The sequence below is a fragment of the Salmo trutta genome, chromosome 21 (assembly GCF_901001165.1).
Source record: "Salmo trutta chromosome 21, fSalTru1.1, whole genome shotgun sequence".
NCBI classification, from domain to species: Eukaryota; Metazoa; Chordata; class Actinopteri; order Salmoniformes; family Salmonidae; genus Salmo; species Salmo trutta.
In genome coordinates, this window is record NC_042977.1 from 51,149,158 (window position 1) to 51,221,246 (window position 72,089).

At 46.5% G+C, this 72,089-nt stretch overlaps 1 protein-coding gene and 1 long non-coding RNA gene across 5 annotated transcripts; one reads left to right on the forward strand and one right to left on the reverse strand.

Moving 5' to 3' along the window:
* Positions 1 to 11,264: 11,264 nt before the first annotated feature.
* Positions 11,265 to 30,898, reverse strand: LOC115157665 (paired mesoderm homeobox protein 1). The gene is made up of 4 exons (XM_029706106.1): positions 30,059 to 30,898; positions 17,291 to 17,463; positions 14,786 to 14,967; positions 11,265 to 11,969 (listed from the first exon to the last, which is right to left on the reverse strand). The coding sequence occupies exons 1-4, from the start codon at positions 30,303 to 30,305 to the stop codon at positions 11,837 to 11,839; spliced, it is 735 nt and encodes a 244-aa protein (XP_029561966.1). The 5' UTR covers positions 30,306 to 30,898; the 3' UTR covers positions 11,265 to 11,836.
* On the forward strand, positions 19,584 to 20,499 carry LOC115157666 (uncharacterized). Of its 4 annotated transcripts, XR_003868516.1 has the most exons (6): positions 19,584 to 19,680; positions 19,747 to 19,806; positions 19,867 to 19,959; positions 19,993 to 20,052; positions 20,113 to 20,364; positions 20,425 to 20,499. It is a non-coding gene; the product is annotated as an uncharacterized LOC115157666 (long non-coding RNA). The 4 variants fall into 4 exon arrangements; XR_003868517.1 differs by lacking the exons at positions 19,867 to 19,959; positions 19,993 to 20,052 and adding an exon at positions 20,053 to 20,112 and having other exon boundaries at positions 19,747 to 19,866; positions 20,179 to 20,364; XR_003868515.1 differs by lacking the exon at positions 19,584 to 19,680 and having other exon boundaries at positions 19,701 to 19,806.
* Positions 30,899 to 72,089: the final 41,191 nt, after the last annotated feature.

Below are 72,089 nucleotides of genomic sequence, written 5' to 3' on the forward strand. Positions count from 1 at the left end.
CTGGCTTTCTACTGGCTCTGCCTAAGACCCTGGTTTTCTATTGGCTCTGCCTAAGACCCAGGCTTTCTACTGGCTCTGCCTAAGACCCAGGCTTTCTACTGGCTCTGCCTAAGACCCTGGCTTTCTACTGGCTCTGCCTAAGACCCAGGCTTTCTACTGGCTCTGCCTAAGACCCAGGCTTTCTACTGGCTCTGCCTAACACCCTGGCTTTCTACTGGCTCTGCCTAAGACCCTGGCTTTCTACTGGCTCTGCCTAAGACCCTGGCTTTGTGACACAGGAAGTAGAGCATTTACCTCTGCTCTGCAGGATCATCGAATCAGCTGCTCTCTCTCTTTCTCTCTCTCTCTGCATTGGTCGGCTACGTTTGTGGCAGCGATGGGATATTCTCCCTGGTTATCATAGCTCTTCTTCATTTTCCAATAACGAAGCAGCCAGTTCCATTCCACATTCCCTTCTCCACCACAGCTCTTAAAAATATCTCTAATTGACAACAGGACGCATTTATTTGTTTCTAGTTAGCAGACAGTCTGTTCGTACTATGAATAGAGAATTACAGTTCTGTTAGTAATGCATAATTACAGTCTGTTATGTAATGAAGAATTACAGTCTGTTGTTAATGAAGACAGAATACAGTCTGTTAGTAATGAATGACAGAATACAGTCTGTTAGTAATGAATGACAGAATATCAAGTCTGTTGTGTAATGAAGACAGAATACAGTCTGTTAGTATGAAGACAGAATATGCCGTCTGTTAGTAATGAAGGACAGAATACAGCCTGTTAGTACTGAAGAATACAGTCTGTTAGTAACTGAAGCCAGAATATCAGCCTGTGAGTAATGAAGAATACCGCCTGTTAGTTAATGAAAGACAGTTGTTGTAATGAACAGACTACGTGTTAGTAATGAAGAATACCCGTCTGTTAGTAATGAAGAATACAGTCTGTTAGTAATGAAGAATACAGTCTGTTAGTAATGAAGAAGAATACAGTCTGTTAGTAATGAAGACAGAATACAGTCTGTTAGTAATGAAGAATACAGTCTGTTAGTAATGAAGACAGAATACAGTCTGTTAGTAATGAAGACAGAATACAGTCTGTTAGTAATGAAGAATACAGCCTGTTAGTAATGAAGACAGAATACAGTCTGTTAGTAATGAAGACAGAATACAGTCTGTTAGTAATGAAGACAGAATACAGTCTGTTAGTAATGAAGACAGAATACAGTCTGTATTAGAAACTAGTTTTAATTAAGCTCTAATAGAAATGTTTTCTTTATAATTCATGAAGGCTTGCACCGTTGTGGCTCGTTCTCTGCTCTAGCATTTGACTGCAGTTAGCCTCAGTGCTCAGCTAATGCTAGGCTGTGTCCCAAATGGCACCCTATTCCTTGTTAATAGGTTGCACCTCCGTCACTCTGTAAAGTCATGCCATTGTTATGAATGTTCTCAAGCCGTTCTCTATCCGCAGTCATTAAAAAAAAAAAAAAAACAGTTTTCCTTAAAAATGTTTTTTTTTTTTCTGAGCTCATCTTAATGTAATATGAATAAAATGCCTATGAAATATATTGTTTAATCTACTGTAATTGTCTGACTACATTATGTCTCTGATTATTATACCGTCATTTCAGGGAGATGTTAATGTTGTCCTATAAGTCTGTTACCGTTGGTCCAGTCACAACCCTACAGTCGAAGGTGTACTGGTCCGTCCTCATGAAACATAAATGAGAGACGTGGTGCTCTACAAGTGCTGGCACCAGAGCAGTTCAGTCTCAGAAATGAACATTTCCTTTATTTAACTAGGCAAGTTCAGTTAAGAACAAATTATTATTCAGCAATGACAGGGAACAGTGGGTTAACTGCCTTGTTCAGAGGCAGAATGACAGATCTTTACCTTGTCAGCTCGGGAATTCGATCCAGCAACCTTTCGGTTACTGGCCCAACGCTCTAACCACTAGGATACCTGCCGCCCCTGTTTTCAGATTTGAAGGGTCTGGATTGGTATCGACAGTGTAGTGGTCAGGATCCTTTCTAGGATTTGAAGACATTGGGGGCTTGGCACGAAGCCAGTAGGGGGGTCAGGGGCATCCTCCCCCAGAAAATCCTGACCTGTCCGATAAGCCAAACTGATTCAAGAATCCCACAGTATCCAAATAACCTCTCTCTCACAAACACACACACACACACACACACACACACACACACACACACACACACACACACACACACACACACACACACACACACACACACACACACACACTGTGCAGTAAATAGAATCCATAGAGCAGCTTTAAGTGATACAGTCAGCTGTGTGCTCACTAGTTAGCATCTAAATTTGAAATATTTTTGAGTGTATTGTGGTTGATTGGTGACAATGACATGAACATACATTCAGCAAGCATTCTAATATATTTACAACCCAAAGATAATGTGAAACGCACTCAGAATTTATGACATAAGCAATATATTTAGACTAAGCTTTGTCTGGGCTTGATAGCCTGCAATTTGTTTATCTAGCTGGCTAACTCAGTGGAGTATTGCATCATGGGAGACAAAATGCACCCTGGGAATCCAATACGGAGGCTTCATAATGACAATGAGGAATCGTGCAACATGACTAACAAAAACTATAAATATAAAAATGTGTATTAAATCTTACAATAGTGCATATATATTAACAGCATAATAGCTGGTTATAAAGTGGCGTAATTCTGGGTCATCCTCTTCCCTACCGGTTGCCCCTGGCTACTGCTGTTCTCATCTGTCCTCCTCCTTGGCCCATCTGAAAGGTAACAACGTGTCATTTGTTAGTTTTAAACTTGCTGCTATACTGACATGACCAGAGCAACTCAACTGTAAAGACAAAATTCAAGTGTCCGAATAACAGCACAACACAACTCCAAACACGACAGATCAGAAGCTACAAAGCCTCTAGGCTATTTCAATGTAGAGACGTGAATGGAATGAGTTATACGTCCTCTATGATTCATTTAGTTTGTTCTACTAGCTAATGTGATATTTTTAGATTATATAAGAGGACACATAACTTAAAGCTCCAATGCAGCCATTTTTTTTTTATCTCTAGCAAATCATTTCTGAGTAACAATGAAGTACCTTACTGTGATTGTTTACAATTAAAATGGTAAAAAAAAAAAAAAGTGCTTCTTAGCAAAGAGCAATTTCTCAAGGAAGAATTGTGATAGGAATGTCTGGGAGTGGTCTGAGTGGGGAGGGGAAACTGAAAATTAGCTGCTATTGGTAGAGAGGTTTGGAACTCTCCTACTTATTGGTCGATTAACACCAAGCAGGCCAAAAGTCCATCCCACCGAAGCAGGCTGGAATTTCAGGCGGTGTTTTCAAACAGCTCTTACACTAAAAGGGCATTATCATACATTTCACAATTTCAAAGTATTATTCCAACCTCATAGTGAGGGAATATATACAAATCAAGTTTTTGACTGCACTGGCCCTTTAAGAGCCTATGTATTTTCAATGGTTTGTTCACCTACAATCTAACCACAAAGCTGGGCATCTTTTCCCCTCCCTTTCTGGCTGCCCTTCCCATAAGTTCCAGTTTGTTTATTTGTCATACACACATGATATACACAGAGTACACGGTACAATGAAATGCAAACTTGCAGGTCAACCTCTTGTCAATGCAACAACAATAGAACAAGTCAGTCGCTAGGTGAACAAAACAAGAACAAGTCAGTCGCTAGGTGAACAAAACAAGAACAAGTCAGTAGCTAGGTGAACAAAACAAGAACAAGTCAGTCGCTAGGTGAACAAAACAAGAACAAGTCAGTCGCTAGGTGAACAAAACAAGAACAAGTCAGTCGCTAGGTGAACAAAACAAGAACAAGTCAGTCGCTAGGTGAACAAAACAAGAACAAGTCAGTGCCCTCTAGGTTACAGAGAGCTGGTAGTCCCATCCACCACACTACCAGGTGGTATAGAGGAGACGGACCCACTGGTTGTCCTCTAGGTTACAGAGAGCTGGTAGTCCCATCCACCACACTACCAGGTGGGTGGTATAGAGGAGACGGACCCACTGGTTGTCCTCTAGGTTACAGAGAGCTGGTAGTCCCATCCACCAAACTACCAGGTGGTATAGAGGAGATGGACCCACTGGTTGCCCTCTAGGTTACAGAGAGCTGGTAGTCCCATCCACCACACTACCAGGTGGTATAGAGGAGACGGACCCACTGGTTGCCCTCTAGGTTACAGAGAGCTGGTAGTCCCATCCACCACATTACCAGGTGGTATAGAGGAGACGGACCCACTGGTTTCCCTCTAGGTTACAGAGAGCTGGTAGTCCCATCCACCACACTACCAGGTGGTATAGAGGAGATGGACCCACTGGTTGCCCTCTAGGTTACAGAGAGCTGGTAGTCCCATCCACCACATTACCAGGTGGTATAGAGGAGACGGACCCACTGGTTGTCCTCTAGGTTACAGAGAGCTGGTAGTCCCATCCACCACACTACCAGGTGGTATAGAGGAGATGGACCCACTGGTTGTCCTCTAGGTTACAGAGAGCTGGTAGTCCCATCCACCACACTACCAGGTGGGTGGTATAGAGGAGACGGACCCACTGGTTACCCTCTAGGTTACAGAGAGCTGGTAGTCCCATCCACCACACTACCAGGTGGGTGGTATAGAGGAGATGGACCCACTGGTTACCCTCTAGGTTACAGAGAGCTGGTAGTCCCATCCACCACACTACCAGGTGGTATAGAGGAGACGGACCCACTGGTTGTCCTCTAGGTTACAGAGAGCTGGTAGTCCCATCCACCACACTACCAGGTGGTATAGAGGAGATGGACCCACTGGTTGTCCTCTAGGTTACAGAGAGCTGGTAGTCCCATCCACCACACTACCAGGTGGGTGGTATAGAGGAGACGGACCCACTGGTTGCCCTCTAGGTTACAGAGAGCTGGTAGTCCCATCCACCACACTACCAGGTGGGTGGTATAGAGGAGACGGACCCACTGGTTGTCCTCTAGGTTACAGAGAGCTGGTAGTCCCATCCACCACACTACCAGGTGGTATAGAGGAGACGGACCCACTGGTTGCCCTCTAGGTTACAGAGAGCTGGTAGTCCCATCCACCACACTACCAGGTGGTATAGAGGAGACGGACCCACTGGTTGCCCTCTAGGTTACAGAGAGCTGGTAGTCCCATCCACCACACTACCAGGTGGTATAGAGGAGATGGACCCACTGGTTGCCCTCTAGGTTACAGAGAGCTGGTAGTCCCATCCACCACACTACCAGGTGGTATAGAGGAGATGGACCCACTGGTTTCCCTTTAGGTTACAGAGAGCTGGTAGTCCCATCCACCACACTACCAGGTGGTATAGAGGAGATGGACCCACTGGTTGTCCTCTAGGTTACAGAGAGCTGGTAGTCCCATCCACCACACTACCAGGTGGGTGGTATAGAGGAGACGGACCCACTGGTTGCCCTCTAGGTTACAGAGAGCTGGTAGTCCCATCCACCACACTACCAGGTGGTATAGAGGAGACGGACCCACTGGTTGTCCTCTAGGTTACAGAGAGCTGGTAGTCCCATCCACCACACTACCAGGTGGGTGGTATAGAGGAGACGGACCCACTGGTTGTCCTCTAGGTTACAGAGAGCTGGTAGTCCCATCCACCACACTACCAGGTGGTATAGAGGAGACGGACCCACTGGTTGCCCTCTAGGTTACAGAGAGCTGGTAGTCCCATCCACCACACTACCAGGTGGTATAGAGGAGACGGACCCACTGGTTGTCCTCTAGGTTACAGAGAGCTGGTAGTCCCATCCACCAAACTACCAGGTGGGTGGTATAGAGGAGACGGACCCACTGGTTGTCCTCTAGGTTACAGAGAGCTGGTAGTCCCATCCACCACACTACCAGGTGGTATAGAGGAGATGGACCCACTGGTTGCCCTCTAGGTTACAGAGAGCTGGTAGTCCCATCCACCACACTACCAGGTGGTATAGAGGAGACGGACCCACTGGTTGCCCTCTAGGTTACAGAGAGCTGGTAGTCCCATCCACCACACTACCAGGTGGGTGGTATAGAGGAGACGGACCCACTGGTTGTCCTCTAGGTTACAGAGAGCTGGTAGTCCCATCCACCACACTACCAGGTGGGTGGTATAGAGGAGACGGACCCACTGGTTGTCCTCTAGGTTACAGAGAGCTGGTAGTCCCATCCACCACACTACCAGGTGGGTGGTATAGAGGAGACGGACCCACTGGTTGTCCTCTAGGTTACAGAGAGCTGGTAGTCCCCTCCACCACACTACCAGGTGGTATAGAGGAGATGGACCCACTGGTTGTCCTCTAGGTTACAGAGAGCTGGTAGTCCCATCCACCACACTACCAGGTGGTATAGAGGAGATGGACCCACTGGTTGCCCTCTAGGTTACAGAGAGCTGGTAGTCCCATCCACCACACTACCAGGTGGTATAGAGGAGATGGACCCACTGGTTGCCCTCTAGGTTACAGAGAGCTGGTAGTCCCATCCACCACACTACCAGGTGGGTGGTATAGAGGAGACGGACCCACTGGTTGTCCTCTAGGTTACAGAGAGCTGGTAGTCCCATCCACCACACTACCAGGTGTGAAACAGGGAAGGGACTCAGGGGGTATGATAATTTGGTATAGAGCAGACCTAACTCACTCTATTAAATTAGTCAAAACAGGAACATTTTACATCTGGCTAGAAATTCAAAAGGAAATGATCTCAACAGAGAAAAATGTCCTCCTGTGTGCTACCTATATCCCCCCACTAGAATCCCCATACTTTAATGAAGACAGCTTCTCCATCCTACCTACTATATCCCCCCAATATAATCCCCATACTTTAATGAAGACAGCTTCTCCATCCTGGAGGGGAAAATCAATCATTTCCTGGGCCAGGGACATGTACTAGTCTGTGGCGACCTAAATGCCAGAACTGGACAAGAACCTGACACCCTCAGCACACAGGGGGGACAAACACCTACCTGGAGGTGGCAGCATTCCCTCCCCCATATGCCCCCCTAGCTAGGCACAACTACGACAACATAACCAATTAAAACGGGTCACAACTCCTGCAGCTCTGTCGCACGCTGGGTATGTACAGTGGGGGAAAAAAGTATTTGATCCCCTGCTGATTTTGTACGTTTGCCCACTGACAAAAAAATGATCAGTCTATAATTTTAATGGTAGGTTTATTTGAACAGTGAGAGACAGAATAACAACAACAAAAATCCAGAAAAACACATGTCAAAAATGTTATACATTTATTTGCATTTTAATGAGGGAAATAAGTATTTGACTCCTCTGCAAAACATGACTTAGTACTTGATGGCAAAACCCTTGTTGGCAATCAGAGGTCAGACGTTTCTTGTAGTTGGCCACCAGGTTTGCACACGTCTCAGGAGGGATTTTGTCCCACTCCTCTTTGCAGGTCTTCTCCAAGTCATTAAGGTTTCGAGGCTGACGTTTGGCAACTCGAACCTTCAGCTCCCTCCACAGATTTTCTATGGGATTAAGGTCTGGAGACTGGCTAGGCCACTCCAGGACCTTAATGTGCTTCTTCTTGAGCCACTCATTTGTTGCCTTGGCCGTGTGTTTTGGGTCATTGTCATACCCATCCACGACCCATTTTCAATGCCCTGGCTGAGGGAAGGAGGTTCTCACCCAAGATTTGACGGTACATGGCTCCGTCCATCGTCCCTTTGATGCTGTGAAGTTGTCCTGTCCCCTTAGCAGAAAAACACCCCCAAAGCATAATGTTTCCACCTCCATGTTTGACGGTGGAGATGGTGTTCTTGGGGTCATAGGCAGCATTCCTCCTCCTCCAAACACGGCGAGTTGAGTTGATGCCAAAGAGCTCCATTTTGGTCTCATCTGACCACAACACTTTCACCCAGTTGTCCTCTGAATCATTCAGATGTTCATTGGCAAACTTCAGACGGGCCTGTATATGTATTCTTGAGCAGGGGGACCTTGCGGGCGCTGCAGGATTTCAGTCCTTCACGGCGTAGTGTGTTACCAATTGTTTTCTTGGCGACTATGGTCCCAGTTGCCTTGAGATCATTGACAAGATCCTCCCGTGTAGTTCTGGGCTGATTCCTCACCGTTCTCATGATCATTGCAACTCCACGAGGTGAGATCTTGCATGGAGCCCCAGGCCGAGGGATATTGACAGTTCTTATGTGTTTCTTCCATTTGCGAATAATCGCACCAACTGTTGTCACGTTCTCACCAAGCTGCTTGGCGATGGTCTTGTAGCCCATTCCAGCCTTGTGTAGGTCTACAATCTTGTCCCTGACATCCTTGGAGAGGTCTTGGCCATGGTGGAGAGTTTGGAATCTGATTGATTGATTGCTTCTGTGGACAGGTGTCTTATATAGGTATAAAAGACACCTGGGAGCCAGAAATCTTTCTGATTGAGAGGGGGTCAAATACTTATATTTTTTTAAAAGTACAACATGTCAAAATCCAGAATTATTCTGATGTATGTTATGGACATCTTTGTGCATATTGACCTAGACTATATTATCCCCCCCCAAGGGAGTGGGAACTCAACACACTTTTTCAGGTAAATTGACTGAGAACACATTCTCATTTACAACAACAACCTGGGGAATAGTTACAGGAGGGGGATGAATGAGCCAATTGGAAAGTGGGGATTATTAGGTGACCATGATGGTTTGAGGGCCAGATTGGGACTTTAGACAGGACACCAGTGTTAACACTCTTACTATAAGTGGCATGGGATCTATAATGACCTCAGAGAGTCAGGACACCCATTTAACGTCCCATCCGAAAGACGGCACCCTACACAGGGCAGTGTCCCCCAATCACTGCCGGGGGGCATTGGGATATTTTTATTTTAGACCAGAGGAAAGAGTGCCTCCTACTGGCCCTCCAACACCACTTCCAGCAGCATCTGGTCTCTCATCCAGGGACTGATCAGGATCAACCCTGCTTAGCTTCAGAAACAAGCCAGTAATGGGATGCAGGGTGGTATGCTGCTGGCTTAGCTAGAGACTGCTAACTCTAAATATGATCGTGTTGCTACACTGAACAAAAATATAAACGCACCATGCAACAATTTCTAAGATTTTACAGTTACAGTTCATATAAGGAAATCAGTCAATTAAAAAAGAATAATTAGCCCCTTAATCTATGGATTTCACATGACTGGGCAGGGGCGCAGCCATGGGTGGGCCTGGGAAGGCATAGAGTTTTCCCCCTCAAAAGGGTCTTTATTCCAGACAGAAATACTTCTCAGTTTCATCAGCAGTCCTGGTGGCTGGTCTCAGACGATCCCACAGTTTCATCAGCTGTCCAGGTGGCTGGTCTCAGATGATCCCACAGTTTCATCAGCTGTCTGGGTGGCTGGTCTCAGATGAACCCACAGTTTCATCAGCTGTCCAGGTGGCTGGTCTCAGATGAACCCACAGTTTCATCAGCTGTCCAGGTGGCTGGTCTCAGATGAACCCACAGTTTCATCAGCTGTCCAGGTGGCTGGTCTCAGACGATCCCACAGGTGAAGAAGCCGGATGTGGAGTTCCTTGGCTGGCGTGGTTACACGTGGTCTGCGTTTGTTAGGCCGGTTGGACGTACTGACAAATTCTGTAAAACGATGTTGGGAGGTGGATTATGGTAGAGAAATGAACATTAAATTATCTGGCAACAGCTCTGGTGGACATTCCTGCAGTCAGCATGCCAATTGCACGCTCACTCAAAACTCGAGGAATCTGTGGCATTGTGTTGTGATAAAACTGCACATTTTAGAATGGCCTTTTTATTGTCCCAAGCACAAGGTGCACCTGTGTAATGACCATGATATTTAATCAGCTTCTTGATATGCCACACTTATCAGGTGGATGGATAATCTTGGCAAAGGAGAAATACTCACTAACAGGGATGTAAACAAATTTGTGCCCAACATTTGAGAGAAATAATATTTTTGTACATATGGAACATTTCTAGGATCTTTTATTTCAACTCATCGAAACATGGGACCAACACTTTACATGTTGTGTTCAGTATACTTCCATTACATTTTTGAAAGCGTTTCCAGGTTACCTTCAGATGAGTCCCGTGACACTTGTGGGGGTCGTAAAAGAGTCGTGAGAGTCTCCATAGTTGGCTCATATTAGTTTGTAGGGCGCGACTCAACATTAGGAAGGTCTTCCTAATATTTTGTCCGACTCAGTGTATATGATTTTCGTAAAAACTAATACAACTCTCTAACAAACACACAATTAACACAAAAAAAGCCTTTATAGACATATTTCCCTCTATTAGCCCTCTATGAGTCTGTAGGTTGAAATTGTTACTTCTTTAAACATCGAAAAAGTCAAAACGAACATTATGAAGCGCTCCTAGAACGTTGCAGTGTTAATAAGTATTCTTATTCTATACAGCGAAGTATTCTGTGAATGACAACATCTCTTTATTGCAGATGGTCGTTACTAATAAAGAAAATATCAGGCTATAAAGAGAGGCTATTAAAGCTGTTAGGCCTTATTAAATTCAAAAGACTAAATGGGGGTCGATCAAAACATGTTGAATCAACTTGAGCTGTGGCTTGTGTAAGGCATTAACAAAAGATGACCGTCTCCTACTGAAAAATAAGAAAATAATACAAACAACGCTAACAGGACAAGACTGTGAAGTTCAGGCTTCTTTCCAAGTCCCATATAGAACCACCATAACTCCAGGGGAGAAGGCTTGGCTTCTCATATAACTCCAGGAGAGAAGGCTTGGCTTCTCATTTAACTCCAGGAGAGAAGGCTTGGCTTCTCATATAACTCCAGGAGAGAAGGCTTGGCTTCTCATTTAACTCCAGGAGAGAAGGCTTGGCTTCTCATATAACTTCAGGAGAGAAGGCTTGGCTTCTCATATAACTCCAGGAGAGAAGGCTTGGCTTCTCATATAACTCCAGGAGAGAAGGCTTGGCTTCTCATGTAACTTCAGGAGAGAAGGCTTGGCTTCTCATATAACTTCAGGAGAGAAGGCTTGGCTTCTCATTTAACTCCAGGAGAGAAGGCTTGGCTCTTCATATAACTCCAGGAGAGAAGGCTTGGCTCTTCATATAACTCCAGGAGAGAAGGCTTGGCTCTTCATATAACTCCAGGAGAGAAGGCTTGGCTCTTCATATAACTCCAGGAGAGAAAACTTGGCTCTTCATATAACTCCAGGAGAGAAAACTTGGCTCCTCAGGCCAGTGCTGGGAAAAGGAAAAGGGTTAGAAAAGTTTGTCTGATTGTTTTTGTCTTTGTTTTGGGTTAGAATTCATCACAAGTCCAGAGTTCTCAAAGAAAATCTACAAAAAACTTTCTAAAAGTTTTCAAACCAGCCCAAAAATATAGATATCAATACAAGTCTCCCAAAAGTCCCCAAATTCTAAGGCAAAGGTGGCACATATCCTGTTGGTGCCAGAGTGAGGAGAGGAAGTTGGTACTAAAACTGTATAACATTGTTGAATACAGTCAGTTACCCTCTGGTTTAATGCATCACATTCAGTCTCAATCGTTGGCCATCGTGGCCCCTTAGCTAGACAGGATATGCTCTCTTAGCTAGACAGGATATGCTCTCTTAGCTAGACAGGATATGCTCTCTTAGCTAGACAGGATATGTCTCTCGCGTTTAGGACCAGTTTTCTGTAGACGATCACGCACCTAACCACACACAAAATACATTCATTGAAATTATGACGTGCCGTCAAAAACAAAGACTGCAGTTTGATCTGGTCGCTGTGTCGTCCTTTGTAAAACCTGATTTCTCTGTAGAACTCTCTAGACTTTAGGAGAAGCATTTGTCTTCCTCCTCTCCTCTTCATCAGTTGACAGTAGGGACGTGGTTGAGGCTGTACTCCTTGGCTTTGAGCCGGAGGTTAGCGATGCTGTTAGCCATGTTCATCCCCTGGGCTGAGGTGGTGGGGGAGCAGGTGGGGGGGTACGCTGCCATGGCACTAGAGAGTTAGGGAGAAAATAGAGTAATTATTCAACTATCTATTAACCCTGACCCCTAACTCAAACCCCTAACCCTTAACTCTAAACCCCTAACCCTAACCCCTAACCCTAACCCTAACCCCTAACTCTAACCCCTAACTCTAAACCTAAACCTAACCCCTAACTCTAAACCTAAACCTAACCCCTAACTCTAAACCTAAACCTAACCCCTAACTCTAACCCTAAACCTAACCCCTAACTCTAAACCTAAACCTAACCCCTAACTCTAAACCTAAACCTAACCCCTAACTCTAAACCTAAACCTAACCCCTAACTCTAAACCTAAACCTAACCCCTAACTCTAACCCTAAACCTAACCCCTAACCCTAAACCTAACACCTAACTCTAGCCCTAACCCCTAACCCCTAACTCTAGCCCTAACCCCTAACTCTAACCCTAAACCCTAACTCTAACCCTAAACCCTAACTCTAACCCTAAACCCTAACTCTAACCCTAACCCCTAACCCTAACCCCTAACCCCTAACCCCAAACCCTAACCCCTATCCCCTAACCCTAAACCTCTAACCCTAACCCCTATCCCCAAACCCTAACCCCTAACCCCTATCCCCTAACCCTAAACCCCTAACCCTAACCCCTAACCCCTAACCCTAAACTCCTAACCCCTACCCTAACCCCTAACCCTAACCCCTAACCCCTAACCCTAAACTCCTAACCCCTACCCTAACCCCTAACCCTAACCCCTAACCCCTAACCATAACCCTCAAAATGGCTGTTTAGCCTACTGTCAGTGATTTAAAATTACAGAGTGATTCTAGATATGATTGTATTTTTATTTTTTTAAACATTGCATTTTCCATGAATAGAAAAATATGTAATTTATGACTTCCATTGCACACAAGGACATCCTTGTCAAGAGAAAGGAAAAAAACGATTTTAACCAGTTTCATACAGTATTTACAGAGAGAGCTTGCATGGGCATTCCCATGGGTAAATATAGTAGTATGTCTACAGTATTGGGACTGTGAACTCAGAGTAGGGACTGTGAACTCAGAGTAGGGACTGTGAACTCGCAATAGGGACTGTGAACTCGCAATAGGGACTGTGAACTCGCAATAGGGACTGTGAACTCGCAATAGGGACTGTGAACTCGCAATAGGGACTGTGAACTCAGCATAGGGACTGTAAACTCGGAATAGGGACTGTGAACTCAGAATAGGGACTGTGAACTCAGAATAGGGACTGTGAAATCGGAATAAGGACTGTAAACTCAGAATAGGGACTGTGAACTCAGAATAGGGACTGTGAACTCGGCATAGGGACTGTGAAATCGGAATAGGGACTGTGAACTCAGAATAGGGACTGTAAACTCGGAATAGGGACTGTGAACTCAGAATAGGGACTGTGAACTCAGAATAGGGACTGTGAAATCGGAATAAGGACTGTAAACTCAGAATAGGGACTGTGAACTCAGAATAGGGACTGTGAACTCGGAATAGGGACTGTGAAATCGGAATAGGGACTGTGAACTCAGAATAGGGACTGTGAACTCAGCATAGGGACTGTAAACTCGGCATAGGGACTGTGAACTCAGAATAGAGACTGTGAACTCGGAATAGGGACTGTGAACTCAGAATAGGGACTGTGAACTCAGAATAGGGACTGTGAACTCGGAATAGGGACTGTGTACTCGGCATAAGGACTGTAAACACAGAATAGGGACTGTGAACTCAGAATAGGGACAGTGAACTCAGAATAGGGACTGTGAACTCAGAATAGGGACTGTGTACTCGGCATAGGGACTGTAAACTCGGAATAGGGACTGTGTACTCGGCATAGGGACTGTAAACTCGGGAATAGGGACTGTGTACTCGGCATAGGGACTGTGAACTCGGCATAGGGACTGTGAACTCGGCATAGGGACTGTAAACTCGGAATAGGGACTGTGAACTCGGCATAGGGACTGTAAACTCGGGAATAGGGATTGTGAACTCGGCATAGGGACTGTGAACTCAGAATAGGGACTGTGAACTCGGCATAGGGACTGTGAACTCAGAATAGGGACTGTGAACTCAGAATAGGGACTGGTAGACTGGCCAGAAGACTGGTAGACTGGCCAGAAGGAAGCCACTCCTCAGTAAAAGGCACATGACAGCCCGCTTGGAGTTTGCCAAAAGGCACCTAAAGGACTCTGACCATGAGAAACAAGATTCTCTGGTCTGATGAAACCAAGATTGAACTCTTTGGCCTGAATGCAAAGCGTCACGTCTGGAGGAAACCTGGCTCCATGCCTACGGTGAAGCATGGTGGTGGCAGCATCATGCTATGGGGATGTTTTTCAGCGGCAGGGACTGGGAGACTAGTCAGGATCGAGGGAAAGATGAACGGAGCAAAATACAGAGAGATCCTTGATGAAAACCTGCTCCAGAGCGCTCAGGACATCAGACTGGGGCGAAGGTTCACCTTCCAACAGGACAACAACCCTAAGCACACAGCCAAGACAACGCAAGTCTGAATGTCCTTGAGCGGCCCAGCCAGAGCCCAGACTTGAATCCGATCAAACCCGATCTCTGGAGAGACCTGAAAATAGCTGTGCAGCGACGCTCCCCATCCAACCTGACAGAGCTTGAGAGGATCTGCAGAGAAGAATGGGAGAAACTCCTCAGGTAGCATCATACCCAGAAGACTCGAGGCTGTAATCGCTGCCAAAGATGCTTCAACAAAGTACTGAGTTCTTTATTAAATCCCAGCCTGTATCTGACATACAGTACGGTTTAAAACCTAAATCAAAAGAGCTGAGACAGTTACCTGTCCTTACCTGTAGGGTGAAGAAGAGCCCCAGGACAGGTAGTCGTTGGGTCGAGGGGCGGGGCGAGGTACGATTGGCTGCTCCACTGCCGTGAGGTCACGAGAGTAGGACTTTATCATGGAGGAATTTTTACTGGCCAGCATAGCACGCTCGTTACGACGAAACTTAGCCCTCCTGTTCTGAAACCACACCTGGGGACAGGAGAACATCGTTAGAGAGAGAGAGAGAGGACAGGAGAACATCGTTAGAGAGAGAGAGAGGACAGGAGAACATCGTTAGAGAGAGAGAGAGGAAAGGAGAACATCGTTAGAGAGAGAGGGGACAGGTGAACACCGTTAGAGAGAGGACAGGAGAACATCGTTAGAGAGAGAGAGAGAGGACAGGAGAACATCGTTAGAGAGAGAGAGAGGACAACATCGTTAGAGAGAGAGAGAGGACAGGAGAACATCGTTAGAGAGAGAGAGAGGACAGGTGAACATCGTTAGTGAGAGAGAGAGAGAGAGAGAGAGAGAGAGAGAGAGAGAGAGAGAGAGGACAGGAGAACATCGTTAGAGAGAGAGAGAGAGAGAGAGAGAGGACAGGAGAACATCGTTAGAGAGAGAGAGGACAGGAGAACATCGTTAGAGAGAGGACAGGAGAATATCGTTAGAGAGAGGACAGGAGAACATCGTTAGAGAGAGAGAGAGGACAGGAGAACATCATTAGAGAGAGGACAGGAGGACATCGTTAGAGAGAGAGGACAGGAGAATATCGTTAGAGAGAGAGAGAGGACAGGAGAACATCGTTAGAGAGAGAGAGAGGACAGGAGAACATCGTTAGAGAGAGAGAGAGGACAGGAGAACATTGTTAGAGCGAGAGAGGACAGGTAAACATCGTTAGTGAGAGAGAGAGGGGACAGGTGAACATCGTTAGTGAGAGAGAGGGAGAGAGAGAGAGAGAGAGAGAGAGAGAGAGAGAGGACAGGTAAACATTGTTAGAGTGAGAGAGGACAGGTAAACATCGTTAGAGCGAGAGAGGACAGGTAAACATCGTTAGAGCGAGAGAGGACAGGTAAACATCTTTAGAGCGAGAGAGGACAGGTACTGGTGGTGTAAATCAGATTATGCTATTTGCATGCTGTTGCTATCAAGATAAAGATTGTGAGTGAGGTCAGAGAATAGAAGAACATTCTATTGTGTTCTACTATTCTCTATTCTATTCTACATCCGCTTTGAAGGATTTCAGTGGAACCGAGTCGCTGCCCATAGCCGATCCAGGCTGACTCTCACCTGTACCCGTACCTCAGTGAGGTTAACCCTGAGTCTCACCTATAGCCGTACCTCAGTGAGATTAACCCTGACTCTCACCTGTACCTGTACCTCAGTGAGATTAACCCTGACTCTCACCTGTACCTCAGTGAGGTTAACCCTGACTCTCACCTGTACCTAAATGAGGTTAACCCTGACTCTCACCTGTACCTCAGTGAGGTTAACGCTTACTCTCACCTGTACCCCGTACCTCAGTGAGGTTAACCCTGACTCTCACCTGTACCCGTACCTCAGTGAGGTTAACCCTGACTCTCACCTGTACCTCAATGAGGTTAACCCTGACTCTCACCTGTACCCGTACCTCAGTGAGGTTAACCCTGACTCTCGCCTGTACCTCAGTGAGATTAACCCTGACTCTCACCTGTACCTCAGTGAGGTTAACCCTGACTCTCGCCTGTACCTCAGTGAGATTAACCCTGACTCTCACCTGTACCTCAGTGAGGTTAACCCTGACTCTCACCTGTACCTCAGTGAGATTAACCCTGACTCTCACCTGTACCTCAGTGAGGTTAACCCTGACTCTCACCTGTACCTCAGTGAGGTTAACCCTGACTCTCACCTGTACCACAGTGAGATTAACCCTGACTCTCACCTGTACCTCAGTGAGGTTAACCCTGACTCTCACCTGTACCCGTACCTCAGTGAGGTTAACCCTGACTCTCACCTGTACCTCAATGAGGTTAACCCTGACTCTCACCTGTACCTCAATGTGGTTAACCCTGACTCTCACCTGTACCCGTACCTCAGTGAGGTTAACCCTGACTCTCACCTGTACCTCAGTGAGGTTAACCCTGACTCTCACCTGTACCCGTACCTCAGTGAGGTTAACCCTGACTCTCACCTGTACCTCAATGAGGTTAACCCTGACTCTCACCTGTACCTCAATGTGGTTAACCCTGACTCTCACCTGTACCCGTACCTCAGTGAGGTTAACCCTGACTCTCACCTGTACCCGTACCTCAATGAGGTTAACCCTGACTCTCACCTGTACCTCAGTGAGATTAACCCTGACTCTCACCTGTACCTGTACCTCAATGAGGTTAACCCTGACTCTCACCTGTACCCGTACCTCAATGAGGTTAACCCTGACTCTCACCTGTACCTCAGTGAGGTTAACCCTGACTCTCACCTGTAACCGTACCTCAGTGAGGTTAACCCTAACTCTCACCTGTACCTGTACCTCAGTGAGGTTAACCCTGACTCTCACCTGTACCCGTGTCTCAATGAGGTTCACCCTGCGTGCCAGGTCCTCCCGTACGAAGGCGTCAGGGTAGTGTGTCCTCTCAAACACTCTCTCTAGTGCCTGCAGCTGACCGCTGTTGAAGGTTGTTCTGTTACGACGTTGCTTCCTCTTCTTCTCCTCGGAACTCACACGCTCATCTAACGAGAAACACACACAAAAACACACCGACAGGTATATGGAAATATAGCCCTATACACATTGAGAGCAGTACAGAACAGATTCCAATACACAAACACATCATGATTACAGCCCTGCTACATTGAACCAAATGTTGACTGTGGATTGTGTTTTTTTGTTCTAGACTTTTTGGATTGACTTTTGCTTCAATTGTGTTTTATTTAGTTTCGATATTATTATAATTTCTGCTTTCAGATCGTGGAACTTTTATGTGATAATATTGGCACAGTCGTAATCATCCACGAGAAATAAACATTCAAGATTATAACACATCTATTGTTATGATGGAACATGTGATAAATGTTATTTGACCATTCAAAACCCTAAACCTCAACACATTGAAATGGAAGATGTGCATTTTGAACATTCATAAATGTCACATATCATTTGATTAAATCAAATCAAATGTATTTATATAGCCCTTCTTACATCAGCTGATATCTCAAAGTGCTGTACGGAAACTCAGCCTAAAACCCCAAACAGCAAGCAATGCAGGTGTAGAAGCATTATTAGGGGCAAATTTTGGGCTAGCCTACAATTTCAGTTTTTAATAATATACAAATATTCTGACCTTTTCCCCACATTTTGTTACGTTACAGCTTTATTCTAAAATATAATTTTTTTTAACTCAATCTACACACAATACCCCATACTGACAAAGTGAAAACAGGTTTTTATTTTATTTTAGCTAATGCATTGAAAATAAAAACAGAAATACCTTATTTACCACAGTATTCAGACCCTTTGCTATGGTGCATCCTGTTTCCATTGATCATCCTACAACTTGATTGGAGTCCACCTGTGGTAAATTCAGTTGATTGGACATGATCTGGAAAGGCACACACCTGTCTATATAAGGGTCCACAGTTGACAGTGCATGTCAGAGCAAAAACCAAGCCATGAGGTCGAAGGAATTGTCCGTAGACCTCCGAGACAGGATTGTGTCGAGGCACAGATCTGGGGAAGGAAACCAAAACATTTCTGCAGCATTAAAGGTCTCCAAGAACATAGTGGCCTCCATCATTCTTAAATGGAAGAAGTTTGGAACCACCAAGACTCTTCCTAGAGCTGGCCGCCCGGCCAAACTAAGCAATCGGGGGAGAAGGGCCTTGGTCAGGGAGATGACCAAGAACCTGCTGGTCACTCTGACAGAGCTCCAGAGTTCTTCTGTGGAGATGGGAGAAACTTCCAGAAGGACAACCATCTCTGCAGCACTCCACCAATCAGGCCTTTATGGTAGAGTGGCCAGACGGAAGCCACTCCTCAGTAAAAGGCACATGACAGCCTGCTTGGAGTTTGCCAAAAGGCACCTAAAGACTCTCAGACCATGAGGAACAAAATTCTCTCATTAAACCAAGATTGAACTCTTTGGCCTGAATGCCAAACGTCACATCTGGAGGAAACCTGGCACCATCTCTAAAGTGAAGCATGGTGGTGGCAGCATCATGTTGTGGGTATGTTTTTCAGCGGCAGGTACTGGGAGACTAGTCCGGATAGAGGCAAAGATGAACGGAGGAAAGTACAGAGATCAAGAGATCCTTGATGAAAACCTGCTCCTGAGCGCTCAGTACCTCAGACTGGGGCGAAGGTTCACCTTCCAACAGGACAACGAGCCTAAGCACACAGTCAAGACAACGCAGAAGTGGCTTCAGGACAAGTCTCTGAATGTCCTTGAGTGGCCCAGCCAGAGCCCGGACTTGAACCCGATCGAATATCTCTGCTCTGGAGAGACCTGAAAATAGCTGTGCAGCGACGCTCCCCATCCAACCTGACAGAGCTTGAGAGGATCTGCAGAGAAGAATGGGAGAAACTCCCCAAATACAGGTGTGTCAAGCTTGTAGCATCATACCCAAGAAGACTCGAGACTGTAATCGCTGCCAAAAGGTGCTTCAACAAAGTACTGAGTAAAAGGTTTGAATACTTATTTCATTTAAAAAATATATAAATTAGCAACAAAACCTGTTTTTGCTTTGTCATTATGAGGTAATTTACAATAAGGCTGTCATCTAACAAAAAAGTGGAAAAAAAGTGTTATTTAAAAAATAATTTGTGTTTACAAAATGTTTTCCCATTGTTTTTGCGTAGACCTACTAAGTTTACTCCCAATGGTCCCAGTGTGTGGGTCGTCTGTCTCCTGCCCCTCTGTAACTAGACAACCCTCCTGTCTGAGGAGAGAGGTTAGGCCGTCTGTCTCCTGTCTGAGGAGAGAGGTTAGGCCGTCTGTCTCCTGTCTGAGGAGAGAGGTTAGGCCGTCTGTCTCCTGTCCCTCTGTAACTAGACAACCCTCCTGTCTGAGGAGAGAGGTTAGGCCGTCTGTCTCCTGTCCCTCTGTAACTAGACAACCCTCCTGTCTGAGGAGAGAGGTTAGGCCGTCTGTCTCCTGTCTGAGGAGAGAGGTTAGGCCATCTGTCTCCTGTCCCTCTGTAACTAGACAACCCTCCTGTCTGAGGAGAGAGGTCAGGCCGTCTGTCTCCTGTCTGAGGAGAGAGGTTAGGCCGTCTGTCTCCTGTCCCTCTGTAACTAGACAACCCTCCTGTCTGAGGAGAGAGGTTAGGTCGTCTGTCTCCTGCCCCTCTGTAACTAGACAACCCTCCTGTCTGAGGAGAGAGGTTAGGCCGTCTGTCTCCTGTCTGAGGAGAGAGGTTAGGCCGTCTGTCTCCTGTCTGAGGAGAGAGGTTAGGCCGTCTGTCTCCTGTCCCTCTGTAACTAGACAACCCTCCTGTCTGAGGAGAGAGGTTAGGCCGTCTGTCTCCTGTCCCTCTGTAACTAGACAACCCTCCTGTCTGAGGAGAGAGGTTAGGCCGTCTGTCTCCTGTCTGAGGAGAGAGGTTAGGCCGTCTGTCTCCTGTCTGAGGAGAGAGGTTAGGCCGTCTGTCTCCTGTCTCTCTGTAACTAGACAACCCTCCTGTCTGAGGAGAGAGGTTAGGCCGTCTGTCTCCTGTCCCTCTGTAACTAGACAACCCTCCTGTCTGAGGAGAGAGGTTAGGCCGTCTGTCTCCTGTCTGAGGAGAGAGGTTAGGCCATCTGTCTCCTGTCCCTCTGTAACTAGACAACCCTCCTGTCTGAGGAGAGAGGTCAGGCCGTCTGTCTCCTGTCTGAGGAGAGAGGTTAGGCCGTCTGTCTCCTGTCTCTCTGTAACTAGACAACCCTCCCGTCTTTGGAGACACTCATTCCTCCGACACACTTCTCCTCCTCATCAATCAGTAATTAAACCATAAAGCCTCAGGGACACAGACCAGACCCCGCTACCGATCATGCTACAGATCCGGCTACAGAGCCGCTACAGAGCCTCTACAGACCCGGCTACAGAGCCTCTACAGACCCGGCTACAGAGCCTCTACAGACCCGGCTACAGAGCCGCTACAGAGCCGCTACAGAGCCTCTACAGACCCGGCTACAGAGCCTCTACAGACCCGGCTACAGACCCGGCTACAGAGCCTCTACAGACCCGGCTACAGAGCCTCTACAGAGCCACTACAGACGCGGCTACAGAGCCTCTACAGATCCGGCTACAGACCCGGCTACAGAGCATCTACAGAGCCGGCTACAGAGCCTCTACAGACCCGGCTACAGACCCGGCTACAGAGCATCTACAGAGCCTCTACAGACCCGGCTACAGAGCCGCTACAGACCCGGCTACAGACCCGGCTACAGAGCCTCTACAGACCCGGCTACAGACCCGGCTACAGAGCATCTACAGAGCCTCTACAGACCCGGCTACAGAGCCGCTACAGACCCGGCTACAGACCCGGCTACAGAGCCTCTACAGACCCGGCTACAGAGCCCCTACAGACCCGGCTACAGACCCGGCTACAGAGCCTCTACAGACCCGGCTACAGGGCCCCTACAGACCCGGCTACAGAGCCTCTACAGACCCGGCTACAGACCCGGCTACAGACCCAGCTACAGAGCCTCTACAGACCCGGCTACAGAGCCTCTACAGACCCGGCTACAGAGCCTCTACAGACCCGGCTACAGAGCCTCTACAGACCCGTCTACAGATATAAGCTATCGAACAGAGACTTGGGATTGTCTCTCTGAGAATTGACGCTTAATAAAAGGAAACAGCAATAACAGAGCTCTCACTAGTTAGGCCTACATCCAACCAATCAGAGTATTGAAATAACATCATTGGCCAACAAATAAAACGGCTAAGTTTGACCCCTGTATCCATGACATGAATTAATGTGTAATCTAATGGCCCCATGTCCTGCTGGAGGAAATACATTCCTATCAACGCAGGAAGCGACTGGAACGAGCTGCAACAAACACTCAAACTTTAAAAAAAGTTTTATCTCCATCTCTTCATTCGAAGACTCAAATCATGGACACTCTTACTGACAGTTGTGGCTGCTTTGTGTGATGTATTGTTGTCTCTCTACCTTCTTGCCGTTTGTGCTGTTGTCTGTGCCCAATAATGTTTGTACCATGTTTTGTGCTGCTACCATGTTGTGTTTCTACCATGCTGTGTTGTCAAGCTGTGTTTCTACCATGTTGTGTTGCTACCATGCTGTGTTGTCATGCTGTGTTTCTACCATGTTGTGTTGCTACCATGTTGTTGTCATGCTGTGTTGTTGTCATGCTGTGCTGCTACCATGTTGTGTTGCTACCATGCTGTGTTGCTACCATGTTGTTGTCATGCTGTTCTGCTACCATGTTGTGTTGCTACCATGTTGTTGTCATGCTGTGCTACTACCATGCTGTGTTGTCATGTTGTGCTGCTACCATGTTGTGTTGCTACCATGTTGTTGTCATGCTGTTCTGCTACCATGTTGTGTTGCTACCATGTTGTTGTCATGCTGTTCTGCTACCATGTTGTGTTGCTACCATGTTGTTGTCATGCTGTTCTGCTACCATGCTGTGTTTTCATGTGTTGCTGCCTTGCTGTGTTGTTGTCTTAGGTCTCTCTTTATGTAGTGTTGTGGTGTCTCTCTTGTCGTGATGTGTGTTTTGTCCTATATATTTATTTCATTTATTTATTTATTTATTTTATGCCAGCCCCCACCCCCCCGCAGGAGGCCTTTTGGTAGGCCGTCATTGTAAATAATAATTTGTTCTTAACTGACTAGTTAAATAAAGGTTAAAACATTTTTTTTTAAATAAATAGAAATGTTAAATAATCAGCCTCATTCATCCAGCCACCTCTGAAGAAACACCCACATGATTAATTTAAGAGGCCTGTCAACATTCATTTCTGAACGATGTAAACAAACACAGAGCTGCATGTTTACACTAGACTGCGTCCAAAAATTCAATCCTGTAAGAACTCATTTATAGCCTGCTTTAGAGGAACAAGGTCTAGTTTTTTTAGGTTTGAATTGATTATTGGTGTTTATTAAAGAATATGCTACTTTTTTTGAAGCATTTACTTATAAATGGTTTTATTATTCATTTTTAACCTCACACATTTAAAATGGATTCCACTTGATTTTGTTGGTCTAAAATATAAGCCTAGAATATTCTCCTCCGCATGTTGTCTCTTTACGAGACAATGTGATTCTTACATTTATTATAGTCCTCACAGTCCTTCCTGTAGTGAGAAGCCTACACGTGTAGTGAGAAGTCTGCCGTGAGAAGCCTACACGTGTAGTGAGAAGCCTGTAGTGAGAAGCCTACACGTGTAGTGAGAAGCCTGTAGTGAGAAGCCTACACGTGTAGTGAGAAGTCTGCCGTGAGAAGCCTACACGTGTAGTGAGAAGTCTGCAGTGAGAAGCCTACACGTGTAGTGAGAAGTCTGCCGTGAGAAGCCTACACGTGTAGTGAGAAGTCTGCAGTGAGAAGCCTACACGTGTAGTGAGAAGCCTGTAGTGAGAAGCCTACACGTGTAGTGAGAAGTCTGTTGTCGATGATGTAATAAACATAACACAAATGATGTGTGACACAGAATTAGCCCGGTCCTCAAATGTAAACCTTAAAATATTCTTTCTAAAAAGCCGGCATAACAGAATAACTTCACACGGTTGTCTTCATTTACAAGTAAAGACCAACGACTGAGGACGATATGGCAACAGATCTGTCACGCCCTGATCTGAGAGAGACGTTTTTCTATGTTTGGTTAGATCAGGGTGTGATATGGGGGTGGGCATTCTATGGGTTATATTTCTATGTTGTGTTTTTTCCTTTGTTTTGGCCGAGTATGGTTTCCAATCAGAGGCAGCTGTCTATCGTTGTCTCCGATTGGGAATCATACTTAGGCAGCCCTTTTTCCCCTCCTTCAGTTGTGGGATCTTGTTTTTTGTACAGCTCAGTAAAGCCTGCAGAATGTGACGTTCGTTTTCCGTTGTTTTGTTATTTTGATTTAGTGTTCTGAGTTTCTATAAATATGAGCATTTTCCACGCTGCACCTTGGTCTACTCCTTTCGACGATCGTCACCCAGACCTACTGCATCACAAGGTGGTGACGTCATAATACCAGTTATTACCTACTGTGGTCGTTCCACTGGTATACGTATGAGTACATCGAGGTACGAACCTCTGTGGTCGTTCTACTGGTATATGTATGAGTACATCGAGGTACGAACCTCTGTGGTCGTTCCACTGGTATATGTATGAGTACATCGAGGTACGAACCTCTGTGGTCGTTCCACTGGTATACGTATGAGTACATCGAGGTACGAACCTCTGTGGTCGTTCTACTGGTATACGTATGAGTACATCGAGGTACGAACCTCTGTGGTCGTTCTACTGGTATACGTATGAGTACATCGAGGTACGAACCTCTGTGGTCGTTCCACTGGTATACGTATGAGTACATCGAGGTACGAACCTCTGTGGTCGTTCCACTGGTATATGTATGAGTACATCGAGGTACGAACCTCTGTGGTCGTTCCACTGGTATACGTATGAGTACATCGAGGTACGAACCTCTGTGGTCGTTCTACTGGTATACGTATGAGTACATCGAGGTACGAACCTCTGTGGTCGTTCTACTGGTATACGTATGAGTACATCGAGGTACGAACCTCTGTGGTCGTTCCACTGGTATACGTATGAGTACATCGAGGTACGAACCTCCTAAAAATAAAAAAAATAAAAAAGAACTCAGCCAGGGGTCGCAATTTACTGTTGACAGTTAGAATAGTAAAATACCCAGGATGCAATTCAGGAACTTGGTTGAGCATCAGCAGTTCTCCTGTTGTTATATGTCATTCCCTGACAATCACTCCATTATCCTATCTACATGTACATACTACCTCAATCAGCCCGACTAACCGGTGTCTGTATATAGCCTCTCTACTGTATATAGCCTCTCTACTGTATATAGCCTCTCTACTGTATATAGCCTCTCTACTGTACATAGCCTCTCTACTGTATATAGCCTCTCTACTGTATATAGCCTCTCTACTGTATATAACCTCTCTACTGTTATAGCCTCTCTACTGTATATAGCCTCTCTACTGAATATAGCCTCTCTACTGTATATAGCCTCGCTACTGTATATAGCCTCTCTACTGTATATTATCTCTCTACTGTATATAGCCTCTCTACTGTATATAGCCTCTCTACTGTATATAGCCTCTCTACTGTATATAGCCTCGCTACTGTATATAACCTCTCTACTGTATATAGCCTCTCTACTGTATATAGCCCTCTCTACTGTATATAGCCTCTCTACTGTATGTAACCTCTCTACTGTATATAGCCTCTCTACTGTATATAGCCTCTCTACTGTATATAGCCTCGCTACTGTATATAGCCTCTCTACTGTATGTAGCCTCTCTACTGTATATAGCCTCTCTACTGTATATAGCCTCTCTACTGTATACAGCCTCTCTACTGTATATAGCCTCTCTACTGTATATAACCTCTCTACTGTTATAGCCTCTCTACTGTATATAGCCTCTCTACTGTTATAGCCTCTCTACTGTATATAGCCTCTCTACTGTATATAGCCTCTCTAGCCTCTCTACTGTATATAGCCTCTCTACTGTTATAGCCTCTCTACTGTATATAGCCTCTCTACTGTATATAGCCTCGCTACTGTATATAACCTCTCTACTGTATGTAGCCTCGCTACTGTATATAGCCTCTCTACTGTATATAGCCTCGCTACTGTATATAGCCTCGCTACTGTATGTAGCCTCTCTACTGTATATAGCCTCTCTACTGTATATAGCCTCTCTACTGTATACAGCCTCTCTACTGTATATAGCCTCTCTACTGTATATAGCCTCTACTGTATATAGCCTCTCTACTGTTGTAGCCTCGCTACTGTATATAGCCTCTCTACTGTATATAGCCTCTCTACTGTATATAGCCTCTCTACTGTATGTAGCCTCTCTACTGTATATAGCCTCTCTACTGTATATAGCCTCTCTACTGTATACAGCCTCTCTACTGTATATAGCCTCTCTACTGTATATAGCCTCTACTGTATATAGCCTCTCTACTGTTGTAGCCTCGCTACTGTATATAGCCTCTCTACTGTATATAGCCTCTACTGTATATAGCCTCGCTACTGTATATAGCCTCTCTACTGTATATAGCCTCTCTACTGTATATAGCCTCTCTACTGTTATAGCCTCTACTGTATATAGCCTCTCTACTGTATATAGCCTCTACTGTATATAGCCTCTCTACTGTTTATAGCCTCACTACTGTTTATAGTCTCTCTACTGTATACAGCCTCTCTACTGTATATAGCCTCTCTACTGTATATAGCCTCTCTACTGTATATAGCCTCTACTGTATATAGCCTCTCTACTGTATATAGCCTCTCTACTGTTGTAGCCTCTCTACTGTATATAGCCTCTCTACTGTTTATAGCCTCACTACTGTATATAGTCTCTCTACTGTTTATAGCCTCTCTACTGTATATAGCCTCTCTACTGTATATAGCCTCTCTACTGCATATAGCCTCTACTGTATATAGCCTCTCTACTGTATATAGCCTCTACTGTATATAGCCTCTCTACTGTATATAACCTCTCTACTGTATATATCCTCTCTACTGTATATAGCCTCACTACTGTATATAGCCTCGCTACTGTATATAGCCTCTCTACTGTATATTGTATAGCTAATAGGCTATGTGTTTGTAGCGGCTAATTGTATCGCTAATGTGTTGTAGATCCACCGAGATGAATGAAGCTACGGCAATCAAGGTGATAATGGCTGGGGTCATTTTGCCTTGTTTTTTGTTGTTCTCCAGATAGAATTTTAGAGTTTTTTAAATTGTATAGAAATGCAGATTTGCTCTGAAGCCTACTGTGCAGGTCTGTGAAAAAAAGGGTAGTGATTGATCAATCTAATAGGAGTATAGAGCTTCTACAAACACATAGCCTATTAGCTATATAATTAGCGGCTACAAACACATAGCCTATTAGCTATACAATTAGCCGCTACAAACACATAGCCTATTAGCTATACAATTAGCCGCTACAAACACATAGCCTATTAGCTATCCAATTAGCTGCTACAAACACATAGCCTATTAGCTACACAATTAGCCGCTACAAACACATAGCCTATTAGCTACACAATTAGCCGCTACAAACACATAGCCTATTAGCTATACAATTAGCCGCTACAAACACATAGCCTATTAGCTATACAATTAGCCGCTACAAACACATAGCCTATTAGCTACACAATTAGCCGCTACAAACACATAGCCTATTAGCTATCCAATTCCTCAACTGGCAGCCCGAGGGTCGAATTTGGCCCCACAACTTTTCTTGGTGTGGAATTTTCATTGTTGGACATAAAAGACTGTAAAAAATAAAAACATCAGGAAATCAGCTCCAACTTATTTAAATTTAAGAAATATGTTTCCAAGTAGAGAGACATGAAGTGATTGAACAAATGTAAACAAGGTTTGAAATGATTACGTTTTAGTCAAACATTATATATGTTTGGGCTTCTTGCTGTCAATTTGCAGTCTACAAATGACTTGTAATTATGTTCTGGCCCCCGACCATCCTTTCTAGAAACAATCAGCTCGCGGCTGAATCTAGTTGATGATCCCTGGTATATAGCATAGCCACTGGAGAAGTAGTTTGAACAAATATTTTTTGTTTGCACTGGCACAGCAGACTGCTATATCAGTCCACTAATACAGAACGATTAAAGGCCCAGTCCATATGTACAGTACCAGTCAAAAGTTTGGACACACCTACTCATTCAAGGGTTTTTCTTTATTTTTTTAAAACTATTTTCTACATTGTAGTAACCAAAAAAGTGTTAAACAAGTCAAAATATATTTTAGATTTTAGATTCTTCAAAGTAGCCACCGTTTGCCTTGATGATAGCTTTGCACACTCTTTGCATTCTCTCAACCAGCTTCATCAGGAATGCTTTTCCAACAGTCTTGAAGGAGTTCCCACATATGCTGAGCACTTGTTGGCTGCTTTTCCTTCACTCTGCGGTCCAACTCATCCCAGACCATCTCAACTGGGGTGAAGTTGGGTGATTGTGGAGGCCAGGTCATCTGATGCAGCACTCCATCACTCTCCTTCTTGGTCAAATAGCCCTTACACAGCCTGGTGGTGTTGGGTCACTGTCCTGTTGAAAAACAAATGATAGTCCCACTAAGCACAAACCAGATGGGATGCCGTATCGCTGCAGAATGCTGTGGTAGCCATGCTGGTTAAGAGTCCCTTGAATTCTAAATAAATCACTGACAGTGTCACCAGCAAAGCACCCCCACATCATCACACCTCCTCCTCCATGCTTCACGGTGGGAACCACACATGCGGAGACCATCCGTTCACCTACTCTGCGTCTCACAAAGACACGACAGTTGAAAAAATCTAAAATTTGGTCTAATGTCCATTGCTCGTGTTTCTTGGCCCAAGCAAGTCTCTTCTTATTGGTTTCCTTTAGTAGTGGTTTCTTTGCAGCAATTCGACCATGAAAGCCTGATTCACACAGTCTCCTCTGAACAGTTGATGTTGAAATGTGTCTGTTACTTGAACTCTGTGAAGCATTTATTTGGGCTGCAATTTCTGAGGCAGGTAACTCTAATGAACTTAACCTCTGCAGCAGAGGTAACTCTGGGTCTTCCTTTCCTGTGGCGGTCCTCATGAGAGCCAGTTTCATCATAGTGCTTGATGGTTTTTCAGCATTGACTGACCTGGACTGTCGTTTCTCTTTGCTTATTTGAGCTGTTCTTGCCATAATATGGACTTGGTATTTCACTAAATAGGTTATTTGAGCGGTTCTTACCAAATAGGACTATCTTCTGTATACCACCCCTACCTTGTCACAAGTGATTGGCTCAAATGCATTAAGAAGAAAATAAATTCCACAAATTACATTTTAACAAGGCACACCTGTTAATTGAAATTAATTCCAGGTGACTACATGAAGCTGGTTGAGAGAATGCCAAGAGTGTGTAAAGCTGTCATCAAGGCAAAGGGTGGCTATTTTGAAGAATCTTAAAAATAAAATACATTTTGATTTGTTAACACTTTTTTGGTTACTACATGATTCCATATGTGTTATTTTAAAGTGTTGATGTCTTCACTATTATTCAACAATGTAGAAAATAATAAAAATAATGAAAAACCCTTGAATGATTAGGTATGTCCAAACTTTTGACTGGTACTGTATAGATATATTCTTTTACATATATATATATTTTTATTCCGATTTTTCACCCTCAGCAGCCCTATTTCCCGAAGCTATTGTACATAGGCTCTATAAAAAGGGCTGTGATTGAGCAATCTCAAGGAGTATAGAGGCTCTAGAAAAAGACAAGAATAAAAGCATATGTTCATTGTGGGCTATGAGCAGCTTTATGCGCTTCCATCCCTTCCCAGGTTACACAGGAAAGGTTAAGAACGCAAAACAAATCAAATCAATCAAATGTATTTCTAAAGCCCTTCTTACATCAGCTGATATCTCAAAGTGCTGTACAGAAACCCAGCCTAAAACCCCAGACAGCAAGCAATGCAGGTGTAGAAGCACGGTGGCTAGGAAAAACTCCCTAGAAAGGCCAGAACCTAGGAAGAAACCTAGAGAGGAACCTAGAGGAACCTAGAGAGGAACCTACGAAGAAACCTAGAGAGGAACCAGGCTATGAGGGGTGGCCAGTCCTCTTCTGGCTGTACTGGGTAGAGAGGAACCTAGAGAAACCTAGAGAGGAACCTAGAGGAACCTAGAGAGGAACCTAGAGAGGAACCTAGAGGAACCTAGAGAGGAACCTAGAGGAACCTAGAGGAACCTAGAGAGGAACCTAGAGGAACCTAGAGGAACCTAGAGAGGAACCTAGAGGAACCTAGAGAGGAACCTAGAGGAACCTAGAGAGGAACCTAGAGAGGAACCTAGAGGAACCTAGAGAGGAACCTAGAGAGGAACCTAGAGGAACCTAGAGGAACCTAGAGAGGAACCTAGAGGAACCTAGAGAGGAACCTAGAGAGGAACCTAGAGGAACCTAGAGAGGAACCTAGAGAGGAACCAGGCTCTGAGGGGTGGCCAGAAAACATGGTGTTGTTTCACGGACGTGTGTTTACTAACGTGACCATTTTTTTCTCTGTCTGATATCACAGCGTATTACAGTTATTCTACACCTGAGGAAGGCGACACCATCCACCCACCCATCAACTAACTTACTCTCCTGCTGCGTCGTATCACTGCCGCTGGTCAGCCCCGGGGACTCCACCATACACCTTCCGGCCTCCCCGGCGCTCTCATTGGCCTGAGCCCCAACCATCTCCCGCGCCTCCTCCAGATCCAACAGGTGACTGACAGAGAAGTTCTTCTTGGCCTGAAGTGTTTCCGGTTTGGCTGATATCGGGCTCTCCAGACGGTTAGTCAGTGAGTCTTGTCTGTCCATTTCATGCGCGTAGCCAGAAGACATGACACTGACTCAATTCAGAGCGCAAAACACCTACTAGCGGTATAACAAACCTACCTAGCTAACTTATACTCGACACACAGAAAAACATCAAGAATAACTCCAAACCCATAACAGCGCTGGTTTCAATTCGAGACAGGGCTCGTTTTGTATGAATTTGGTTGGAAATCCGTTGGTTTTACAGATCCAAATCACTCCACTTTAAGCAAGAAGTCCTCCGTTCGATTCCACCTCGTCAAATAAAACCCTGAAACATACAACACAACAACATGTGGCTTCTTCCTGGATATTCCCCGGAGTTTTAAACTCAAAGACTAGTAGGCTATAGCAAGTTTCTCCTCGCCTGTGAGTCCAGACCGCGGTATGACTGAACTGGGGTGAAAAAGGAACGATGAAGTCTCACATTTGCGCGTTTTGAGTAAAATCTATCGCTTATTAACGCCCAGGACCCTGCGAGGCGGAGCGAGCCTCTGGTATCGGGAAGAGAACAGGCCGAAGTGAGTGTCACGCACAGGGCGGCTGAGAGGGGGAAATAAAGCACCATTTGAAGACCCTTGGGGTAAACTGATCGCCCTAAAAAGTAGTCTGTAATTACGTGGCAATGCTTTCTGTGCTGACTCTGACAGTCCATGTCCTCGTGTGTGAAGCACCCCACCCCCCTTTCAACAATGTACATATAGGCATACAACGCCACATTTTAAAACATGGTTAAACAAAGACAACATTTCTGTATAGTGTAACGACCCTGGGTTTATAAGCGCGGAAATCGACTCTGATAGCGCGCCGGAACTCGGGCTAGAAGGTCGAGGGTTCGAGACCTGCTCCCTGCCTGTTTCATTACAATATTCATAACGTTGAATTAGCCATTAAGAAGAACAAAAATGAAATATAAACTATCGTGTCTATATGGTTTTTGCAAAGGCTTGTGTGTAGCCTACTGGTTAAATTTTTAGCCTACTGGTTAAATGTGTGTCTTTTCGCACGAATTAAGAAGCACATAAAATTCGTGTCTTTTCTCACTAATTAAGCCACACCAAAACGCACAAAAACGCACGAAATTTGTTGAAATGCATTTTGTGCATATATGCACGAATTGATTGTGAGACTGCGTTGCCTCGTGTGGGACCCCTCCCTTTCAACAATGCACACCATCACAAAAAAAAGCGCTGATTAACCGACTTACATTTTGGCATTTGGAAATTGGGATTTTGATCATTGAAGTCTATGCCTCTCAGTGTTTTTATTGCAGCCATACTAATACATTGTATTCTGCCACATGGTAATAATTCTAATGGATTTATAGCGGATAATATCTTTGAATAGAGGATTGTTTTTGAATTGGTATGCCCACACAAAAATATTTACAAGGCTGATTTACATGCATGCAGCAATGATATGGGGCTACAACAGGTCTGCAGTTTATCAGTTGGAGGTTGTCATTTCACATTTTAAAATCAAAGCTTTGGCATAACTCAAATCTGTTTTGGATATTTTGGCCAACCGTTTCTAAGTGCAGCACAAGCTGTGCGTAAAATAAGAACCCTCTTTGCATAACGGGGACCCTACATCGCCTACAAAACAAAAAAAAACGACAGCCTATACGTGTGGTACATTTATATTTCTGACTGCACAGGCTGGGTCTGCAGTCACACGCAAACTACAGAGAGGAAACAGGCTTTTGAAACGGTAACCGTTGCGTGCGTTGTTCGCCTGGTCAGAGAGAGAGAGAAACAGAGAGAGAAACAGAGAGAGAAACAGAGAGAGAAACAGAGAGAGAAACAGAGAGAGAAACAGAGAGAGAAACAGAGAGAGAAACAGAGAGAGAAACAGAGAGAGAAACAGAGAGAGAGGACGAGTGGGGTCCCGTATGGTGGAATGGCATCCATTGGTCTGTTCTGAGCTCCAAGCTGCCTGCCTGGCCCAGCCAACCCATCTCAGCCCCGGTCCCCCCTGGCCCTCCCTCATCTGGCAAAAGAACATTTGATGCCATCAAAGGGCTGCAGATTGAATCCAGATGTGGGTGCGGTGCCTCTCTGCCTCGTTCTTTTCCATGGATGTAATTAAAGCACAGCGCGCCAGGATTGGGCAGTCTACTCTTCCTCATTAGTTCTCTTCTCCTCATTTCTCCTCCTTTCTCCTCCTTTCTTCTCTTTCTTTTATCCCTGCGTGAAGCCAGAGTGCTCTGTTCATGCAGCCAGTCTTTTTCTCGACTATAAATCAAAGTGGACCAAACCTTGTCAACAACATGTGTTGGGAAGGAGAAAGGGGTTTTTCTTGTGTTTTTTTTTCCTCCTTCTATTTAGGTTCATTAAAAGCCGTGTTGTTTTAAACAATACCAACCATCCACACAGCATATTGCAACTTAAATGTTATCTTTTCGTTGAACAAATTCTGTTATTTTTTGTTGTTGTTGAATATTTCAAGAATATTAAAATCTGCAACACATAAAGGCCTATCATATTTTTTGCAATAATTATATATAGTTGATAAATACATTTGTTTGCTTACGGTCATTCCACCAATTCTAGTAAAAGTTGGCCTACAACCTATTTTGAGGGGAAACTTTTTACGGTAGTGTGCAGCCCAGACATAAAACATTTACTGGTTGAGCCTAGTCTGATGCGTCTGCAGAAAGCATTTACTGGTTGAGCCTAGTCTGATGCGTCTGCAGAAAGCATTTACTGGTTGAGCCTAGTCTGATGAGTCTGCAGAAAGCATTTACTGGTTGAGCCTAGTCTGATGCGTCTGCAGAAAGCATTTACTGGTTGAGCCTAGTCTGATGCGTCTGCAGAAAGCATTTACTGGTTGAGCCTAGTCTGATGCGTCTGCAGAAAGCATTTACTGGTTGAGCCTAGTCTGATGCGTCTGCAGAAAGCATTTACTGGTTGAGCCTAGTCTGATGCGTCTGCAGAAAGCATTTACTGGTTGAGCCTAGTCTGATGCGTCTGCAGAAAGCATTTACTGGTTGAGCCTAGTCTGATGCGTCTGCAGAAAGCATTTACTGGTTGAGCCTAGTCTGATGCGTCTGCAGAAAGCATTTACTGGTTGAGCCTAGTCTGATGCGTCTGCAGAAAGCATTTACTGGTTGAGCCTAGTCTGATGCGTCTGCAGAAAGCATTTACTGGTTGAGCCTAGTCTGATGCGTCTGCAGAAAGCATTTACTGGTTGAGCCTAGTCTGATGCGTCTGCAGAAAGCATTTACTGGTTGAGCCTAGTCTGATGCGTCTGCAGAAAGCATTTACTGGTTGAGCCTAGTCTGATGCGTCTGCAGAAAGCATTTACTGGTTGAGCCTAGTCTGATGCGTCTGCAGAAAGCATTTACTGGTTGAGCCTAGTCTGATGCGTCTGCAGAAAGCATTTACTGGTTGAGCCTAGTCTGATGCGTCTGCAGAAAGCATTTACTGGTTGAGCCTAGTCTGATGCGTCTGCAGAAAGCATTTACTGGTTGAGCCTAGTCTGATGCGTCTGCAGAAAGCATTTACTGGTTGAGCCTAGTCTGATGCGTCTGCAGAAAGCATTTACTGGTTGAGCCTAGTCTGATGCGTCTGCAGAAAGCATTTACTGGTTGAGCCTAGTCTGATGCGTCTGCAGAAAGCATTTACTGGTTGAGCCTAGTCTGATGCGTCTGCAGAAAGCATTTACTGGTTGAGCCTAGTCTGATGCGTCTGCAGAAAGCATTTACTGGTTGAGCCTAGTCTGATGCGTCTGCAGAAAGCATTTACTGGTTGAGCCTAGTCTGATGCGTCTGCAGAAAGCATTTACTGGTTGAGCCTAGTCTGATGCGTCTGCAGAAAGCATTTACTGGTTGAGCCTAGTCTGATGCGTCTGCAGAAAGCATTTACTGGTTGAGCCTAGTCTGATGCGTCTGCAGAAAGCATTTACTGGTTGAGCCTAGTCTGATGCGTCTGCAGAAAGCATTTACTGGTTGAGCCTAGTCTGATGCGTCTGCAGAAAGCATTTACTGGTTGAGCCTAGTCTGATGCGTCTGCAGAAAGCATTTACTGGTTGAGCCTAGTCTGATGCGTCTGCAGAAAGCATTTACTGGTTGGTGCAGACATTTATGGTTAGCTAGTCTGATGCGTCTGCAGAAAGCATTTACTGGTTGAGCCTAGTCTGATGCGTCTGCAGAAAGCATTTACTGGTTGAGCCTAGTCTGATGCGTCTGCAGAAAGCATTTACTGGTTGAGCCTAGTCTGATGCGTCTGCAGAAAGCATTTACTGGTTGAGCCTAGTCTGATGCGTCTGCAGAAAGCATTTACTGGTTGAGCCTAGTCTGATGCGTCTGCAGAAAGCATTTACTGGTTGAGCCTAGTCTGATGCGTCTGCAGAAAGCATTTACTGGTTGAGCCTAGTCTGATGCGTCTGCAGAAAGCATTTACTGGTTGAGCCTAGTCTGATGCGTCTGCAGAAAGCATTTACTGGTTGAGCCTAGTCTGATGCGTCTGCAGAAAGCATTTACTGGTTGAGCCTAGTCTGATGCGTCTGCAGAAAGCATTTACTGGTTGAGCCTAGTCTGATGCGTCTGCAGAAAGCATTTACTGGTTGAGCCTAGTCTGATGCGTCTGCAGAAAGCATTTACTGGTTGAGCCTAGTCTGATGCGTCTGCAGAAAGCATTTACTGGTTGAGCCTAGTCTGATGCGTCTGCAGAAAGCATTTACTGGTTGAGCCTAGTCTGATGCGTCTGCAGAAAGCATTTACTGGTTGAGCCTAGTCTGATGCGTCTGCAGAAAGCATTTACTGGTTGAGCCTAGTCTGATGCGTCTGCAGAAAGCATTTACTGGTTGAGCCTAGTCTGATGCGTCTGCAGAAAGCATTTACTGGTTGAGCCTAGTCTGATGCGTCTGCAGAAAGCATTTACTGGTTGAGCCTAGTCTGATGCGTCTGCAGAAAGCATTTACTGGTTGAGCCTAGTCTGATGCGTCTGCAGAAAGCATTTACTGGTTGAGCCTAGTCTGATGCGTCTGCAGAAAGCATTTACTGGTTGAGCCTAGTCTGATGCGTCTGCAGAAAGCATTTACTGGTTGAGCCTAGTCTGATGCGTCTGCAGAAAGCATTTACTGGTTGAGCCTAGTCTGATGCGTCTGCAGAAAGCATTTACTGGTTGAGCCTAGTCTGATGCGTCTGCAGAAAGCATTTACTGGTTGAGCCTAGTCTGATGCGTCTGCAGAAAGCATTTACTGGTTGAGCCTAGTCTGATGCGTCTGCAGAAAGCATTTACTGGTTGAGCCTAGTCTGATGCGTCTGCAGAAAGCATTTACTGGTTGAGCCTAGTCTGATGCGTCTGCAGAAAGTATTTACTGGTTGAGCCTAGTCTGATGCGTCTGCAGAAAGAAGTAACGGCAAGCAAATAAACAACTACTTTGTGTTCTTGATTATATCTCAGGTTCAGTCTAAAATACAGTTATAAACAACACATCGATCAAAATAACAAATTGGAGATGTGTAGCCTGTACATTTTAACGTTTCATGTAATCATTCAAACAAAAATACACACGTCCTGATATTCAAATCCAAAAATCTAAAATAAAAAAATAAAAAATTATTAGGAGTTCATAAACATGTTGAAATAATTGTTTTAATTCAGACATGGAGTTTCGAATGGTGTTTCTAGCTTCCTATAATAAAACATTAACATCGACCTCAAAATAAAAAGTATCATTTAGAGAGCTGAAATAACCCCAACTCTCACATCTTCCTGACAACAGCTATAATGATGCTTTTTATCAGCTTAATGAAAACGAAAATAATTTAAACAATTGTATTAGTATTAATAATAATTATAATAATAATAATTTAAAAAACATAGGTTAATAATGCCTGTGATTGCAGTTAAGAATTCGATGCTTATTTTCCCACGTTGCTTCCTGTATAATTCAGAACAGATTTGGTTTGATGACGAAACAATAGTGTAATTACCGACTGGAATAAAACGTGGTTGAATCAACATTGTGTACCACCTCATTTCAACAACAACAACAATCTATTACGTTTTTACATTTTTTATTTAACCTTTATTTAACTAGTCAGTCAAAAGGCAAAAGGCCTCCTGGGGGGACGGTGGATAAAACAATAATATATAAATATAGGACAAAACACACATCACGATAAGAGAGACAACACAACACTACATAAAGAGAGACCTAAGACAACAACACAGCATGGCAGCAACACAAAACATGGTAGCAACACAAAACGTGGTAGAAACACAACATGGTAGCAACACAAAACATGGTACAAACATTATTGGGCACAGACAACAGCACAAAGGGCAAGAAGGTAGAGAGACAACAATACATCACGCAAAGCAGCCACAACTGTCAGTAAGAGTGTCCATGATTGAGTCTTTGAATGAAGAGATGGAGATAAAACTGTCCAGTTTGAGTGTTTGTTGCAGCTCGTTCCAGTCGCTAGCTGCAGCGAACTGAAAAGAGGAGCGACCCAGGGATGTGTGTGCTTTGGGGACCTTTAACAGAATGTGACTGGCAGAACGGGTGTTGTATGTGGAGGATGAGGGCTGCAGTAGATATCTCAGATAGGGGGGAGTGAACGGGTGTTGTATGGGGAGGATGAGGGCTGCAGTAGATATCTCAGATAGGGGGGAGTGAACGGGTGCTGTATGTGGAGGATGAGGGCTGCAGTAGATATCTCAGATAGGGGGGAGTGAACGGGTGTTGTATGGGGAGGATGAAGGCTGCAGTAGATATCTCAGATAGGGGGGAGTGAACGGGTGCTGTATGTGGAGGATGAGGGCTGCAGTAGATATCTCAGATAGGGGGGAGTGAACGGGTGTTGTATGTGGAGGATGAGGGCTGCAGTAGATATCTCAGATAGGGGGGAGTGAACGGGTGTTGTATGGGGAGGATGAGGGCTGCAGTAGATATCTCAGATAGGGGGGAGTGAACGGGTGCTGTATGTGGAGGATGAGGGCTGCAGTAGATATCTCAGATAGGGGGGAGTGAACGGGTGTTGTATGGGGAGGATGAGGGCTGCAGTAGATATCTCAGATAGGGGGGAGTGAACGGGTGCTGTATGTGGAGGATGAGGGCTGCAGTAGATATCTCAGATAGGGGGGAGTGAACGGGTGTTGTATGTGGAGGATGAGGGCTGCAGTAGATATCTCAGATAGGGGGGAGTGAACGGGTGTTGTATGTGGAGGATGAGGGCTGCAGTAGATATCTCAGATAGGGGGGAGTGAACGGGTGTTGTATGTGGAGGATGAGGGCTGCAGTAGATATCTCAGATAGGGGGGAGTGAACGGGTGAGGGCTGCAGTAGATATCTCAGATAGGGGGGAGTGAACGGGTGAGGGCTGCAGTAGATATCTCAGATAGGGGGGAGTGAACGGGTGAGGGCTGCAGTAGATATCTCAGATAGGGGGGAGTGAAGCATAATGTGATGCCATTGAATCAACGTCGAAAACTGATTGGATTTGCAAGAAATCATCGTCATAAGGGAATTTCGTATTTTTTTTCACCCAACTTTGAACCTAAATCCAATGACAATGTGCTATGTTTTATTACATGTTAATTGAGAACTCAACCAAATCAAAACTAGACGTTGAAATGATGTCTATGCCCATTGGGTAGTCTTTACAGCTGGTTTTGACACCATTCACTGCAGGGAGCAACCAATCAGACACATCTACCAATAATCAATTAAATCATGGTCAACATTTATGAATTGATCAAATCAAAATCAATTCACAGTTTATTGTTGTGTACACAGTTTATCAGAAGCTATAGCGGGTGCAGCGAAATGCTTATGTTACGAGCTCCTAACAATGCAGTAAAATGTCAATCTGGTACACACATAAATATTTACAAAATTAACCTATAAATCAAGAAATGTCAGAACGAATCCAATGAACAACCCTAATAGCACTGTAACAGTCAAATCCAAATGCAATATATACGTATATAACCTGCATACACTTACACGAGACATACGAAGAATGATATATGTACAGCATTAGATACACTATATATACAAAAGTATGTGGACACCCCTTCAATATGAGTGGATTTGGCCATTTCTGCCACAAGAAGAAAGTCCACGCAGCAATGTTCCAACATTTAGTGGAAAGCCTTCCCAGAAGACTGGAGGCTGTTATAGCAGCAATGTTCCAACATCTAGTGGAAAGCCTTCCCAGAAGAGTGGAGGCTGTTATAGCAGCAATGTTCCAACATCTAGTGGAAAGCCTTCCCAGAAGAGTGGAGGCTGTTATAGCAGCAATGTTCCAACATCTAGTGGAAAGCCTTCCCAGAAGAGTGGAGGCTGTTATAGCAGCAATGTTCCAACATCTAGTGGAAAGCCTTCCCAGAAGAGTGGAGGCTGTTGTAGCAGCAATGTTCCAACATCTAGTGGAAAGCCTTCCCAGAAGAGTGGAGGCTGTTATAGCAGCAATGTTCCAACATCTAGTGGAAAGCCTTCCCAGAAGAGTGGAGGCTGTTATAGCAGCAATGTTCCAACATCTAGTGGAAAGCCTTCCCAGAAGAGTGGAGGCTGTTATAGCAGCAATGTTCCAACATCTAGTGGAAAGCCTTCCCAGAAGAGTGGAGGCTGTTATAGCAGCAAAGGGTGGGACAAAAATGTCGTATTAATGCCCAGGATTTTGGACTGAGATTTTCGATAAGCAGGTGTCCACATACTGTTGATCATGTAGTGGATATTAGCATGACCAATGTCAAGATCCAAATAAATAAATATGCAGTGTGTATAAACAATGTAACTAAAATGCATTGCACATTAGTATCATTATTAGAATGAGCTATATCGACAATTCAGTAGTTAAATACACACTACAAAACCTCATGGTAAAATGGATTAGAATTGCAGGAAATTAGCTTCCGGACCCAAGTCCAGAATATAAATATATACAGTATGTATGTGAATAGAACATGTGTACACCAGTAGTTATATAGGATGAGCCTTGACTAGAATACAGTATATGCATATGAAGTGGGTAAAACAGTATGGAAACTGTAAAGAGGTGCGTAACTGGGGGCAGGGAAGTGAAACGCAGGGGAGCAGAACGAGGTAGTAACCAGAGCAGTTTAATCCCAAAAAACCAACGGCATAAAAATACAACAGAATATGGGTACAAAAAACCCGACGCGCAACAGTAAACAAGTGCACAAGCACTTACAACAAACAATCCCACACAAAGACATGGGGGGGAACAGAGGGTTCAAATACACAACAAATAATGAGGGAAATGGAAACCAGGTGTGTAGGAAAACAAGACAAAACAAATAGAAAATGAAAAGTGGATCGACGATGTCTAGAAGACCGGTGATGCCGACCGCCAAATGTCGCCCGAACAAGGAGAGGAAACGACTTCGGTGGAAGTCGTGACAGTACCCCCCCCTTGACGCACGGCTCCAGCAGCGCGCCGACACCGGCCTCGGGGACGATCCGGAGGGCGAGGTGCAGGGCGATCCGGACGGAGATGGTGGAACTACAGCAGCATTGAAGGGTCCAACACGTCCTCCACCGGAACCCACCATGTCTTCTCCGGACCGTACCCCTCCCAGTCCACGAGGTCCTGAAGGCCCCTCGCCCAACGTCTCGAATCCAGTATGGATCGAACGGAGTACGCCGGAGGAACCTCCCGCACCTCAGACTCCTGGAGCGGGCCAGCCACCACCGGCCTGAGGAAAGACACATGGAACAAGGGGTTAATACGGTAATCGGGGGGAAGTTGTAACCTGTAACAAACCTTGTTCAGTCTCCTCAGGACTTTAAATGGCCCCACAAACCGCGGACCCAGCTTCCGGCAGGGCAGGCGGAGGGGTCTCACTGTGGTGACGGTCTGCGCTGGCTTTCTGGTGCAGCACGGCACGCTGAAGGTGAACATGAGCGGCGTCCCATATCTCCTCCACTCGCCGAAACCAGTCGTCCACCACAGGAGCCTCAGTCTGACTCTGGTGCCAAGGAGCCAGAACCTGGCTGATACCCCAGTACGCACTGGAAGGGGGAGAGGTTACTGGAGGAGTGGCAGAGAGAGTTCTGGGCCATCTCTGCCCAGGGCACGAACGCTGCCCACTCCCCCGGCCGGTCCTGGCAATAAGACTGCAGAAACCTACCCACATCCTGGTTAACTCTCTCCACCTGCCCGTTACTCTCGGGGTGAAAACCTGAGGTAAGGCTGATTGAGACCCCCAGATGTTCCATGAACGTCCTCCAGACCCTCGAAGTGAACTAGGGACCCCAATCAGACACTATGTCCTCAGGCACCCCGTAGTGCCGGAAGACGGGTGTAAACAAGGCCTCCGCAGTCTGTAGGGCCGTAGGGAGACCGGGCAGAGGGAGGAGATGGCAGGACTTAGAAAAACGGTCCACAACGACCAGGATCGTGGTGTTACCCTATGATGGAGGAAGATCAGTAAGGAAATCCACCGACATGTGTGACCAAGGCCGTTGTGGAACGGGTAAGGGGTGTAGCTTACCTCTGGGCAGGTGCCTCAGGTGCCTCAGAGCGCACACCGAGCAGGAGGAAACATAAACCCTCACGTCCTTAGCCAAAGTGGGCCACCAGTACTTCCCACTCAGACAGCGCACTGTCCGACCGATGCCTGGATGACCAGAGGAGGGTGACGTGTGGGCCCAATAGATCAGCCAGTCACGAACAGCAGACGGGACGTACAGACGCCCAGCTGGACACTGGGGGGGAGTGGGCTCTGTACGTAACGCCCGCTCGTCCAGCTCCCAGACTACCGGCAGGAGGCGGGTAGTATGGGAGTGGGATCCACGGGCCACTCCTCTGTGTCATACAGCCGGGACAAGTGCATCTGCCTTCACGTTCTGGGAACCTGGTCTATAAGAGAGGGTGAAAACAAAACGGGTGAAAAACATGGCCCACCTTGCCTGGCGAGGGTTCAGTCTCCTCGCCGCCCAGATGTACTCCAGATTGCGGTGGTCAGTCCAGATGAGAAAAGGGTGTTTCGCCCCCTCAAGCCAATGTCTCCACACCTTCAAGGCCTTGACGACAGCCAACAGCTCCCGGTCCCCCCACGTCATAGTTTCGCTCCGCCGGGCTGAGCTTCCTCGAGATGAAGGCACAGGGGCGGCGCTTTGGTGGCGTACCCGAGCGCTGAGATAGCAAGGCTCCTATCCCAGCCTCGGACGCGTCCACCTCCACTATGAACGCCAAAGAGGGATCCGGATGGGCCAACACGGGAGCGGTGGTAAACAAAGCCCTGTCCGCCTCAGCTGACCACTGCAAACGTACCGGTCCCCCCTTCAGCAGTGAGGTAATGGGAGCTGCTACCTGACCAAAACCCCGGATAAACCTCCGGTAGTAATTGGCAAACCCTAGAAACCGCTGCACCTCCTTAACCGTGGTGGGAGTCGGCCAATTACGCACGGCTGAAATGCGGTCACTCTCCATCTCCACCCCTGAGGTGGAAATGCGATACCCTAGGAAGGAGACGGACTGTTTGAAGAACTGGCATTTCTCAGCCTTGACGTACAGGTCATGCTCCAACAGACGACCAAGCACCCTGCGCACCAGGGACACATGCTCGGCGTGTGTAGCGGAGTATATCAGAATGTCATCAATATACACCACTACACCCTGCTCGTGCAGGTCCCTGAAAATCTCATCTACAAAGGCTTGGAAGACTGATGGAGCATTCATCAACTCGTATGGCATGACGAGGTACTCATAGTGCCCTGAGGTAGTACTGAAAGCCGTCTTCCACTCGTCTCCCTCCCGGATACGCACCAGGTTGTAAGCGCTCCTGAGATCTAATTTGGTGAAGAAGCGCGCCCCGTGCATTGACTCAATCGCTGTGGCTATGAGAGGTAGCGGGTAACTACCTCACAGTGATCTGGTTTAGACCTCGATAGTCAATACACAGGCGCAGACCTCCCTCCTTCTTCTTCACAAAAAATAAACCCGAGGAGGCGGGTGAAGTGGAGGACCAAATGTACCCCTGACGCAGGGATTCGGAGACATATGTTTCCAAAGCCGCCGTCTCCGCCTGTGACAGGGGATAAACGTGACTCCTGGGAAATGCAGCATCTACCAGGAGGTTTATCGCACAATCCCCCCGTCGATGGGGTGGTAATTGAGTCGCCTTCTTTTTGCAGAAGGCGAGAGCCAAATCGGCATATTCAGTGGGGATGCGCACGGGGGAAACCTGGTCTGGACTCTCCACCGTAGTAGCACCAACGAAAACCCCTAAACATCTACCCGAGCACTCTCGCGACCACCCCGTGAGAGCCCTCTGTTGCCACGAGACAGTGGGGTCGTGACAGGCTAACCAGGGTAGGCCTAGTACCACGGGAAACGCAGGAGAGTCAATAAGGAAGAGACTGATTCTCTCCTTGTGATCCCCCTGCGTCACCATGCCCAGGGGAGCGGTGGCCTCCCTAATCAACCCTGACCCTAATGGTCGACTGTCTAAGGCGTGAACGGGGATGGGCACAGCCACGGGAACAATGGGGATCCCTAAACTAAGGGCGAACGATCTGTCTATAAAATTCCCAGCCACGCCTGAATCGACGAGCGCCTTATGCTGGGAATGCGGGGAAAATTCAGGAAAAGTGGCATACAAAAAAATGTGTCCAACAGAGGGCTCTGAGTGAGAATGGTGCCGGCTCACCTGGGGTGACACCAGAGTGCCCTGCCTACTGCCTCGATTCCCAGAGGAAACCAACCCGGCACCGACCAGCAGTGTGACCTCTGCGGCCACAGATGGTGCACGAGATGGAACCTCCTCCGGTCTCCCTGAATAGACAGGTCCACCAGCTGGTCGAAGGTGAGGGTGGTGTCCCTGCAGGCCAACTCCCGACGGACGTCCTCGCGCAAACTGCAGCGATAGTGGTCGATCAGGGTCCTGTCGCTCCATCCCGCGCCGGCGGCCAGGGTCCGAACGTCCATGGCGAACTCCTGGACGCTCCTCGTCCCCTGCCTCAGGTGGTAGAAACGTTCACCACCCGCCTCTTTGCTTGACATCATGGGAAAATCAAAAGAAATCAGCCAAGACCTCAGAAATAAAATTGTAGACTTCCACAATTCTGGTTCATCCTTGGGAGCAATTTCCAAATGCCTGAAAGTACCGTGTTCATCTGTACAAATAATAGTACGCAAGTATAAACATCATGGGACCACGCAGCTGTCATACCGCTCAGGAAGGAGACGCGTTCTGTCTCCTAGAGATGAACGTACTTTGGTACAAAAAGTGCAAATCAATCCCAGAACAACAGCAAAGGACCTTGTGAAGATGCTGGAGGAAAAACGCTTCGTCGAAATGAGTAGACCAAGGCGGAGCGTGCATAGAGTTCCACATGTTTATTGGATGAAACTCACAGAAAACAATAAAGCGCAAAACGAAACGTGAAGCTAATGTAGTGCTCGCAAGCAACTAGACATAGACAAGATCCTACAAAAACCCAGTGGGAAAAGGCTGCCTAAATATGATCCCCAATCAGAGACAACGATAGACAGCTGCCTCTGATTGGGAACCATATCAGGCCAACATAGAAATACAGAAAACTAGAGTACCCACCCTAGTCACACCCTGACCTAACCAAAATAGAGAATAAAAAGGTTCTCTAAGGTCAGGGCGTGACAGTACCCCCCCAAAGGTGCGGACACCGGCCGCAAAACCTGACTCTATGGGGGAGGGTCCGGGTGGGCATCTAGCCTCAGTGGCGGCTGCGGTTCGGGACGTAGACCCCGCTCTGCTCGCGGATCCCTCCGCTTCCGTGGAACCGGACCGTGGATCGTTGCCGGAGGCTCCGGACCGCCGACCGTCTGGGGATTGTGAGGGAGCAACAACGATGACATCAGGGATCGCGGCCACGAAGGAAGCCTGAGAGGCAGCCTCAAAAATGTTTTTGGGGGGGGCACACGGGGTGTTCGGCGGAGCCAAGGTGTGAACCAGAGCCAGTCTGGGAGAGGAAGGGGAACTTGGAGGGGAGTGAAGGGAGTGAATCAGAGACAGTTAAGGAGTTGATGGGGAAATTGGAGGAGAGAGTTATAAGAGAGCTGTTGTGTTGGTGCATGAGGCACGACATTTGCCCTAAGGAGCGTATCCTCAGCTTAATGCCACCTGAGTCAGCCCTCCGTACCCGTCCTGAGGAGCGTGCTAGCCATCTGGTGAAGACTGTGCCGGCCCCACACAATCCACCCTTTGTTGTCATCTGGAGGAATTCATGGCAGAGGTGAGGAAGGTATTCGATTCTTCGGTATCCGGAAGAGAGGCGGCCAGTAAGCTTCTTGAATTACGTCAAAACTCCCGTAGTGTGGCAGACTACGCGGTTGATTTTCATACGTTGGCCGCCGAAAGTGCCTGGAACCCAGAGTCCCTTTCGATACCTTTCATCATGGATTATCTGAGGTGGTTAAAGATGAGTCCACCTGGCCGTGCTGCTGCTCCAGTTTCAACTGTTCTGCCTGCGGCTATGGAACCCTGACCTGTTCACCAGACGTGCTACCTGTCCCAGACCTGCTGTTTTCAACTCTCTAGAGACAGCAGGAGCGGTAGAGATACTCTCAATGATCGGCTATGAAAAACCAACTGACATTTACTCTTGAGGTGCTGACTTGTTGCACCCTCGACAACTACTGTGATTATTATTATTTGACCCTGCTGGTCATTTATGAACATTTGAACATCTTGGCCATGTGCTGTTATAATCTCCACCCGGCACAGCCAGAAGAGGACTGGCCACCCCTCATAACCTGGTTCCTCTCTAGGTTTCTTCCTAGGTTTTGGCCTTTCTAGGGAGTTTTTCCTAGCCACCGTGCTTCAACACCTGCATTGCTGTTTGGGGTTTTAGGCTGGGTTTCACTACAGCACTTTGAGATATCAGCTGATGTAAGAAGGGCTTTATAAATACATTTGATTTGATTTGCTAGCTGCTCGGGAACTACCGGTGGACCTCGACTCCTTCACCATTAGAATTGATGGACGTCTAAGGGAACGCTGGAGTGAGAAGAGGTCTGGCCTCGGGCACACTCGTTCATTCACTAGGGCTTGCTCACCTTCGAAGGAATCCGGAAGTTTCCAGAGTTTACGAAGCCACCCGAGCCCCATCGTGAATCATCTACAACAGTTGAGTTGGATACTCCTGAGCCTATACAACTGGGAAGAGCTTATCGGTTAGGGAACGCTCACGAAGGTTGCGTTCTAACTGTTGTCTGTACTGTGGTGAGGCAAGACATTATATAGTTACCTGCCTTATGTACATATTACCTCAATCACCTGGACTGACACCCTGTATATAGCCTCCACATTGACTCTGAACCGGTACCCCCTGTATATAGCCTCCACATTGACTCTGTACCTGTACCCCCTGTATATAGCCTCCACATTGACTCTGTGCCTGTACCCCCCTGTATATAGCCTCCACATTGACTCTGTACCTGTACACCCCTGTATATAGCCTCCACATTGACTCTGTACCAGTACCCCCTGTATATAGCCTCCACATTGACTCTGTACCGGTACCCCCTGTATATAGCCTCCACATTGACTCTGTACCGTAATACCCTGTATATAGCCTCCACATTGACTCTGTACCGTAATACCCTGTATATAGCCTCCACATTGACTCAGTACTGGTACCACCTGTATATAGCCTCCACATTGACTCTGTACCAGTACCCCCTGTATATAGCCTCCACATTGACTCTGTACCGTAATACCCTGTATATAGCCTCCACCTTGACTCTGTACCGGTACCCCCAGTATATAGCCTCCACATTGACTCTGTACCGTAATACCCTGTATATAGCCTCCACCTTGACTCTGTACCGGTACCCCCTGTATATAGCCTCCACATTGACTCTGTACCGGTACCCCCTGTATATAGCCTCCACCTTGACTCTGTACCGGTACCCCCTGTATATAGCCTCCACCTTGACTCTGTACCGGTACCCCCTGTATATAGCCTCCACATTGACTCTGTACCGGTACCCCCTGTATATAGCCTCGCTGCTGTTACTTTATTGTTGCTTTTTAATAATTTGTTATTTTTATTTATTTTTTACTTCATCTAAGAACCCAACCATCTGCCTTCCCTGTAGCTCTCTGTAGTTCCCTGTAGCTCAGTTGGTAGAGCATGGTGTTTACAACACCAGGGTTGTGGGTTCGATTCCCACGGGGGGCCAGCACAGGAAAAAAAAAATAAAAAAAAATAATGTATGATAGGTATGCATTCACTACTGTAAGTTGCTCTGGATAAGAGCGTCTGCTAAATGACTAAAATGTAGCTCAGTTGGTAGAGCATGGTGTTTGCAACGCCAGGGTTGTGGGTTCGATTCCTACGGGGGGCCAGTACAAAAAAAAAAATGCATGAAAAAAAATGTATGAAATGTATGCATTCGCTACTGTAAGTTGCTCTGGATAAGAGCGTCTGCTAAATGACTAAAATGTAAATGTAACTATATGTTATTTGAATATATATATATTTTACTACACACACAACTATAGGCATCTCTCTCTCTGAACGGAATAAATTAATGAAGCTGTTTACATAGGCTATCCCTTTAACCCTCTATCCCGGTCCCGTGTGGCTCAGTTGGTAGAACATGGTGTTTGCAACACCAGGGTTGTGGGTTCGATTTCCACAGGGGACAAGTATGGAAAAAAAATAATTATAATGTATGAAATGTATGCATTCACTACTGTAAGTCGCTCTAGATAAGAGTGTCTGCTAAATGACTAAAATGTAACCCAAACAATACAGCCCTATTATTCATGATTTATATTAATCCAATTAATATGGTTAGACCACCTACTAACCCTACTAACCCCTAACCCATGTCAGAGGGTTCAGATCTATCACATATAGAACTAATGCTTGGCCACAGGCGCCGTTCTGTCCACACCGGTTGATCTCAGAGTCTTTTCTCCTCTCGGGTTACCACTCTCTTCCGACCTTTTCTGGGGACTCAATCCGGCATTACCTAGAGGAACCCAGCCTGGTCGCTGAAATCAAAGGCCCGCGGCTTACAGAGGCTACTCACTATTTTTTATATATATATATATATATATTTATACCCAGTTCGTTACAGTTCTGCTGTAATTTCTATCCCGTATGGTTTCTATTACGCCGAGGCAAGGTGAAGTCATTGTAATAGGGCCATTACTCTGCGGGGGATGACTGTTATTGTATGAGAGGGGTGGTATGTTGACATAGGAGTGACGGGCACCATTTAGAGAAACACACAGAGAGAGAGAGAGACTGTAGTGCCACCAGGATCAATTTAGAATGATAAACCCGGGTTAGTTTGACTCCTGAATGCTGATTGGCTGAAAGCTGCGTTGTGTCGTGCCTCCGTCGTGGTATATTGGCTTATTGCTGAATATGTTTTTCATGTAAATAATTACCATGAACCATTTGCTGAGGGAAAAGTATCTCTCTCTATCTCTATCTCTCTCTATCTCTCTCTATCTCTCTCTATCTCTATCTCTCTCTATCTCTCTCGCTCTGCTCTAAAAAGATGTTCTCTCTCAGCCCCGTTTCATTCCATTCCTCCTCCTCCTCCCTCCTCCTCCTCCCTCTTCCTCCTCCCTCCTCCCTCTTCCTCCTCCTCCTCCTTCTCCTCCTCCTCCTCCCTCTTCCTCCTCCTCCTCCTTCTCCTCCTCCTCCTCCTCCTCCTCTTTCTCCTCCTCCCTCCTCCTCCTCCTCCTCCTCCTCCCTCCTCCTCCTCCCTCTTCCTCCTCCTCCTCCTCCCTCCTCCCTCCTCCCTCTTCCTCCTCCTCCTCCTTCTCCTCCTCCTCCTCCCTCTTCCTCCTCCTTCTCCTCCTCCTTCTCCTCCTCCTCCTCCTCCTCCTCTTTCTCCTCCTCCCTCCTCCTCCTCCTCCTCCTCCTCCCTCCTCCTCCTCCTCCTCCTCCTCCTCCTCCCTCCTCCCTCTTCCTCCTCCTCCTCCTCCTCCTGCCAGTTGACCTGAGTCTGTTTAGAATCAAACTCATTCTTGTATTAACCACTGACCTCTACGACCTCTAGGAAGACTACGCATGGAGACAGAGTGATGCTGGGTAGAGTGTAACCCACGACTGTGGCTAAGAGGACAGAGTCTGGGAAGAGGCCACAGCTAGGAGGGTACAGATCCTCAGTGAGGCAAAGTAAACACTTCAAACTGCTCTGAAAATGTTTTTTAGTTCCCACCTCAGGTGCTGCTCTCTCAAGTCTTTTCTCTCTGAATGTGAGAGGCAGCAACTTCATCCTTTGGGATGATTGTCCATCCAATCACACACTTGATTGACTAATGAACCTCAGCTGGGCTCGAATAGCCTCGTTACTGGGAAGGTGCCGGAAGGGCGTGGTCCTTTATAGCTTCACACCCTCTATGAAGGAGGCCATCGGCCTACTGAAGATTAGCTATTCCACGGCCACCCCCCCCTTCCTGTTTTTATTTATTTATTTAAGAGTAGGAAATAGCCAGTGAAGTACTTCCTGAGAACAAGGGTCAAGGGTCGAATCGATCAACTCAAAATAACTGAAAACAGAAGTCTGTCCTCCAATTTCAGACCGGGGTCAGATACATATCAATCAATCAATCAATCAATCAATCAATCAATCAATCAATCAATCAATCAATTGTATTTATAAAGCCCTTTTTTACATTAGTAGATGTGACAAAGTGCTGTACAGAAACCCAGCCTAAAACCCCAAACAGCAAGCAATGCAGATGTAGAAGCACGGTGGCTAGGAAAAACTCCCTAGAAAGGCCAGAACCTAGGAAGAAACCTAGAGTAACATTTTTGACATGCGTTTTTCTGGATATTTTTGTTGTTATTCTGTCTCTCACTGTTCAAATAAACCTACCATTAAAATTATAGACTGATCATTTCTTTGTCAGTGGGCAAACGTACAAAATCAGCAGGGGATCAAATACTTTTGTCTCTCACTGTAAGTGTATGTACAGTGGGGGGAAAAAGTATTTGCACATTTCGTGCGATTATACGCAAATGGAAGAAACACAAAAGAACTGTCAACATCCCTCGGCCTGGGGCTCCATGCAAGATCTCACCTCGTGGAGTTGCAATGATCATGAGAACGGTGAGGAATCAGCCCAGAACTACATGGGAGGATCTTGTCAATGATCTCAAGGCAGCTGGGACCATAGTCACCAAGAAAACAATTGGTAACACACTACGCCGTGAAGGACTGAAATCCTGCAGCGCCCGCAAGGTCCCCCTGCTCAAGAATACATATACATGCCCGTCTGAAGTTTGCCAATGAACATCTGAATGATTCAGAGGACAACTGGTGAAAGTGTTGTGGTCAGATGAGACCAAAATGGAGCTCTTTGACATCAACTCAACTCGCCGTGTTTGGAGGAGGAGGAATGCTGCCTATGACCCCAAGAACACCATCTCCACCGTCAAACATGGAGGTGGAAACATTATGCTTTGGGGGTGTTTTTCTGCTAAGGGGACAGGACAGCTTCCCCGCATCAAAGGGACGATGGATGGGTCCATGTACCGTCAAATCTTGGGTGAGAACCTCCTTCCCTCAGCCATGGCATTGAAAATGGGTCGTGGATGGGTATTCCAGCATGACAATGACCCAAAACACACAGCCAAGGCCACAAAGGAGTGGCTCAAGAAGAAGCACATTAAGGTCCTGGAGTGGCCTAGCCAGTCTCCAGACCTTAATCCCATAGAAAATCTGTGGAGGGAGCTGAAGGTTCGAGTTGCCAAACATCAGCCTCGAAACCTTAATGACTTGGAGAAGATCTGCAAAGAGGAGTGGGACAAAATCCCTCCTGAGATGTGTGCAAACCTGGTGGCCAACTACAAGAAACGTCTGACCTCTGTGATTGCCGACAAGGGTTTTGCCACCAAGTACTAAGTCATGTTTTGCAGAGGGGTCAAATACTTATTTCCCTCATTAAAATGCAAATCATTTTATAACATTTTTGACATGCGTTTTTCTGGATTTTTTTGTTGTTATTCTGTCTCTCACTGTTCAAATAAACCTACCATTAAAATTATAGACTGATCATTTCTTTGTCAGTGAGCAAACGTACAAAATCAGCAGGGGATCAAATATTTTTTTCTCTCACTGTAAGTGTATGTACACTTCCGACTTCAGCTACAGGTCTGTGTATCATATACAGACAGCTACAGGTCTGTGTATCATATACAGACAGCTACAGGTCTGTGTATCATATACAGACAGCTACAGGCCTGTGTATCATATACAGACAGCTACAGGTCTGTGTATCATATACAGACAGCTACAGGTCTGCTCTTTGTATCACTCCTGTTGAGTAGAGGAAGGCCAGGTATGGGTGGGTCTCTTCTGAGACGACAGCCCCCGGTGCCACACTCCTCTCAGGGTGTCGACCCGAGGTAGAACACCCTCATCACACCACTCAACCATAATTCAACAGTACAGGTGGACAGGTGTACAGTACAGGTGGACACAACAGAATCAAAAGCTTTCCACTGTGTGGTGTATCAGGTGTTGATATTCTGTTACAGGTGGACCTATCCCAGCTAGCACGTTTGGTTCCTGGAAGTTGTGGGAACGTATGTTATTGGTTTCCCATTGGTTCTGGGAACAAAGCACGTTCCTTGACCTGTAAAACTGAACGTTTTTTTAAACGTTCTGAGAAGGTAAATGAACATTTTGCCTGTTCTGGGTACATTCCTTTTTAGGTTCCAGGTTTGTTCTGAGAACGTTTTACTGTGGTTCCAAGGAGGTTCTGAGAACGTTTTACTGTGGTTCCAAGGAGGTTCTGAGAACGTTTTACTGTGGTTCCAAGGAGGTTCTGAGAACGTTTTACTGTGGTTCCAAGGAGGTTCTGAGAACGTTTTACTGTGGTTCCAGGTTTGTTCTGAGAACGTTTTACTGTGGTTCCCTAAAAGTTTTCCAGAGAGATTTTATAAACGTTCTAACAACAGAAAATATTGGTTATTTGAAGGTAATTAAATAACATTCTGAGCACGTTTTCTAAATGTTGGGAATGTTTTGAATCAAATAATGTTTATTTTAATTATTAGTTTTTTAACTACCTCTAAATGTTTCAATAAGACTTGTAATAACACTGCTAGCTTAGGTTGCATTAATCATGCAAACACATGTATTTTTTTTATTGTGACACGGTGTCAGTGATATTTGAATTTATGATCTTCTGTTCTTTATCCATGGAATTAGTCTACTCCACCAGGATGGAGCTAGCATGCCATGTTTTATTACTCATACAACGCTGTTCATTTTAGTCTATTTAATTAACCAGACCCCATTTCAAAGGAAAAAAATCCCTCATTAAGATCAGCTGTGGCCAATGAGTGGGCGCGGCCAACACACTTAAACAAGATACAGGATAGAGCCAGTTTTATTGACGCTGAGAACGGAATGTAAATGTTTTTAAATAACATTCTTAGAACATTCTTAGAATGTTACTGATGTTTTCCTTGTGGTTTTTATGGAAAGTTTTCTTAATGTTCTGAGAACGGAATGATAATGTTTTTGAATACAATTCTAAAGTTTTCTGGAATTGCCACATTGTTTCTTAACATTCTCTGAACGTTCTTGAACATTACTTTATATAGAACCCTGAGGAAAGCTGCATGAAACATTATGTTAAAGCGCTGAAATTCCCACAGAAGAACTTTCCCACTGTGCACACCACATCATTTCAACATGGAGAATTAGGTAATATATATTTTTTTAAATATATATTTTTAACTAGGCAAGTCAGTTAAGAACACATTTTTATTTACAATGACAACCCACTGTTTTCTTAGGCTAACTGCCTTGTTCAGGGGCAGAACAACAGATTTTTACCTTGTCAGCTCGGGGATTCGGTCTAGCAACCTTTTTAGTTACTAGCCCAACGCTCCCCAGTACCTTGATCAATGACATTACAACCTATTTTCACCCACTCAAAAAGACAGTCAAAAGCTCTCAATGTGTTATCACTATGCCTTAATTAAACCATCTACAAGCACAACCCAATTCCAATGGAAAATCAATGTCTGATTTCAGGTTTAGTTGTCACCTAAATGTGTTATCAATGTACTTTCAACCATTTAAAAGCACAACAAAGTTCAAATGAGAATACAATGTTAGATTAAAAAAAAAATGTATTTATAGAACAACTTAATGTGCTATCACCGTACTTAATCTAATAGCAGAACCAAATGACCTGGATTGCAATTGAGATTATATAAGTAACTGGTTGCAAGTGGTCAATGCTGTTTGAGATTCTGTGTAGATTACTATAGCAATGGTGAAGCGCTCCACAGACCTGCGACATTTTGCACTCTATCTTGAACACACACACGCACTTTCTAGGATTACATAAGAAGACATTTATTGTTTACAGTAACCTAAAACGTATCCGGAGATGTGTTACTTATTTTAAAGTTAAATAAATGCTGTTACGTTAGTTTGTAAAGATAACTTTAACTTTAGGATTTTTTTTGTACTGGATTACAAAAGTGATATTGAATTTTGTTTGGTTCACAACGTAACCAAGTATCAATATTTAAAGGAAATGTATCTACTGCTTGAATAGTTCCCATCTATAAATAGTATTTTTTTGGTTGAGATGGAAACGTGAATCCAACATATGTTTGTTTGTTAACGAGTTAATAGTCTATTTACTGTTTTGCAAAAGGAATATTGTGTTTGGTTGTGAACCAGATATCATCATTTGACAGAGATGTATCGTTGTATAGTTACGTCTGTGCCACTGAGTCTGACTTTAAGTTCAGTTTGTCTACAAATTAATCATTAATATGTTTGATTCACATCTCCATTTCAACCCCAAAAAAATCAAAGTTCATTTTTAGGACTAAATCAAATCAAACTTTAAATGCATTTCAATACAGTTTGATTCTTTTTTTATTTAGTCATATTCTTTAACTTCGATTTTTGGTTGAGATGGAGACGTGAATCCAACATTTTAGGTACTTGTAGATTCCAATTGAAATCAACCAAAGCTTGAAACCCTATTAGTTTAACCCTGGGTTGAATTTAAACAATAGTTGTTGATGACTTCTCAAACGCTATATAGGCCTAAATAGCATCATCGTTGATACAGTATAGATACAGTATATAAAGTATGGTTTATATACTTAAAAGTACTGTATATAGTATGTATGGTTCTATTTCATTAGCTCTGTTAAACCTTTGGAATGGCTTTGATAGCACCAGTTAATCCATTAAGTGGAGATATCTCAACAATAATTCTCACCATTTTCTAAACATATATTTTTTTATTTAACTAGGCAAGTCAGTTAAGAACAAATTCTTATTTTACAATGACGGCCTACCCCGGCCAAACCCTCCTCTAAGCCGGACGACGCCGGGCCAATTGTGCGCCGCCCTTTGGGACTCCCGATCACAGCCGGTTGTGATAGAGCCCGGGATCAAACCAGGGTCTGTAGTGACGCCTCTAGCACTGAGATGCAGTGCCTTAGACCGCTGAACCAGGGTCTGTAGTGACGCCTCAAGCACTGAGATGCAGTGCCTTAGACCGCTGAACCAGGGTCTGTAGTGACGCCTCCAGCACTGAGATGCAGGGCCTTAGACCGCTGAACCAGGGTCTGTAGTGACTCCTCCAGCACTGAGATGCAGTGCCTTAGACCGCTGAACCAGGGTCTGTAGTGACGCCTCCAGCCGCTGAACCAGGGTCTGTAGTGACGCCTCCAGCACTGAGATGCAGTGCCTTAGACCGCTGAACCAGGGTCTGTAGTGTCGCCTCTAGCACTGAGATGCAGTACCTTAGACCGCTGAACCAGGGTCTGTAGTGACGCCTCTAGCACTGAGATGCAGTACCTCAGACAGCTGAACCAGGGTCTGTAGTGACGCCTCTAGCACTGAGATGCAGTACCTCAGACTGCTGAACCAGGGTCTGTAGTGACTCCTCCAGCACTGAGATGCAGTGCCTTAGACCGCTGAACCAGGGTCTGTAGTGACGCCTCTAGCACTGAGATGCAGTGCCTTAGACCGCTGAACCAGGGTCTGTAGTGACGCCTCTAGCACTGAGATGCAGTGCCTTAGACCGCTGAACCAGGGTCTGTAGTGACGCCTCTAGCACTGAGATGCAGTGCCTTAGACCACTGAACCACTCGGGAGTCAAAAAAATAAAAATAATAATATTAAATTGAAGATCTGACGTTGTTTCAAAGGTACAAATTCAACATATTTTATACAAGGTTGAAAATTGGTTACCTCGATGACATAATCCTGTGATTGAAATATCACCCTAACAAAAACTTGATAACTCTTTTTTTTAAATCCAACATATTTTCTACGTAGATTCCACATCCAAATATGTTCACAAATTATTCTGAAAAAAACGTTGATTTTACCAGTTTGTTCCCAGTGGGTTGTTAACGTCCTCTGAACGTTTTGAGAACATGACTGTAGCCCTTTCCTGCAGTCGAATTACCAAATCACCCTCTAGTGGCCTCATGGGTGGATTGTTATTAATATTTTTTCATAATTAATAAACTTTTTTTTTTTTTTTATCTGCCAAATATCGGGTGTTTCTATGTCAAACGGTTTTGTTATTTCAGTCTTTCTGTGATGAGTATAAAGTGTAATACTGGGATGCAAAATCAAAATGTAATACATTTCAACTCTATATCTGGTACAGGTGTCTTCTTGTTTTTAAGCTCATAACCATGTGTGTGAGGTGTATACTTTTGTTTCAAAGTAGATTTGTTTAAGACTACCAAGAAAACACTCTGTGTGACCCTGATTTAGCACGCTGCAGTAAAATGTTAAATTGAACCACGAGGAAAACTGTAGGAAATGTTATGCTGAAGTATTGAAATTAACATTCTCGTCACTACGAGAACATTCCCAATGTCAAACCGGTTGGAGAATGTTCCTAGAACATTATCAAAAATGTAATTAAATGTAGCCAACTTTTAGAAAACGTCTGTTAAAGTAATGAAATAACAATAATTTTTGTTGTTGTTGTTGTCATGTTCCTTAAATGTGCTGAGAATGTTCTAAAGACAAGCACTTATTCTGCACCGTTCCCAGGAAGTTGTGAGAAGGTTGTATGCAAATTAACCATAGGATAACCACGCTCTCACCAAGCTCTAAGAAACATATGGTTCTCAGAACGTTATACGCTAGCTGGGGTGGGATATTATTTAAGGTCTCAGAAAAACAGGAACTTGTTTCTCTCTTTGGTGTATCGTGTTTTTTCGATTTGTCAGGTGAGGGGTCGGGGAACGGAGAGAGGGTGTTGGAGGTGAAGACAGGGCTGAGGGAGGGATGAAAACAGAGGCATGTCAGAGCAGAGAGAGGTGAAGATAGACCGCTGGTTTAGAGGGAGGAGGGTGTACAGATGGAAGACCGAAGCCCTGTGAGGGTAGCTAGTAGCTGGAAACAGCCAAAGGGGATATCATGTCATTTTGACGCTAACTTGTGAATGAAAAGAAGCCCTCAGTTGAGCCTTAGGTTACCATCAGTCACAAAGTTATCCAAGTGGATTGTTGAAATGTTCCTTTTCAACTCTTTGACTTCCTATCAACTGTAAACATTTTTATAGTGATCCAAAACAGTACTCTGCTGTATCTCACTGTCACGTCCTGACCATAGTAAGTGGTTCTTTTCTATGGTAGAGTAGGTCAGGGCGTGACAGGGGGGTGTTTGTCTATGTTTTGTATTTCTATGTTCAGTTTCTAGTTTTTGTATTTCTGTGTTGGTTTTGTTTGGTATGATCTCCAATTAGAGGCAGCTGGTCGTCGTTGTCTCTAATTGGAGGTCATATTTAAGCTGATGTTTGTCCCACATGTTTTTGTGGGTGATTATATTTGTGAGTAGTGTTTGTTTCTCCTCTGCGTCACGGTTTGTTGTTTTTTGTTGTTGTAAATTTCAGTTATTTGATGTATTGCATAGTTTCACGGATTAAATAAATATGTGGAACGAAACACACGCTGCACTTTGGTCCGCCGTGACACTGACTGGCTCTGTCAGTCCTCTCTCTATAGAGAGTTACATGTTGTGGCTGTGGAAGAGGTCTTTTCCAACTATATGTCGTAAACCTAAGCAGCTCCCCAACCTGCGTTCAACAGGACGTGATGTCTTTAGGAAACTATGTCGGTTTCTAATGCTGGATGGATGTCATTCAGTGGACGTGTACTGTCTGTCTGACCACAAGTAAACTGCCGAGGGATTGGAGGACACCTTCAGGGAGGAGATAAACAGTTTCTCCTGTCAACCAGACGAAGTTAACTCAGAGAAGAACACAACCGCATGCACTGTAATAGACAAACGTACGCACGAACAAACGTACGCACGGCCAAACGTACGCACGGCCAAACGTACGCACGGCCAAGCGTACGCACGGCCAAGCGTACGCACGGCCAAGCGTACGGACGGCCAAACGTACGCACGGCCAAACGTACGCACGGCCAAACGTACGCACGGCCAAACGTACGCACGGCCAAACGTACGCACGGCCAAACGTACGCACGGCCAAACCTACGCACGGCCAAACGTACGCACGGCCAAACGTACGCACGGCCAAACGTACGCACGGCCAAACGTACGCACGGCCAAACGTACGCACGGCCAAACGGCCAAACATGATAGCACAGTGACTAGTGCCGTAGTGTCCAGCATAGAAATAGAGCTGATAGATTACTTAGATTATATTTATTTCTATGGTACAAACACTGATTCCTACCTCCTAAAAGTTCCCTAACGCCACCCCCCAGTTCCACCTCAGAGTGTTGTCTGTAGGACAACATTAACATGCCAGTGCTGGGGTGACTATTGGACAAACACAGGCTAGATGCGGACAAACTTCGCTTTTAGTTGATTTGTCTTTGATTCAAACGTCCATTTAGCTTTTCCTTGTTCCAGTTAAAGAAGTGTTCTGTAGATAGACACTGAAAGTGATTAAACAGAGGTGTTGAACATGCTTTGACCCTAGAGGCTCGTTTACACTTTCCCCGTCCATGTGGTCCTCCTAAAACTCGTTTACACTTTCCCCCGTCCATGTGGTCCTCCTAAAACTCGTTTACACTTTCCCCGTCCATGTGGTCCTCCTAAAACTCGTTTACACTTTCCCCGTCCATGTGGTCCTCCTTAAACGAGTGTTAATGTGGAGAGTACGAGGTATTAGATCAGATGATGGCTAATGCTGCCAATGGCTATCATGCTGAATTACAAGTCCAATCAATGTTCATAACATGATCGACTTTGGTGGGGCCTGTCATTCCATTACTAAACCTCAACACACTTAGACCCTGCTCCAATCCCAGAGTATCTATTCCTGGTCCATTACTAACCCAGTAGATTCCTGATGTCTGGTTCTCCATCTCTCCAGAGAGACAGCTGGTCTTATGGATATTATTTATCTCCTTAAAGTGTCATGGCTGATTAATGACTTTCGTTATGTATTTCAAGATAAAGCATCACCATAATATCTGCCAGTGTACACTGGCCTCTGCCCCTTTCAGTTATCTGGTGACCAACACTCAGCACTGGAACCTTCAGTTATCTGGAGACCAACTCTCAGCACTGGAACCTTCAGTTATCTGGAGACCAACTCTCAGCACTGGAACCTTCAGTTATCTGGAGAACAACTCTCAGCACTTGAACCTTCAGTTATCTGGAGACCAACTCTAAGCACTGGAACCTTCAGTTATCTGGAGACCAACTCTCAGCACTGGAACCTTCAGTTATCTGGAGACCAACTCTCAGCACTGGAACCTTCAGTTATCTGGAGACCAACTCTCAGCACTGGAACCTTCAGTTATCTGGAGACCAACTCTAAGCACTGGAACCTTCAGTTATCTGGAGACCAACTCTCAGCACTGGAACCTTCAGTTATCTGGAGACCAACTCTCAGCACTGGAACCTTCAGTTATCTGGAGACCAACTCTCAGCACTGGAACCTTCAGTTATCTGGAGACCAAATCTCAGCACTGGAACCTTCAGTTATCTGGAGACCAACTCTCAGCACTGGAACCTTCAGTTATCTGGAGACCAACTCTCAGCACTGGAACCTTCAGTTATCTGGAGACCAACTCTCAGCACTGGAACCTTCAGTTATCTGGAGAACAACTCTCAGCACTGGAACCTTCAGTTATCTGGAGACCAACTCTAAGCACTGGAACCTTCAGTTATCTGGAGACCAACTCTCAGCACTGGAACCTTCAGTTATCTGGAGACCAACTCTCAGCACTGGAACCTTCAGTTATCTGGAGACCAACTCTCAGCACTGGAACCTTCAGTTATCTGGAGACCAACTCTAAGCACTGGAACCTTCAGTTATCTGGAGACCAACTCTCAGCACTGGAACCTTCAGTTATCTGGAGACCAACTCTCAGCACTGGAACCTTCAGTTATCTGGAGACCAACTCTCAGCACTGGAACCTTCAGTTATCTGGAGACCAAATCTCAGCACTGGAACCTTCAGTTATCTGGGGACCAACTCTCAGCACTGGAACCTTCAGTTATCTGGAGACCAACTCTCAGCACTGGAACCTTCAGTTATCTGGAGACCAACTCTCAGCACTGGAACCTTCAGTTATCTGGAGACCAACTCTCAGCACTGGAACCTTCAGTTATCTGGGGACCAACTCTCAGCACTGGAACCTTCAGTTATCTGGAGACCAACTCTCAGCACTGGAACTTTCAGTTATCTGGGGACCAACTCTCAGCACTGGAACCTTCAGTTATCTGGAGACCAACTCTCAGCACTGGAACCTTCAGTTATCTGGATACCAACTCTCAGCACTGGAACCTTCAGTTATCTGGAGACCAACTCTCAGCACTTGAACCTTCAGTTATCTGGGGACCAACTCTCAGCACTGGAACTTTCAGTTATCTGGAGACCAACTCTAAGCACTGGAACCTTCAGTTATCTGGGGAGCAACTCTCAGCACTGGAACCTTCAGTTATCTGGGGACCAACTCTCAGCACTGGAACCTTCAGTTATCTGGAGACCAACTCTCAGCACTGGAACCTTCCGTTATCTGGGGACCAACTCTCAGCACTGGAACCTTCAGTTATCTGGAGACCAACTCTCAGCACTGGAACCTTCAGTTATCTGGAGACCAACTCTCAGCACTGGAACCTTCAGTTATCTGGGGACCAACTCTCAGCACTGGAACCTTCAGTTATCTGGAGACCAACTCTCAGCACTGGAACCTTCAGTTACCTGGGGACCAACTCTCAGCACTGGAACCTTCATTTATCTGGGGACCAACTCTCAGCACTGGAACCTTCAGTTATCTGGGGACCAACTCTCAGCACTGGAACCTTCAGTTATCTGGGGACCAACTCTCAGCACTGGAACCTTCAGTTATCTGGGGACCAACTCTCAGCACTGGAACCTTCAGTTATCTGGGGACCAACTCTCAGCACTGGAACCTTCAGTTATCTGGAGACCAACTCTCAGCACTGGAACCTTCAGTTATCTGGGGACCAACTCTCAGCACTGGAACCTTCAGCTATCTGGAGACCAACTCTCAGCACTGGAACCTTCAGTTATCTGGGGACCAACTCTCAGCACTGGAACCTTCAGTTATCTGGGGACCAACTCTCAGCACTGGAACCTTCAGTTATCTAGGGACCAACTCTCAGCACTGGAACCTTCAGTTATCTGGGGACCAACTCTCAGCACTGGAACCTTCAGTTATCTGGGGACCAACTCTCAGCACTGGAACCTTCAGTTATCTGGAGACCAACTCTCAACACTGGAACCTTCAGTTATCTGGGGACCAACACTCAGCACTGGAACCTTCAGTTATCTGGGGACTAACTCTCAGCACTGGAACCTTCAGTTATCTGGGGACCAACTCTCAGCACTGAAGCTTTCAGTTATCTGGAGACCAACTCTCAGCACTGGAACCTTCAGTTATCTGGGGACCAACTCTCAGCACTGGAACCTTCAGTTATCTGGGGACCAACTCTCAGCACTGGAACCTTCAGTTATCTGGGGACCAACTCTCAGCACTGGAACCTTCAGTTATCTGGAGACCAACTCTCAGCACTGGAACCTTCAGTTTTCTGGGGACCAACTCTCAGCACTGGAACCTTCAGTTATCTGGGGACCAACTCTCAGCACTGGAATCTTCAGTTATCTGGGGACCAACTCTCAGCACTGGAACCTTCAGTTATCTGGGGACCAACTCTCAGCACTGGAACCTTCAGTTATCTGGGGACCAACTCAGCACTGGAACTTTCAGTTATCTGGGGACCAACTCAGCACTGGAACCTTCAGTTATCTGGGGACCAACTCTCAGCACTGGAACCTTCAGTTATCTGGGGACCAACTCTCAGCACTGGAACCTTCAGTTATCTGGGGACCAACTCTCAGCACTGGAACCTTCAGTTATCTGGGGACCAAGTCTTAGCACTGGAACCTTCAGTTATCTGGGGACCAACTCTCAGCACTGGAACCTTCAGTTATCTGGGGACCAACTCTCAGCACTGGAACCTTCAGTTATCTGGGGACCAACTCTCAGCACTGGAACTTTCAGTTATCTGGAGACCAACTCTCAGCACTGGAACCTTCAGTTATCTGGAGACCAACTCTCAGTACTGGAACCTTCAGTTATCTGGGGACCAACTCTCAGCACTGGAACCTTCAGTTATCTGGGGACCAACTGAAGGTTCCATTGCTGAGACCGCCCGAACAAGGAGAGGCATCGACTTTGGCAGAAGTCGTGACTGTCACGTCCTGACCATAGTAAGATGTGTTTTTCTATGGTAGAGTAGGTCAGGGCGTGACAGGGGGTGTTTTGTGTTTTTCTATGTTTTCTATTTCTATTTTTAAGTTCTAGTTGTTCTGTTTCTATGTTGTTTTTTTGGGGGTTGATCTCCAATTGGAGGCAGCTGGGCCTCGTTGTCTCTAATTGGAGATCGTATTTAAGTAGGGGTTTTTCTTCCTGGTTTTTGTGGGTTATTATATTTTGAATAGTGTTTGTTTCTCTCTGCGTCACAGTTTGTTGTTTTGTCATATTCAGTTATTTATGTATTGCAAAGTTTCACGAATTAAATAAAATGTGGAATTACAACCATGCTGCACCTTGGTCTGCTCCTTTGGACAACCGTGACAGAATAACCCACCACGAAATAACCCTGGAGGCAGGCTGGGGATCGTGACAGTGACACCAACACTCAGCACTGGAATTCTTTCTTTTTCCTTTTTTTTAATCCGGCCTTCTCTTTTTGTCTTTCCGTGATTTATTTGTTAAAAGTTTGGCTCAGCGCTGTATCCATATTTGTCAGGGTTAATTAATTGTCAATGCCTCGTAACGTAACGGTGCTCGCTAGGTCTGCTCAGCGGGACGACGTCTTTACGTCCTGATGTTAAGTGTTGTCTGTGTAAACAGCTTGGTTGCTAGGGAACCTTACTGTCAGATTGTATCTATTATTGGACTGCTGGTGGTGCTCTGGTTCCCCAGGGCCTTGTGCGATCCAAGCCGAGGATCAGAGCTCTTTCCTGGGCTGCCTCTCCACATCACTCCCTCCCCTGCTCTCCCTCCCTCCTTCTCCACCTCACTCCCTCCCCTGCTCTCTTTCCCTCCCTCTCCACATCACTCCCAATCCCTGCTCTCCCTCCCTCCCTCCCTCTCCACATCACTCCCTCCCCTGCTCTCCCTCCCTCCCTCTCCACATCACTCCCTCCCCTGCTCTCCCTCCCTCCCTCCCTCTCCACCTCACTCCCTCCCCTGCTCTCCCTCCCTCCCTCCCTCTCCACATCACTCCCTCCCCTGCTCTCTCTCTCTCCCTCCCTCCCTCCCTCCCTCCCTCCCTCCCTCCCTCCCTCCCTCCCTCCCTCCCTCCCTCCCTCCCCACATCACTCCCTCCCCTGCACTCCCTCCCTCCCTCTCCACATCACTCCCTCCCCTGCTCTCCCTCCCTTCCTCTCCACATCTCCCCTTCTCTCCCTCTCCACCTCACTCCCTCCCCTGCTCTCCCTCCCTCCCTCCCTCCCTCCCTCCCTCCCTCCCTCCCTCCCTCTCCACATCACTCCCTCCCCTGCTCTCCCTCCCTCCCTCTCCACATCACTCCCTCCCCTGCTCTCCCTCCCTCCTTCTCCACCTCCCTCCCCTGCTCTCTCTCCCTCCCTCCCCTCCCTCCCTCCCTCCCTCCCTCCCTCCCTCCCTCCCTCCCTCCCTCCCTCCCTCCCTCTCCACATCACTCCCTCCCCTCCCTCCCTCCCTCCCTCCCTCCCTCTCCACCTCACTCCCTCCCCTGCTCTCCCTCCCTCCCTCCCTCCCTCTCCACATCACTCCCTCCCCTGCACTCCCTCCCTCCCTCTCCACATCACTCCCTCCCCTGCTCTCCCTCCCTTCCTCTCCACATCTCCCCTTCTCTCCCTCTCCACCTCACTCCCTCCCCTGCTCTCCCTCCCTCCCTCCCTCCCTCCCTCCCTCTCCACCTCCCTCCCCTGCTCTCTCTCCCTCCCCTCCCTCCCTCCCTCCCTCCCTCCCTCCCTCCCTCCTTCTCCACCTCCCTCCCCTGCTCTCTCTCCCTCCCTCCCCTCCCTCCCTCCCTCCCTCCCTCCCTCCCTCCCTCCCTCCCTCCCTCCCTCTCCACATCACTCCCTCCCCTGCACTCCCTCTCTCCCTCTCCACATCACTCCCTCCCCTGCTCTCCCTCCCTCCCTCTCCACATCACTCCCTCCCCTGCTCTCCCTCCCTTCCTCTCCACATCTCTCCTTCTCCCTCTCTCCACCTCACTCCCTCCCCTGCTCTCCCTCCCTCCCTCTCCACATCACTCCCTCCCCTGCTCTCCCTCCCTTCCTCTCCACATCTCTCCTTCTCTCCCTCTCCACCTCACTCCCTCCCCTGCTCTCCCTCCCTCCCTCCCTCTCCACCTCTCACCCTGAGATCTCTTAAAAACCCTTTAATGAACATCTGGACTATATTAGTGTAATATTGCCATCAGCCAGGCTGCTATTTGATCCTCTCTTCTGCTCTCTTTCTCCCCAGGCCTGAAATAGACCTTATGAACTGTATTTGGCTGTAGATTATTCATCGTGGTCATTATACAGGGTTCTGTACACTTTTGGCTTTTCAGATGTCAGTTATGATATTTATAAAATGTGTGAAATGGATCAAGCTTCTAACCATTTCAGACCTCACTGGCCATAACCATAGAAATAAATCCATGCTGATTCTATGGACGCAACAACCCCAGAGACAAAAGTCCTGTACAGCCTCTTGAACAGTGCAGGATCTCTGACCAGCAGGGACAGAGCAGCTGCCTGTAGAAGGGATAGCCTGGGATACTAGTTACACAGAGAAACCTTATTTCACCTGATACTAGTTAGAGACATACCTTATTTTACCTGATACTAGTTAGAGACATACCTTATTTCATATGATGACCAGGAACGATTCTGGGCCACATGACCAGGAACAAATCTGGGCCATATGACCAGGAACAACTCTGGGCCACATGACCAGGAACAACTCTGGGCCACATGACCAGGAACAACTCTGGGTGACATGACCAGGAACAACTCTGGGCCACATGACCAGGAACAACTCTGGGCCACATGACCAGGAACAACTCTGGGCCACATGACATGACCAGGAACAACTCTGGGCCAAATGACATGACCAGGAACAACTCTGGGCCACATGACCAGGAACAACTCTGGGCCATATGACCAGGAACAACTCTGGGCCACATGACCAGGAACAACTCTGGGCCACATGACCAGGAACAACTCTGGGCCACATGACCAGGAACAACTCTGGGCCACATGACCAGGAACAACTCTGGGCGACATGACCAGGAACAACTCTGGGCCACATGACCAGGAACAACTCTGGGCCACATGACATGACCAGGAACAACTCTGGGCCACATGACATGACCAGGAACAACTCTGGGCCACATGACCAGGAACAACTCTGGGCCACATGACATGACCAGGAACAACTCTGGGCCACATGACATGACCAGGAACAACTCTGGGCCAAATGACCAGGAACAACTCTGGGCCACATGACCAGGAACAACTCTGGGCCACATGACCAGGAACAACTCTGGGCCACATGACCAGGAACAACTCTGGGCCACATGACCAGGAACAACTCTGGGCCACATGACCAGGAACAACTCTGGGCGACATGACCAGGAACAACTCTGGGCCACATGACCAGGAACAACTCTGGGCCACATGACCAGGAACAACTCTGGGCCACATGACCAGGAACAACTCTGGGCCACATGACCAGGAACAACTCTGGGCCATATGACCAGGAACAACTCTGGGCCACATGACCAGGAACAACTCTGGGCCACATGACCAGGAACAACTCTGGGCCACATGACATGACCAGGAACAACTCTGGGCCACATGACCAGGAACAACTCTGGGCCACATGACCAGGAACAACTCTGGGCCACATGACCAGGAACAACTCTGGGCCACATGACCAGGAACAACTCTGGGCCACATGACCAGGAACAACTCTGGGCCATTAAAACTGGAGTCAACATGGGCAGCAACACATATGGAATCATGTAGTAACCAAAAAAGTGTTTAACAAATCAAAATATATTTTATATTTGAGATTCTTCAAAGTATCTACCCTTTGCCTAGATGACAACTTTGGTTTCTCTTGGCATTTTCTCAACCAGCTTCATGAGGTAGTCACCTGGAATGCATTTCAATTAACAGGTGTGCCTTGTTAAAAGTTAATTTGTGGAATTTCTTTCCTTCTTAATGCGTTTGAGTCAATCAGTTGTGTTGTGACAAGGTAGGGGTGGTATACAGAAGATATCCCTATTTGGTAAAAGTCCATATTATGGCAAGAACAGCTGCAAAAGCAAAGAGAAACGACCGTCCATCATTACTTTAAGACATGAAGGTCAGTCAATCCCGAAAATTCCAAGAGCTTTGAAATTTCTTCAAGTGCAGTCGCAAAAACCATCAAGCGCTATGATGAAACTGGCTCTCATGAGGACCGCCACAGGAAAGGAAGACCCAGAATTACCTCTGCTGCAGAGGATACATTCATTAGAGTTACCAGCCTCAGAAATTGCAGCCCAAATAAATGCTTCACATCAACTGTTCAGAGGAGACTGCGTGAATCAGGCCTTCATGGTCAATTTGCTGCAAAGAAAACACTACTAAAGGACACCAATAAGAAGAAGAGACTTGCTTGGGCCAAGAAACACAAGCATTGGACATTAAACTGATAAGTCCAAAATTTAGATTTTTGGTTCCAACTGCCGTGTCTTTGTGAGACGCAGAGTAGGTGAACGGATGATCTCCGCATGTGTGGTTCCCACCGTGAAGCATGGAGGAGGAGGTGTGATGGTGTGGGGGTGCTTTGCTGGTGACACTGTCTGTGGTTTATTTAGAATTCAAGGCACACTTAACTAGCATGGCTACCACAGCATTCTGCAGTGATACGCCATCCCATCTGGTTTGCGCTTAGTGGGACTATCATTTGTATTTTCAACAGTACAATGACCCCAAACACACCTCCAGGCTGTCTAAGGGCTATTTAACCAAGAAGAAGAGTGATGGAGTGCTGCATCAGATGACCTGGCCTCCACAATCACCAGACCTCAACCCAATTGAGATGGTTTGGGATGAGTTGGACCGCAGAGTGAAGGAAAAGCAGCCTACAACTCCTTCAAGACTGTTAGAAAAGCATTCCTTATGAAGCTGGTTGAGAGAATGCCAAGAGTGTGCAAAGCTGCCATCAAGGCAAAGGGTGGCTACTTTGAAGAATCTTTGAAGAATCTAAAATCAAAAATATATTTTGATTTGTTTAACACTTTTTTGGTTACTACGTGATTCCATATGTGCTATTTCATAGTTTTGATGTCTTCACTATTATTCTACAAAGTAGAATATAGTAAAAATAAAGAAAAACCCTTGAATGAGTAGGTGTGTCCTAACTTTTGACTGGTACTGTGTGCCTTCCTCCATTCATTATAAGGGTTGACACAAATGATATGCAGCAGTCTGGACCACTATAGGAGATCTGGTTCAAATTGAGTTCACCATGTTGATCTCTCTCTCTCTCTCGCTCTCTCTCGTCAAGGTCAGAGATACCTCAGAATGTCATACAGTCTGTTCTTCCTGGGGATTAGGCAGGTCCCTCTAACTACAGTCTGTTCTTCCTGGGGATCAGGCAGGTCCCTCTAGCTGCAGTCTGTTCTTCCTGGGGATCAGGCAGGTCCCTCTAGCTGCAGTCTGTTCATCCTGGGGATCAGGCAGGTCCCTCTAGCTGCAGTCTGTTCATCCTGGGGATCAGGCAGGTCTCTCTAGCTGCAGTCTGTTCTTCCTGGGGATCAGGCAGGTCCCTCTAACTACAGTTTGAGATGTTTCATATTTTCCAGGGTGCGTAGCGTGCTCGCGCGCGTGTGTGTGTGTGTGTGTGTGTGTGTGTGCGTGTGTGTGCGTGTGTGTGTGTGTGCATAGCGTGTGCAGGGCATTCACTGTTGGCGTCAGGATCTGGGCTGGTCTGAGGGGAGCCACTTTGAAGTGTTTGTGTGGGAGAGGGTGAGCGCCACATCTGTTGAAAATATGTGAGTACTATGAGGAGGGAAGAGGAGGGGCTGTGTGTCTGTTAGAGAGAGAGAGAGGGAGGGAGGGAGGGAGACAGAGAGAGAGAGAGAGAGGGAGACAGAGAGGGAGAGGGAGGGAGAGAGAAGGGAGAGAGAGAGAGAGAGAGGGAGGGAGGGAGGGAGGGAGGGAGGGAGAAGGGAGAGAGAGAGAGAGAGGGAGACAGAGAGAGAGGGGGAGAGAGAAGGAATGAGAGGGAGACAGAGAGAGAGAGGGAGACAGAGAGAGAGACAGAGTGAGAGAGGGGGAGAGAGGCAGAGAGAGAGGGAGAGAGAGGGAGAGGGGGAGAGAGAGGGAGACAGAGAGAGGGAGACAGAGAGGGAGAGAGAGGGAGACAGAGAGAGAGAGAGGGAGACAGAGAGGGAGAGAGAGGGAGACAGAGAGAGAGAGGGAGACAGAGAGCGAGAGGGAGAGAGGGAGACAGAGAGAGAGAGAGGGAGACAGAGAGAAAGAGGGAGAGAGAGGGAAAGAGAGGGAGAGAGGGAGACAGAGCGAGAGAGAGAGGGAGAGAGAGAGAGGGAGAGAGAGGGAGACAGAGAGAGAGGGAGACAGAGCGAGAGAGAGAGGGAGAGGGAGAGAGAGAGAGAAAGGGGAGAGGGGAGAGTCAGAGACCGAGAGATAGAGAGAGAGGGAGAGAGAGGGAGACAGAGAGGGAGACAGAGGGTGAGAGAGGGAGAGAGAGAGAGAAAGGGGAGAGGGGAGAGTCAGAGACCGAGAGATAGAGAGAGAGGGAGAGATAGGGAGACAGAGAGAGAGGGAGACAGAGAAAGAGTGAGACAGAGAGAGAGACAGAGCGATAGAGGGAGACAGAGAGGGAGGGAGAGGGTGAGAGAGGGGGAGAGAGGGTGAGAGAGGGTGAGAGAGGGAGACAGAGAGAGAGTCTGTGGGGGGATGGGTGTAGAGTTCTGTTTTTCTCCAAATCATGTGACATTGAACAACATCATTTTTAAATTCAATTTAAGGACTTTATTTACAAGGGAAACATATGGTTACCTTCCCAAAGCAAGTGAAATAGATCATCTTGACTCTTTTAGGATGATAAAAAAGTTTCCTAACTTAGTATGTGGATTTGCAACAGCCTTTCACTCAAATCCTCTCCCTCTGCCCTTCTCAATGCATGAATCTAGCTGATGCTCGACATTACAACCAAACCTCAGGAGAGAGAGAGAGAGAGTGTGTGTGTGTGTGTGTCCATAGACCTCAGCAGTGTGTGTGTGTGTGTGTGTGTGTGTGTGTGTGTGTGTGTGTGTGTGTGTGTGTGTGTGTGTGTGTCTATAAACCTCAGCAGAGAGAGTGTGTGCATGTGTGTGTCCATAAAACTCAGCAGAGAGAGAGAGTGTGTGTGTGTGTGTGTTTGTGTGTGTGTGTCTATAAACCTCAGCAGAGAGTGTGTGTGTGTGTGTGTGTGTGTGTGTGTGTGTGTCCAAAGACCTCAGCAGTGTGTGTGTGTGTGTGTGTGTGTGTGTGTGTTTGTGTGTGTGTGTGTGTGTGTCCATAGACCTCAGCAGTGTGTGTGTGTGTGTGTGTGTGTGTGTGTGTGTGTGTGTGTGTGTGTGTGTGTGTGTGTGTGTATCTATAAACCTCAGCAGAGAGAGAGAGTGTGTGTGTGTGTGTGTGTGTGTGTGTGTGTGTGTGTGTCCATAGACCTCAGCAGAGTGTGTGTGTGTGTGTGTCTATAAACCTCCAAGCTCATCACCAAGCTGGGGATATCCTGGGACTAAACACCTCCCTCTGTAACTGGATCCTGGACTTCCTGATGGGCCGCCCCCAGGTGGTGAGGGTAGGTAGCAACACCTCCGCCATCGCTGATCCTCAACACGGAGGCCCCGCGGGGGTATGTGCTCAGTGCTTAGTCCCCTCCTGTACTCCCTGTCTCCCACGACTGTGTGGCCACGCACGACTCCAACACCATCATCAAGTTTGCTGATGACACGGCGGTGGAAGGCCTGATCACCGACCGGCAACGAGACTAAGAGACGATGTCAGAGACTTTTAGCAGTGTGGTACCATGACAACAACCTCTCCCTCAAGGTCAGTCAGACCAAGGAGGTGATCGTTGACTACAGGAGATAGAGGGGAGAGCGTACCCCATCCACATCGACTAGAGGGGAGAGCGTACCCCATCCACATCGACTAGAGGGGAGAGCACACCCCATCCACATCGACTAGAGGGGAGAGCGTACCCCATCCACATGGACTAGAGGGGAGAGCGTACCCCATCCACATCGACTAGAGGGGAGAGCGTACCCCATCCACATGGACTAGAGGGGAGAGCGCACCCCATCCACATCGACTAGAGGGGAGAGCGCATCCCATCCACATCGACTAGAGGGGAGAGCACGCCCCATCCACATCGACTAGAGGGGAGAGCACACCCCATCCACATCGACTAGAGGGGAGAGCACGCCCCATCCACATCGACTAGAGGGGAGAGCGTACCCCATCCACATCGACTAGAGGGGAGAGCGTACCCCATCCACATCGACTAGAGGGGAGAGCACACCCCATCCACATCGACTAGAGGGGAAAGCGTACCCCATCCACATCGACTAGAGGGGAGAGCGTACCCCATCCACATCGACTAGAGGGGAGAGCGTACCCCATCCACATGGACTAGAGGGGAGAGCGTACCCCATCCACATGGACTAGAGGGGAGAGCACGCCCCATCCACATCGACTAGAGGGGAGAGCGTACCCCATCCACATCGACTAGAGGGGAGAGCACACCCCATCCACATCGACTAGAGGGGAGAGCGTACCCCATCCACATCGACTAGAGGGGAGAGCGTACCCCATCCACATCGACTAGAGGGGAGAGCGTACCCCATCCACATCGACTAGAGGGGAGAGCGTACCCCATCCACATTGACTAGAGGGGAGAGCGTACCCCATCCACATGGACTAGAGGGGAGAGCGTACCCCATCCACATCGACTAGAGCGGAGAGCACGCCCCATCCACATCGACTAGAGGGGAGAGCGTACCCCATCCACATCGACTAGAGGGGAGAGCGTTCCCCATCCACATCGACTAGAGGGGAGAGCGTACCCCATCCACATCGACTAGAGGGGAGAGCACACCCCATCCACATGGACTAGAGGGGAGAGCACACCCCATCCACATGGACTAGAGGGGAGAGCACACCCCATCCACATCGACTAGAGGGGAGAGCGTACCCCATCCACATCGACTAGAGGGGAGAGCGTACCCCATCCACATCGACTAGAGGGGAGAGCACACCCCATCCACATCGACTAGAGGGGAGAGCACGCCCCATCCACATCGACTAGAGGGGAGAGCGTTCCCCATCCACATCGACTAGAGCGGAGAGCACGCCCCATCCACATCGACTGGAGGGGAGAGCACACCCCATCCACATCGACTAGAGGGGAGAGCGTACCCCATCCACATCGACTAGAGGGGAGAGCACGCCCCATCCACATCGACTAGAGGGGAGAGCACACCCCATCCACATCGACTAGAGGGGAGAGCGTACCCCATCCACATCGACTAGAGGGGAGAGCACACCCCATCCACATCGACTAGAGGGGAGAGCACACCCCATCCACATCGACTAGAGGGGAGAGCACACCCCATCCACATCGACTAGAGGGGAGAGCCCACCCCATCCACATCGACTAGAGGGGAGAGCTCACCCCATCCACATCAACTAGAGGGGAGAGCACACCCCATCCACATCGACTAGAGGGGAGAGCTCACCCCATCCACATCAACTAGAGGGGAGAGCACACCCCATCCACATCGACTAGAGGGGAGAGCACGCCCCATCCACATCGATGTGGCTGTAGTGGAATGGGTCGAGTGCTTCAATTTCCTCAGTGTCAACATCACTAAGGACTTAACATGGTCTAAAACACACCAACACAGTTGTCAATCAATCAATCAAATGTATTTATAAATCCCTTTTTACATCAGCCGATGTCACAAAGTGCTGTACAGAAACCCAACCTAAAAACCCAAATCAGGCATGCTTGTGCCAGAACAGCAGCCTGCATAGACAGTATACATTTTACATTTTAGTCATTTAGCAGACACTCTTATCCAGAGCGAGTTACAGTAGTGAATGCATACATTTCATACATTTTTTCATGCAGTTTTTTCATGCAGTTTTTTTGTACTGGCCCCCCATGGGAATCGAACCCACAACCCTGGCGTAGCACACACCATGCTCTACCAACTGAGCCAGAGGGTGGAGAGCACGCCCCAAGTAGTCTTGTTCCACAGAGTGTTTGTGTCACGAGAATTTTCATTCCCAACGATGATAATAACAATCTCTTCAGCTTTGACCAATTCTCCAGAGGTTGTAAAGCCCCTGGTTAATAGAAGAATCAGACAAAGTCCCAGAATTTCTGCAAAAAAGGTTAGTTCTTTATTCAGAGAGCTCATACAAATCACACATAGCCTTTTATACCTCACATTTGGTCATATAAATGCCCCTCCTCTTCTCTAACACTGTCAATGCTGTTTTTCAAGTTTTCTCTGTTTATCATATCCTGTAACATGTTACATAATCTAGTGCAAGCCTAACGGTTTCTCCCCCTTCCTGGGTGGGGAGACCTCCTTCCTGTTATCAGTTTCACAGTGGTCACAAGTTGCTTTTTTCCCCCTATGCACACACTGTCTCGCCTATTTTGCTAAATAGTAAAAGTCTTAACTACGCACACACATTTAGAGAATTCTAGTCTTTATGATTCAAATACATTTCACTCCATTATACAGTAACCAGGTGGAATACTTTTAGTCATTACCTTAAATATATAATTTACCCTTATCAGTTTGGCTGTTCAGGACTGCCAAACACTGCCAACCACTCGTGAAGAGGGCTCAACTGTCACGCCCTGACCTGAGAGAGACGTTTTTCTCTGTTTAGTTAGGTCAGGGTGTGATATGGGGGTGGGCATTCTATGTATTGTATTTCTGTGTTTTTGGCCGTGTATGGTTCCTAATCAGAGGCAGCTGTCTATCGTTGTCTCTGATTGGGAACCATACTTAGGCAGACCTTTTTCCCACCTGGGTTTTTGTGGGTAGTTGTTTTCCGTTTAGTTATCTGTTGCCTGACGGGAACTGTTTGCTTTTTTGTTTTGTTTCTTTGTTTAAATGTTTCGTTATAGTAATAAATATGAGCGTTTTGGTCCCCTTCTCGTTACAACGAAAGCCGTTACATCGACAGCACCTCTTCCCCCTCAGGAGGCGGAAAAGATTTGGACTCTCAAATCCTTTATATCAGACGGTGTCAGAGGAAGGCCCGAAAAATTACCCAACAC

Bases quoted from the DNA above. Each gene is read 5' to 3' on its own strand.
- LOC115157665 (XM_029706106.1), bottom strand. From the start codon at position 30,305: ATGTCTTCTGGCTACGCGCATGAAATGGACAGACAAGACTCACTGACT. The intron at 14,968-17,290 runs GTGAGAGTCAGG...TCCTGTCCCCAG, and splicing joins TCATTGAGACACGGGTACAG to GTGTGGTTTCAGAACAGGAG. The intron at 11,970-14,785 runs GTAAGGACAGGT...CTAACTCTCTAG, and splicing joins GGCTCTTCTTCACCCTACAG to TGCCATGGCAGCGTACCCCC.